We start from the raw sequence: 71,702 nt of genomic DNA on the forward strand, positions 1-71,702 counted from the left end.
AAAAGACATTAACATTAAATCATCCTGACCAGGATGACAAAATGTTAAAAGTTAAGAAGACCATAGTCACAAAGTTTAATTCATGGCCAAAATGCATCACAAAACCATCAAACTGCCAAATCTTACCATTTGTGAAAACCACTGAAATGAAAACAAGTTATTTGACTTTGCTTGACTAACAGTTTATGTGGCAAATAATGTAAATTTTAATCTGAAACCTCAAAATTTGGCTCTGTAATGTGATTGCTTGAAATTTGCGCTTGGCTCCTCATTTGTTTGGTTAGAACTTCTGTTTAGCTCTGTAACTTGATTGGCTGGAATGTTCAGATTAAGAAACTGAAATGCAGGAAGCTTTGCTCGTCCACATTATTCCTAACCTAAATTAAACCTGCACGTTTACATTCTTTATCATAAACATGCATTTCATACTTTACAGATGTCACTTTCATAATGTGGGTTGCTTCAAGGGTTTTAAAATGTCACATTTGTTTTGGTAATGGAATGAGGTTGTTTTATTGCTACTATGGCAACTCGTCCACATTCTCCAACAGGGAGTCAATTCCAGGCTTGTGCACGATTCAGAATTGAATTGAGAATGACTCCTGAATAGGCTTTATGCCCAGCTGCACTACTTCCTGAACTTCAGCCAGCTCCTTGTTTCCTGTCTGCCATTATTGGACAAGCTGATTAATCCAGGTGTGTCTGATTATTGTTGTTGTGACTACTGAGGTCAGGCACACCTGGATTAATCAGTTTGTCCAATAATGGCAGACAGGAAACAAGGAGCTGGCTGAAGTTCAGGGAGTATTGCAGCTGGGTATAAAGCCTATTCCAATTCAATTCTTGAATTGGAATTGATGTCAAAAACAGGATCTAGAATTACAATTCGAATTTGAATTAAAGGAAGCATAATTGCAATTCAATAGAAATTCAAAGAAATTCATATACATATTATACAGTAAGTGAAGTGTTAAAAATGAAGCTTTCAGTATATGTCAGATATGATTGCATTACATATTCTATAAATTATATTAGTTTGAACTACTTAGTTTAACCAAGAAATGGCTCTATCAATCTATTTAAAGTTGATAGAGTCAGCAAAGATCGAGTTAATGATTTTGAGGGTTCAAAAGCAAAATCACTGCATCCATACCTTAAAATCCATGATTTAGCACACACAAATTCAAGAACAATATCTATAGGAAAAATATATGGTAAACTTTTATTTACTTTTATTGTTTGAATGACACTGAGACAGTTTAGGATCTACTGTAATGCAAGGATCTAATATAATGTTACACATCAGATATTTTTTCCCAAGAGTTAACCAAACATTCACTTAAGACACAGCAGATTATATTGGCGTGTTTAATTAATTATATATGTGTGATTAATTCTTTTCAAAATCGATATTTTAAAAACTGTAATTCTGTGTATGTGTTTATATATCAGGGTCATACTCTTGTGCATCTGTGTGCATGCTTTGAATCTGTCAGCCTGGTGTGATCACATGTGAAGTTCATGTGTTTTTTTGTTTTGTTTGTTTTTGTGGGGGGGGGGTGTAACAAAGTTTTGTTTTAGTTGGCTCTAAAAACAACCACACAGTCATAAATTTTCCTATGATAACAGTTCTGACCTTTAGTAAATTCTTCGATTCAAACCACAATATAAAATTATATATAATGTATATAATTATATATAAAAATATAGAATTATATATAAAACTTGATTGGCTTGAATTTGAAGAACCTGAAACAAAGAGAGCTCTGCTCGTCCACTTTATTCCCGCACTGAATTAAAACCTGCACGTACGCTTTCTTCTTCAACTTGACTAGCTCTCTTCGTCCACATTCATAATGCACTAAATTACAAATCTGCGTGCCCACATTCTTAAAGTGCTGAAACCAGGGGTGACCTGGGACTAAAAAGTGGCCCTGGACTCACCCAGAGCGGCCCACACCTTGCTGACAACCCACAGCGGCCCACCACGCCATAGCTCACTGATGTGCAGACCATTTTATAACGAATCAATTCAAAAATATAAATATTTAAACATTTATCTACTGGTTATCCTCCAAGGCCACGTCTTTTTCTCATTTCGGCCACATCCACAACTATAAATGTAAGATCCCTAGAGCAACAGTGTAACTTACAGTAACATTATTGTCGTGGTCTGTCTACTATTAAATGTCAGTAACACACATTTTTTAATCTCCCTTTTCAATTAAGGATTCAAAAGCCTTACAGAAGTTTCATGAGACAGAGGTTGCCTTGCTTTTTGAAGTTGAAGGAGTTTAATCATATTTTTGGGTATAAAACTTTAAATAATCTACCAAGGTTTTATAAACGGGCGACATTTGGTGTTTGACTGTAATGTGTTATGTTAGACCTTTTAGGCTTTTATGATGAAAGAAAGTTGCACTAATTATTTAAAATTTGTGTTACAATAGTTGTTAAGCGATTCGTTCCCAGGTATAAAAGACCACTGATTGACATTTTATTTGTGTAAACTTAGTTAATGTAATATTTTCATGCACTAATTTTCTACTTAATATTCAAAAATACTATTTAGTACTTCTTAAAATAAACTTGCAATCTCATTGCAATTCATACATATTTTAATTGCATATTAATGGAAAAATAAATTTTTTTTGTATGATTGCTTTCCATCCCTGTGACCTTAGGATTAGGGGCAGGGTAAGGGGTGGGGTTTCATTTCATTAGCTTTTATTAAATAACCATATGTTTTTTTTATTCAACTTGTAAAATACGAAAAAATCAGGCTAACTTAAGAACATCTATCTGTATTCAACTGTGCTCTTTTGAGACACCATGTATTTCTTTCAAGTACACCGAACTACTACTGAAGTAGAACTATGACTTTAAATAAGTGTATTTGTAGTGTATAATCTTTACACTTTTATTTAGTACAAAAAATAACAATGCATAACAATGCATGTACTTGTATTTAAGTATATTTGCATGTACTGGTATTTAAAGGGATAGTTCACTTTAAAATGTAAATTTTGTCATACTCATCCTCATGTTGTTCTAAACCTGTATGAATTTCTTTTTTCTGATGAACGCAAAAGAAGATATTTTAAAAAATGATGGTAAACACATAGCAGTAAGTGACCATAGACTTCCATAGTAGGAAAAAAATATTTCGGAAGTATTGTGTTTAATGCCTAAGAAAATATTTAGATAAATGATGGTAAGCACACAATTGTACCCATTAAATTCCATCATTTTTTTTTATTCCTACTATGGAAGTCTATGGTCACTTACTGCTGTGTGTTTACCATAATTTCTCAAAATATTTTCTTTTGTGTTCATCAGATAAAAGAAATTCATACAGGTTTAGAACAACATGAGGATGAGTAAATGATGACAGAATTTTCATTTTAAAGTGAACTATCCCTTTAAGTCTATTTTTAGTCATTCAATTATACTTTATTTTTTACCAGGGATTTATGTTTTAACTTTGTGAGAAATAAAATATAACACATTTAAAAAGGCAAAGATACACATTACAAACACAATTTGAATAAAAAGCTCCAAAGCATTGAAAGTGTTATGAAAATATGAAAAATATGATTGGAGGAACACCAGCTCACCCACACAGTTGATACTTTGAAATAAAGGCAGTTGTTTTAGGGCATGTTTAAACCACAATAACCACACCAAATGCAAAGATATGTTACTGGAGCTGCCATAACCAGTTTCAACTCTATTTAGGACAGCAGCAGTCATACTTTGTTAACCTAACCAAAAGGTAAACAACACCAGTTAACAGGGGTTAATCTGGAGCATTTCATTAATACATCTGTGACCTGACCTCTGCCAGACAGCACAAAGAAAGTTACGTATTGCACCAGCGGGAGAACTGTCACAGGTAAATGTCACGCAATTTGTCGGCACAAAGACTAACATTTAGGATATGACACAGTTTTAAGCCGTCAACGAATGATAGTACGCCGTCTAAGTAAATTTAAACCAATTATGTTGGCTTATTATGCCGTAGCCGTCAAACTGTCAGGCACGGCGGTTGAGCTGAAATCTTTACATATTCAAAACCCACTGAAGCATTTGACAAATCTGATGATCTGCTCAGGCAGAAAGTGGCATCGCTCTGTTCATCATTCTTATACAAATTACATTAATGGCTTCTCGACGTGTTGAAAAAGTATGGGGAAGTAAGGGTGTTTGAATAGATCTGCTGTAGCTGCATTGTTGTTGTTGTTGTCTACAAATATTGTTTTGGTGTTTTTACAAAGACCTTCTTTGGAATTTCTCACAAGGAAATGTAAGGTATACATCAATGACATGTTAAAATAATGTAAAGGTATATCGAGATGTATTTCAACATGTGGTCTGTCGTTTTAAACTTTGGGATAGTACTCACTCCAGTGTTACATTGATATAATCTAGTGCCATTTTCTGTCAGGAAACATGACATGAGGAGTGAGTTAGCATGGGTATCAGAGAGGTGTGTGCGGTCTGGGGCTAGGGAGCATGTTTCATCCTTGTGTTTTTGTCTTGTTTCATTACTGAGCGCTTTGCGGTTCACCAGTGCGTGATGGTGCCTTCTGGGAGATAGGCAGTGTTTAGCTGGAGTTCTTCTGTGAGATAAATCTACTATCACAAGAGACAGGCTCATATGTGCTGCCTGGGCCCACAAGTCACAGCTGCTGCAGTGGTGGTGGAGGCGGGGAATGGCGGTGTATTTGTCATTTAAATATATCAAAAAATGTAAACCTTAAGTAGACCTGGCACCAAATGCCACTTTTTTGAAAGCATGCATACATAGTAAGCCCACTTTCACTTGCCAGTCTGTTGTTTATGAAATAATCAGCATGAAATAACAGAAGTGTTGATGCCTATCTGTGTATTGATAAGTACTGGCAGCTGGTTGCCAGTAACTTACTGTAGATTTAAATGCATGTTATTAACAGTGGTGTAGTTTTTATAGTGAGTATACTATCATTTTTCCATCTCACCCTTTATGCTCACTCGTCCCGGAGCGACACCCCATAAGCACCAATACACTCACAAATGCATACAGTAGAGTATGCATCCACATGTAATTGAGATCTTTCTGAAAGACTGCTTATGTGTTATAAGCAAGAAAAGACTTTAACAGTCAATGCCATTTACAGCTGGGTAGACTGGACGGATTTTTAGACTGGTTTAGTGTTAACCAGGATCTAACTTTTTTAAAGGTATTTAAACTGTTAACAATCTTCACACCATGGCTAACACATCCATGAAAAGGAAAAACATTTTCCACTCTATCAGCAGATATTTATCTGACAATTATTGATAACATTACCATACAGTAATTTTATGGGGTAAATGGTTTAATTAATAAGATGAACATGAATTAACTGTCATTTGCATAGTTGTTTATATAAAAAGCTTGTTTTCTTGCATATAAAGTGTCATAAGAATGAAAAACAAAATATTTTAGGTTGTTATTTTAATAATTATTACAAAGTCGTCTTGTAATAGACACCAAAAGCAAAGTAGAAAAAGATGTATATTAATGTTGTGATAATGAATGACCTCACAAGTGAGAGACCACATTAAAATCTTGATTGAACACTGAAGCACAAGCAAAGATGTTGTTACGTACTGTATCCTCACGCTTTTTAAATGGGTATAAGGAAATCTTTGACCTTTCCTAGTGGGTATACGGCGTATAGCCTACCTGCGTATCACGTAGACTAGACCACTGTTAACTGGCAAGAGTTGGAGTTAATGCTTCCAGAAGAGTTAATGCTTTGCAATCAGAGGCATCATGCTCATGCTCATACGGTTTTTTGAGCCAAATGTATTTGCATGCAACCTTAAAATCAAAGAAGCATCCATTAATCTGTTACTTGTCTTTTAATCTGTTTAATATTCAAAATATTATTAATTCTGTGCTAAATCCTTGTCATTTTTCAGAGATTTTTGCCGTTTTGATCGTATTACATTACTTTATTCTGGCCGCAGGCGCTGCAGTCACACTCTAAAAAAACAAACGGTGCTATATAGCACCAAAACTGTTGCTTTGGATCGTAACCATAGAAGAACCGTTTTTAGTGCAATATAGCACCTGTGAAGCACCAGTGAAGCACCTGTGTAGAACCATAGTGCTTTGTAGAACCATATGTGGTGCTATAGTGGTGCTATATGGCCCCTTTATGGTTCTACACAGGTGCTTCACTGGTGCTTCACCGGTGCTATATGGCACTAAAAACGGTTATTCTATGGTTACGATCCAAAGCAACAGTTTTGGTGCTATATAGCACCGTTTGTTTTTTTAGAGTGCAGCGCAGTCACAGACGTCATCAGCGTCGGAGCGCTCACGAGCTCTTTGCTGTTGCTGCTGCATTTTGAGGAATTAAAACGTGTAAGAAACGCTCACAAGTCAAAATTTTCAAACCCCAGTACGGTAATGTGCAGTTAACCTCCTCTGTGTAGAAAATGTATGGTTTAAAATGTGACCGTATTAGTAGAGATTTCTAGATTCCTCTTCTTTGTACAACGCCAAAGTTCGCCAGAGTTCACAGGGGCGCGAAATCACACGTGCTCACATATGAGGTAAAATTTTATGCAAAATTCCGTTCCTCTAATAATTTTTTCTAAACATATTTTTTTTAATCATTATGAACATTAAACTCAATCACGTGGCTATAGCATGTCATTTTCGTTGTTTATATACTTTATGGATTTAAAATTACATTCATTTTATAGGATATGCAGTTGTTGTTCACAACAACACAATTAAACAAGTCATTAAACAAAACGTAAATAAACAAAAAAATGCCGTTTTTGATGCCAATATGTAATTATTCCGATTGAATAGTATTTGATATGAAAGTTAGTCAACACTTTTATTTTTGAGGTTTTTGCATGAAGTCTGGGGCACTCAAATTTTTAGAAAATGTAAGTTCCATGGAAAAGACTGAAAGCTCTATAATATTTCGTTTGATGTCTGTGTATGCACACATTTCTGTGAGCTGTGCACACTGTTGCCCCTTTAAAAAAAATTGGTGCATGACCCCACTGTTTGCATTGGGCTGTTATTTCATAGTTTTAATAAGTTAAGACACTTGCTAATGTTTAATGGTCATTTAACTTTGAACAAACTGTTGCCAGTAAATAGCATAAATTTAAATCAACAGCAGCCGAGGTAGGTATTCGAGGTAAGCTACATTTTGTCTGTGAGGGTGTTGTTCTCTGGGAATCGAACCCATGACCTTTGCAGTGCTGACGTTAGTGAGCCACATGAACACTTTCATAGAAATTACAATAGACAATAAAAAATTAATGTAGGCGTTTAAAAAACACGCACGCGCACATTCTTACTAAAAGTAATGTCATATATGTATTTAGTTATATTTAAAAAATGGTTTTATACAGTATTAGCAATGATTATGCAAACTTTGAGAATTCCCCTTAATTTCTATCCTAGTTTCAAAAAGAAAGCGTTGATAATGCACAAAATACAATGTTTTGTAGATATATTCAGTTTTTAATGATAAAAACGAAAAAACAGGCTCATTAAACTTGTAGAACAGGTAGGCTAAGTGGTTAATAAATGAATTAATAGAGACTGATAGTCATACCTTACAGACTGACTGATCCGGAGTTTCCTGAATGATCGCTTCTCGACACCGGTAGATACACATTGTTCATCGCGTACGTGAAGACTTCAAGTAAAGAAGTGCAGTCTAAATAGCCTAAGCTTTTTTTATCAATGTCAGTGTTTGACATCTACAGACTTCATCATCTCGGTCCTTTTGTTCTCGAGCTAGAGGAGATGATTCAACAAAGTTTAAAGTTCCAAATTTAACTTTCTGTTCGTACTCACTTGATGGGTCCCAAAGTCATTTCTATACTCGCGCAAAATTAAAGAAATACTTTTAGTACCATTTGTGTTTTTCTTTGCGGCGGGTTGTAAAGCGTGTCCATTACTTAGCACTCTTCTAGTTTGAGATATCCTTGGATGCATGGTCACGTGGTAAGAACCCCAATGTGAGGGTGCTCACAAGGGCTTTTCTGTTTTAGGAGGGTCCGGGACACTCCAGCGTGGATTTCTTTATATCAACTCTGCGGTTATTTGGGGAGTGGCGAATATGTTTTACATGAACTCGGTAACACAACGTGCGTGTGAGATCGTTCAGTGAATAAGGTATTGAGAGAAATAATGTGTGGAGCAGTTCTTACGCGAAATACCATCATCAGACGGTTACTGTAGTAAAACCATGTTTTTGCCAAGGATTAGAAAAGAACTAAGTTAGGCTAATGTAGAAGTTATAATTAATATAATATTTTATAAATATCACATTTTTATAACGATCACGTGGAAAAAAATTTTTTTTTCGTACTGTCCAGTGTTATTATGCGCAGTTATTAAGGCGTTCTGGTGCACTTACCTTTGATGATCTCTTCTGTAAATTTTGTAACATAAATGCATGTGTGGGGAAACAGCCATCAATATAGACTCGTATTTACAGTGACAACTTAATTAAATGTAAATATTTATACTTTACTCACGTGCATTTTGTACTTTATTAGAGTGTTTTTCTTTGGCAAACTTTTACTTGTGTGCTTAATAAAGGAAAGTATTTACATTTCTTTTTTATGTATCTAAGTATTAAAATATATTCTTGGGTTATGGTTGTCAAGGTTTAATGTTTACAAAACAAAGCAGAAACCGGATCCGCCCCGGAGCTTATTGCTATCAGGGGGACTATACTTATTAAACTTGAACAATAAACTAGACAATATACACTATCAACAGAGTATTCACAGGAAAAAGAATCAGCAGAAGACGTCAAACACAAGGGCATTTAATAAGGGAAAAATATCATGCAACAATAATAGGATAATTTTTGCCCTCCAGCATCACTGGTGAAAACTGTTAAAGCGGTGCCTTGAGAAACTTCAAAACGTTAAGCAATAACACATTGTTGCCACATGGGGGCAGTGATATATTACAGTTTATTGACTTTTCCACTACGCTTGTCTAGGTAAAAAATATATATATAATATTTTCAGATCAACTGAAGTTTGTTAGAAGATTAATATGAGCCAAAATTGCTGATGATGCAGACTGTTTTTTTTATCGTTTTATCCCAAAGATGATTTGTAATCCAAAAGGTAACGTTCATTATTCTACTGAATGTATATTTAAACATAGTACACATGCATCCAGTAAAATAATTAAAAAGGGTTTATGCATTATCTCTTCTGTAGTGAATCGACTGCTTGCTTTACCAATGTGTACATGTATGCAAATGTCCTTTTTTTCTCTTCAAAGCATGAATTTTGCTGGGTTTATCATTCATTCATTCAATCTTTATTAAGGACACAGAATCCCGGTCCAAAGTGTTAAAAAGAAAAGCTGACAAAACAAAAATAGAAAAATACACAAAAATAGAAAAATACTATACATTATTTATAGGGGAAACCGGGGCTGGTTGTCTCGTCTCATGGGTTGGTTGTCACCTTGCTTATTTCAGACACACTACATGGCGCTGTGGTACAATTTTGATATCAATCTGATAGCTTACTCTTTTGCACTTGTAATTTGGCTGAGCAGACACAAAACATTGAGGTATGGAGACAATTTTTTATTTTCATGGGTCAGAGTAAATTGTCATGTTGCTGTTGTTTTTGTGTTGAGATCTTGTAGGATATTAGTCATCCAAAAACAAAGCACTCATTTTAAAAGCCAAAACTTTGAGTCATCTTTTAGCTATAAAGTTAAAGCCATGTGACAGCTAGCTTAGCATGTTTGTCAAGAAGTCAGTTGGGGATGGTTGTCTCAAAGCTTGCGGGGTTGGTTGTCACATGTAAATATTGGACATGCAGACCTTTTAAGACTGTTGGTCTGTCTGTTTGTTTGTTTTTAATAACTAATAATTTTAAAAAATTGTTTGGCATTAATAACAACTAGGGTGGTATTCATATTAAAACTTATTTGCAGTTTCTAGCTTAAAAAACTAAAAAGTTATGCATTATTTTTTCAGATCCAAATTTATTACTGAAATCCTATTGAACCTCTATAGGGACAACCAACCCCATACCCCGTGACAACCAACCACGTGATGGGGTTGGTTGTCACTTTGTGTCAAAGTGTCTTAATTACTTAGTTGATGGTTAATTACTTCCTGATAAAATACATTCCAAAAGTAATATGTATACACATTTAAAGCCAAGACCCTAAGTTTTCATTTCATGTAGGAATTACTGCTGAAAGATATTTTTGAAGATGAGCAATTCATGCATGAGTAAAAATCGTGACAACCAACCCCGGTCTCCCCTACATATAAACAGGAGCGCCAGTGCTTCCAAATTCTTGATGTAAACCTGACCAAACTTTTTTTCGGACATACCAAGGCTTGAAGAATTACAGTTTAATTGATTCTGATACATATAAATGTATAGATACAATGCCTAATGTTAGCTGCACAAGATCCTATTCTACTGTTAGTAAACATCTCACTTGCACTGTTGTTCTGCTGTTCCGCTTTCAGTAGCATTCTAAGGAAACAGTGGCGCAGCGTCTGGGCATGCAGGGTATGCACGTGCAAATGGGCCCGGGCCAATAGGGGGCCCGGCCCTGGGCCCACCCCAGCTTTAAATTAAAACATTTTTTTTATTAAATTTTTATTTGTGGCCGCAATAAATATATTTTTGTAGGCATATCATGTGTAATGATTTTTTATTTCTCCATAATGTCTAATTTCTCTGTCATTTCTTGTTTGCGTTTATATTTTTTTTTGCACTCCGCGGCTGCCGTAGACTACTACGCCATCATTTTTTTACATGACGCATCGCCACCCCAAAAAAAATAAAACACAGTGTGAAAGGTTACTATAGCAGCTATCTACATGAACATTAAGGATGGACAGATATAAACATAAAAGTGGGGCCTTAAAGAGTACAGAGAAGGCAGAGAAGTTAGTCATGAGTCAAAAACTACCCAAAACATTTAGTTTTTCTTTATTTAAATCTACCCTTTAAAGTAAAAATATTTGACTACCTTATTAAAAGTATATGTTGTTAACAGACCTGCACGCCACAGTTACCAGTGCCAACGGGCAAGGTTGGGGGGGGGCTTTGGCTTAAGGGGGCCCCTTACATTTTTTTTGCATATGGGCCCGGGACTGACTTGCTACGCCAGAGTAACGGCGCATTCACACGGGGCGTAAGCGTTGACGCTTCCCATTCACTTTTAATGGGTGACATCAAGCGTTGGCGAACTGAATTGTGGATCCGTCGGCGCCGCATATGTGCCGTTGCTCGCGGCAGAAGTTGCACATTTCTCAACTTTTCAAGCGGCAACGCGTGCGTCAGCCAATCATATCGCCTTATGCAAATAACCTAGGCAGAGCCAGTCAATTACATTTATGGAAGACCGGAGCTTGTGTTGCGGCCACAGTGATTGGGTGTTGGCCACGCTTCAGACAAGCCTTCCGTTAAGCGTTAACGCTTATGCCCCGTGTGAATGTACCGTAAGGAAATCATTGTATGCCACCACCAAAGCCTGCATGCTCTTCTTTTTGTAGCTGCGCCAGACGTGCGCAGCATACAAAGGCGAACAAAAACTTTTAAACCATACAATTTTGATATTAGTGGAGCACATTTGAAACTTACATGCCAAGACATTAGCCTGCCCATACAGCCCGTCCGAGAGATCATTTGTAATATAGTGTCCCAGATATTTAACCTCATCTGTGTCCTTTAAAATGTTTCCGCAGAGATAAAAGTCTGGGAACCTTAACTTCTGATCCTCTTTCGTTTTTACAATCATTATATATATTGTTTAGTGAAGGTGACATAGAATGATTGAACGGGGTATTTATCCTTGTTCTGTGATTTGACATGTAGACAAAAAAAATTTTGTTTGGGTCTGTAATGCCTTAGAAGCTTCCTAAAAACCTCTCTCAGATAGCTCTATTAGGGTGGGGGATTTTAAACAGGTGGTTTTGCACCTATTTGGCTCCCCCTACTGGCTTAACTTGCAATCTCATTACTGATTGGCCGACTTTGATGCCACTCAAAAAATGTAGCCAATTCTTTTAAAATGGAGGGGCAGTGAGATGCCTGTGATGTCATAAGCATCAGTTTTTCATATTGGGCCGTTTTCTGGCTGACATTTCTTAAGAGGAATTTCTATGAGACTGAGATGTTTAGCATGTCTAGAACTTTTTGTATGTTTGTGAATGCGGGTAGACTACCATTATTCAACAAAGACAAGGTAAAATTTGTTTTTCATTCTCTGTCCCCTTTTAGTGAATGCCCCTATTTTAGGCCAAGTCAGGATAATAAAAGCAATATCTATGACCTTTTGTATCACGTCACACAGATTTAGGCAGATGGTAATATTTCCCAAAAATGGCAAATCTGTTTGTCATTCAAGGTTTCTGTTCTGTCACGTAATCCACTGCTGATGCACGACTGACGCACATGGCCAATATACGAGAAATGTAAAAAGTTAATCTTATGATAAACTGTATATCGAATATACTCTCCTGTTCTTCTACTGAATTTAAAACCAACCAAAGGCAATGTGTTTTCTGTTGATGAGCATATGCTGATTTATTTTTAATATAATTGCTACATCTAAATGAAATGAAATTAAAATTGCTATAATTAAAAAAAGATATGTTTAGTGTAGAGAACAAATCAGGAATAATAAACTTGGCAAAATTAATACAACATCTTTATAGTTAAAATAAGGTAATCTGTATGTTTATTTCCCTGTTCATAGTCTAGTCGTCTCTGTAGTGCACATCCAGAGATGCTTCTGGTTTGTGTGTCCCTGTTGACTGGCCCTGAGCACTACACGATGATGAAGGATTATAGTAGGTTAATCTGCTTTCCTGCCATCTGCCTGCTCCACACAAATTAAACCTGAAGGCAAAGCCACACTCACAAATGTTGATGAAGGTAAATTGGCAGGTGTTTCATTTTCTGATCCGCACAGATGCTCTTCTGCAGAAAAGTAATATGAAAACACTTATGTGTAATGATAATGTAGCAAATACTTACTGAAGTTTGAATCTTTTGATTTTCAATCAAAACATATTTATACAGCCTTATCTCCTTGATTGACACATAAAGTTGTAAATGTAAAAATGAATGAACACCAATTAAAAATTTATGAATTAATAAAAATGTTAATGTAAATAATAAAACACTTAATGTTTACATATTACAGTATGCCTTGTTGACTGAGTGTGGTATTTTTATCCTCTTTACTAAATTACAAATTTCTATATAAAGTATAAAATTAGTACTGTATAAAATTCCTTTACAAAATGGTGATTTGATAGAGACTCATACATAATGCTTTGTTCACTAGTCTGTAACACATTTGCTCTTTAGAGATAATATTGATAAAGTATTAAAGTTAAATCAAACACTGTAACTCATAAAATACGTGTTCATGTGATATATGTTTGTTATAAACCTCTTGTGAGCTCTGTTTTACTGGAAAAGACGCAAACACTGGGTTGTAAGAGTGTTCTCAGGGTAAAGTCGTGTCATTGGATTAGGCTCTTAGCACCTGCTTTAACTCTCATCCATTTGCAATAAACACATACAGTAGTAGGACCCTACTGTAGATTTCTTCACTAGTGTGTGATCTGGTCTGTTAACTGCATTTCTTTAATACGATGAAGAATGCTATGGAAATACTATTTTCATTATTTCTTCTGCTAATATACTTCTGCTTTGGTATGTATTCAGTTTAGAGTAAACCGCTTTGATTCAGTGTCTGAACCGCAGGTTTAACATGCTTATACTTGACTGTGTTTACTGTTAACCCTTATATAATACATGCATTTGATTTTCTCATTTGCATCACATTTCTGCTTTACAGTAGGAGGTGAGCATGTACAGATATGTGAAAGAAAATTTACTGTAAAAAGTCTACATTTAGATATAAATGTATTTAATTGATAAAAGTATTAAATGATTAAGTAGTACAAAAGGTGAGTCAGGGGATTGTTGCATTTATAAAACATTTGTAATCCTATAGACAAATAATGGCAGTTGTACAGGTGTAATGCAGCACATGGTTATGTTACACAGCTTATGTTAACATATCCTTTTTAGGTTTATGTTAATCTGATTTCTTGTTGTTGTCATTATTATTGTTTACAGCAAAGAGTGATTACGCGCCGTATTTCTATGATAATGAGCCAAACAGTAACAACGGCAATATGGCATTGTTTAGTCTTTCAGAAGATACATTAAAAGGTAAGTACCTTATATTATTTTTATTTTTAACATTTTGCTCAGTGTTTGTTAAGATCAGTAGACCTGCGTCTGTCCCCGTGTCTAATCAACTGATTAGAAGGCTAATGTTCTTTAAACTCACTGTTAATGTGTTGTGTGGCTAGCTGTAAACAGTAACATGGCTTACTATAAAATGTATCATGTGAAGTATTGACAATTGAATTGTGGGATACTACTGAAAATCAAAATGTTAGTGCTACAGTATGCAGTGTTCAGGTACAGGTACAGTGGTGGTGTATAGCACATTGAGTGTATGCTTTTGATCACAGGAACACAGATTTATGTTCTTAATGGAAGTGACCCAGAAGGTCAGCCGGTAAAATATGGGCTGACCTTTGAACCAGGATCCAAAGAATATTTTCGTGTTCATCCTATATCTGGAGCAGTAACTTTGATAGAGGAGCTGGACAGAGAGGTATATTTCAAACATGTGATAGTCTAAAGCATTTTTACGTTATAGTGTGACATGACAGCTATTTATAATCACAGGCACAAGATGAAATTGAGGTGTTTGTCAGTATCTCAGATGGCCTTAATAAAGTGAGTATTGTTGATCTGAAAGTCTTGTCCGGTGTAAGGCGTGTAGTTTTTCTGATGCTCTAATGTCATGGCAGGTTGTTGAAAAGGTTACAGTTTTTGTGATGGATGCCAATGATGAGAAACCACAGTTTCAGAATATGCCCTCCATTGTGGATGTGCCAGAGGTGAGGACTTTTTTATCCTATATATATATACATACATACATACATGCATACATACATGCATACATACATGCATGCATACATACATGCATACACATACATACATAGTAAGAATATATATATATATATATATATATATATATATATATATATATATATATATATATATATATATATATATATATATATATATATATATATATATATATATATATATATATTAGGGGTGTCAACAATAATCGATTCGGCAATGCGGGCATGCACGATTCAGCATCCATGCAGCAAAGTGCCATAATCGATTATGTATGTCACTGTTTATTTTCTGGCCTCGAGTGGACAATAAAGTTGTTTCAATTACTTCCGGGGGCATAACAACAACAATCAAGATGGCTGAGGCGGAGAGAGATGACAGTGATAGACGGGTTAATAAAAACGCACCCTTTTCCATGGAAAGTGGACATGTGGGCACATTTCGGATTCTACAAAGTTAATGGGCAACTAGACAAGACTTAAGCTATGTGTAAATTTTCATCTCAGGTATATAATTGTCATTGTCTTAAAGCTGCTAAGCTACCGTTTTTGTTGAGAATAGTTGCACTTGCCTTGTTGTGTACAGTAGAATTCTGATGCATCGCAATGCATCGTAGAATCGAATTGAAATGAATCGTTACCTGATGAATCGTAATTGAATTGAATTGTGAGGACAGTGCCAATGCACACCCCTAATATATATATATATATATATATATATATATATATATATATATATATATATATATATATATATATATATATAAATATATAAATATATATATATATATATAAATGCATACATACACATACATATACAGACACACACACACACACACACACACACACACACACACACACATATATATATTACTATTATTTATTAAGTAATTTAGGCCATGTGCCCCTCTAGATTCGGTCCAATCTCTATCTACACATTTTTTTTTTCGCATAGAACACAACGTCTGGGAGCAGCATTTATAAATTTTTGGCAGTGGACCGAGACACGGGCTCGGGGGGATCGGTTTCTTACTTCCTCCAGGTACTGTATTGCGCGGCATCCAACCTGAGACTTTATAGAACTGAAAATGATGGTTAAATAAAATATAAATGTACCTTTTGTGTATTAGGGGTGAGCGGGGCACAAACTAACGCAGGGTTAATTGTAACGCAGCTACTTTTCATGTTTATACAGGCCCGAGTAATTTGTGCTTTTGATCCTTTTCTCTTACTGTCAGAAGATCTCCTGTGAATTTGTGAAAAGTTTTGTGTTTTGGTTAAGATAGTGAACAAAGAGTGTTTTGGAGGCATACTGTAAAAGTAAATTTCTTCATCTTATTTTTTTTTCAGTTTCTGAGTTGAGTGTGTAAGTCATCAAATTCAACCTTATATTTTCAACCTTATATTTTTTAATCACCTAAAACATAACACCATTTTGAAACATGTCAGCAACTCTTAGTAACTGATAGCTGGGATTGAAAACATTTTTACAGAGCGGGGTTACTGTAGTTGTGACACAGCGTTACAACTAAGCATCCAGTATACAATGATATAAACATGAAAACAATGTAAATGCTATTAATCAAAATGATAACTGTTATTACAATATAATTGGAAACAACTGACAATTATAATTTTTTTTGTATTAATTGTGAAGCCCTTTCAAAAAAGTCTATTTATATGCATTGATGCTTAATAGATGGATGGTTAGATGAAGGATCATAGATGGATGAATGTGTGGATGTATATCTATTATAGGCAGATATATAAACAATATACACCTTTAGTATATAGACAGAATTTAATTGAATTATTTGTGTTTAAACTACATTTTCTAGCAGGTGTTACAACAAACCCTCTGTTTGTAGTTAAACACACCTATGGGCTAAGTTGTAACGTTTGCACTCCTGTCACTTTCTGTGTAATTGTACGATAACTATAGGTCCCACAAACAAACTTTGAGTGTTCATTTGTAGCAGATATGTGTGTGTTTTGTGTAAAAAAAATTCTTATTCTAACTTAAATATTTTTTGAATAATAGAGCCAAAGTCAAAAAGCATTAGGTTGTGGCCCGCTCTCCCCTACTGCTAGAACTTCTATGTAATACAGAATAATTAAAAAGCATTTTAAGGACTTTTGAAACTAGATTTAAATATGATTTATACTATAGGCCCTCTTTGGGATAAAAAAGTTTGGAATATGTGGAAGACAGCTGGGTGATGCTAACAAATGTTTGACTGCAGTATATAAAGGTTATTGTAATCAAAACAGTTGGGTGTGAAAAATAATTCAGTGCATTTAGTCAGATGGATTTTAATCTTTTTCACTATGACACGATTCCATTCCTTAAACTTTAACACATACTTTGTTTTAAAATCTAGGGCACTGAAGCTGGCACAAAGTTTGCGATTGACCACAACAGTGGCGTGCTAAGAATAAAACCTGGAGAAATGCTCGACTATGAAAAATCACGTACACATTTCATCACCGTAGTGGCAAAGGTGAGGTGGTAGCTCTAGATCTAATTTTACCATTGAAAGCTTAATCTGTTGTACCAGTCATCATCATAATACTGTACTTACTGTACGGCATTATTATGTGTCCTAGATGAAAAATGAAATGTTTTTGTAATATGCTGTTAATTCTCATCAGCAATAGTATATAAAATACCTTTTATTGTCACTGCATGTGCTTGCGTGGTCATAACATGTATTAAAAAATAAGATTGAATGATTATGATTTTGTTTTAACCTTTTGGTTTAGGACGGGGGTGGCAATCACCAGGGAAAACAAATAATGATGACATCATCTGCTACTTTAACAATAAATGTGATTGACATTCAAGACTCTCCCCCTATGTTTGTTGGCACACCTTACTTTTGTTATGTCTACGAAGTCTCATCACCTGTGAGTATTAAAGGTTTTCATAATTTTATTCTACTGTTGTCAGTTTTATTTATATAGCCTCTCTATTACATGCTATTTAAACAAAAGGCTTCTGCCTTGTCCTGGAAACTGCTCGATAGCTTTTTGGATAAATTATCTTTTTTTCCAAAAATGGAAATACTTTGACTGACTAAGAAGATTGTGGTGTTCAATCTCTGTTTTGTCCACAGGGCTCTGAGATATGTACAGTTTTTGCCAAAGATGGAGACATGGAAAATCCAAATCCAATCATTTATTCAATACACTCTGGTATGCATTTTATTTCCTTAAAAATATGTTAACACAGATCAGATTTCAATTGAAGCTGCATTGAAATACAGATACTTTCTTTAAGGACTATAAATAAACTAGCAATCTTCATTATGGCATTTCATACTGAGCAAATAATTCATAGAGTTACTCATCTTTGCATGTTGTACTAGTGTTGTACTTTTAACAAATTCTTATGTACGCAGGAGCAGATGGAGCTTTTACCATTAATAAAACCACTGGCTGTATCATTCTGAAAGTGTACCCAACCCAACTGAAGAAGGAACTCTTTAATATAAAAGTCAAGGTGAAGTTGCCTCTTTGATGTCTGACTTGAGACAGATCTACAGTAACATTAATCCAATTGCATGCATAAGCCAATTACCAAAGTTGATCTCTGTCCATGGTATTCAGCTACTTTGCCTAAACATCAGCAGTCGCATGACATTAGTATCTCTTAGCTTTCATTAATTGTGGGTTTGTTAATATTTGTCCTTGTTTAGTTTAATAATCCTTGTGTTCTCAGGCATCAGAGGTTAATCCTGAAGGAGAAATTATAGATTATGCCGTTACCACAGCAACCATTCGGGTAGTGGACCTGAACAACCATCCACCCACATTTTATGGAGAAAATGGACCACAAAACACGTTTGAGTTAACAATGTATGAACATCCTCCAGAGGGAGAGATTCTGAGAGGCTTAAAAATCACAGTCAATGACTCAGATCAGGTACGGTCTTATCCAATTTAATTTCTTTCAGCAGTGACCTCCACACTTTCAAACCTTAGTGGATCTGAAAAAACAAAGATATCAGTTTTTCATCAACAATAGTTGGAATATTTATTGAAAACAGATTAAGTATTACAGTATTTTTGTTGTGCAAAAACATTACTTAAAAATGAACACGGCAGTAGACCATTAATTTAATGCATCACTTTAATGTACCCTATGAGCAATGTTTAGTCATAATGAAACAAATGCACCAAAACAAACAGGTGGTCCCTGTTAAGCTTGTGCTATGTTATGCAATAATTTTTAGTTGCATATTCATTACACATTAAATGAAGATCAAATGGTTGGGAACCACGCAAGCATTATACAATACATCTGTGAGTGTTATTTCTTTTGACAAATGCGATGTGTTACAAAATGTGTTTTACATTGTGATCATGTTTTTCAGGGATCAAATGCAAAATTTCACCTTAGACTGGTTGGCCCAGGTCGGATGTTAAGAGTGGTCCCTCAAACTGTCCTGAATGAAGCTCAGGTCACTGTCCTAGTAGAGGATTCTGTTTCTATAGACTATGAGAAATCACAATTCCTGACATTTAAGGTAATCCACTGGAATTTTAGGGGAATTCTGTCCTGACTATGTGTACAAGAAGTGAATCAACAAATGTGTTGCATATATTTTGTAATCATGCAAGTTTACACATATAAACATACTCACCTAAAGGATTATTAGGAACACCTGTTCAATTTCTCATTAATGCAATTATCTAATTAACCAATCACATGGCAGTTGCTTCAATGCATTTAGGGGTATGGTCCTGGTCAAGACAATCTCCTGAACTCCAAACTGAATGTCAGAATGGGAAAGAAAGGTGATTAAAGCAATTTTGAGCTTGCATGGTTGTTGATTCCAGATGGGCCGGTCTTAGTATTTCACACAGTTACTGGGATTTTCACGCACCACCATTTCTAGGGTTTACAAAGAATGTTGTGAAAAAGGAAAAACATCCAGTATGCGGCAGTCCTGTGGGTGAAAATGCCTTGTTGATGCTAGAGGTCAGAGGAGAATGGGCCGACTGATTCAAGCTGATAGAAGAGCAACTTTGACTGAAATAACCACTCATTACAACCAAGGTATGCAGCAAAGCATTTGTGAAGCCACAACACGCACAACCTTGAGGCGGATGGGCTACAACAGCAGAAGACCCCACCGGGTACCACTCATCTCCACTACAAATATTAAAAAAGAGGCTACAATTTGCACGAGTTCACCAAAATTGGACAGTTGAAGACTGGAAAAATGTTGCCTGTTTTGATGAGTCTCGATTTCTGTTGAGACATTCAGATGGTAGAGTCAGAATTTGGAGTAAACAGAATGAGAACATGGATCCATCATGCCTTGTTACCACTGTACAGGCTGGTGGTGGTGTAATGGTGTGGGGGATGTTTTCTTGGCACACTTTAGGCCCCTTAGTGCCAATTGGGCATTGTTTAAATGCCACTGCCTACCTGAGCATTGTTTCTAACCATGTATATATTATATATATATATTTTTTTTTTTTACTGATTCACAATCTTTTACCTCCAATATTTAAGGGATAGTTCACCCAAAAATGAAAATTATGTTCGTTTACTCACTCTCATGTTGTTACAAACTTGTATACATTTTTTTTTTATGAACACAAAGGAAGATATTTTGAGCAATGTTTGTAACCAAACCGTTCATGAGCCCCATTCACTTCTATAGTATTCTTTTATCCTAATATGGAAGTGAATGGGGCTCATGATTGGTTAGGTTACAAACATTTCTCAAAATATCTTCCTTTGTATTCATCAAAACAAAGACATGTATACAGGTTTGTAACAACATGAGAGTGAGTAAATAAAAACAAAATTTTTATTTTTGCGTGAACTATCCCTTTAAATTTTTTTATAATGCAAAATGTCAAAGAGCATAAATGTCTTTTTTTCCAGCTCCTTGCTGTAGAGATTGACACACCCGAGAGATTCAGTGCTACTGCAGATATCATCATTCATCTACTAGACACCAATGATAATGCTCCAAGATTTACTTCCGATTTTTACATTGCTCGGATTCCAGAGAATTCACCTGGAGGCTCCAATGTCGTATCTGTGACAGTAAGTGCATGACACTCTAAACATTATAAAACAAACACAAGACGATTAACATGTCCGTCATTCTCTCCAGAGTGTTCTGCAACAGTAAAGCATTAATAATCCAAATATAACATTAGAGGGCTTGGATCAGAATCCAAAATCATACTCATGTTGTAACTGCTTACTAAGCAGTAAGCTGCCAGATGGCTATCACTTTCATTTAGTTGTGTAACACCAAAAGCACAGATTTGATTTTTGGGCAATAATAGATACCAATGGCCTCAGTACAACCACCTGATGTGGTCATAACATTAAACTGTTGCAACATCATTAGATCTCTCATCATGACTTTATTGTCACTGCAAAAAAAAGAAAAGAATAAAACTCTAATAAATCTTGATCTATATACTCTGTTACTACTATTTCAATACTGATCATTTCCTTAAAGGGACACTCCACTTTTTTTCAGCTCCTAGCCATATCTAGGAGTATAGTCCTAGCCACATCTGCCTAGAAAATCGCAACTTTTAATTTTCTGTCGGTCTTAGTACACAATGTAACTCCAGAAGGGTGAAGTTTTATATAGGAAAAATATTGAAACTTGTTGGTTATTTTTTAGCGCAATGCTAATGATCTTAACAGATTCAATGGATTGTGCTAAGCTATGCTAAAAGTCGTAGCGCCAGACCCGGAGATCAGCTGAATGGATTTCAAAACGGTAAAAATCAAATTAGTTTAACTAACTCTAGGGGAGTTGGAAAATGAGCCTTTTTTCAAAAAAAGTGTCCCTTTAAGTGCATCACACATGTTGTTTACTATCATATAAAAACAATATCATAAGGTCTTAGCACATAAAGGCTACATTATAGTACATTATAGGACTTTGGATATAAGAACATGTTACAACCATGATTACAAGGCCAGAAATGTTATAGTATTTTACTTCATGATAAATCATCATATGGCTCTTAATGAATCTGTATTTTTGCTATATTTTGTAGATCTTGTTTTTCCCAAATCTTCTTTTGCCCCCCCACAGGCCACAGATCCTGATTCTGGTCTTTGGGGAATGGTCAGATACTCCATCTACGGCTCAGGTTCAGACCTGTAAGTAACATTATTCTGATCTCATCCCCTATTTCTTCTTTCTTTTTATCTGCTCTACCTCCTGTTTTTGTAGTATGTTATGTGTGATCACAGTAGATCGTACTGGTGCAACGCGAGCCGAATGAAATAAGCCACATGTACAGTAAACAGTCGCTTACGCAACATCATTAGCCTGAAACACAGACTGTTTAATGAATGGAAGAGGAGCAGGGATGCTTCTAAGCACCTTAATTCATCACACACTGGAGGGATCCAGTCACAGTTACATGCAGCTTACAAATACTTAAGCTCCCAAGACATTATAGACCATATAAACAGGTTTTCTTAATAACAGTTGTGATGGTTTGGGGAACTTCCAATAACTTTAAAGATTCATGTAGTTGTAGGATTTGGCTTTTTGACTCAGAAATAAATTTCCTTAAGACAAAATGTACCCAAGAGGATTTAATTTTGTTTTACTGGATTCCAAACATAGTTGACAAATAGCTGGAACATTCTTGACCTCTTGGAATGCAGTTCTTATATTTAGTAAACTGGTGTCCAGCTCTACTGTAGCTTCTCAAAAGATTTGTGATCTCTTTTGGCAACATATATCATATATTTTATATGGCATAAAACACACAACTACAAACCAAATAGATTGTGTAAGTTGTGGCTTAGTGGTTTAAGCTCACCCTGCCTCTTTGAACTTGATGTCGGGCATGCTTTATTTAAAACTCTTTTCTCAAAAGGAAAACGAAAGCCAACATAGCATGTACTGTAAGTCATGCTAATACCAGCTTATGCCCCTTGTTTTCTTTATCTGGCAACAGTAAATTGTTAGTTTGTAATTATTTAATTTTTATTTCAGTTTTGTCACCAATAATCAAATAATATCCAGATTTTTAGTAATACATCCATCTCTTCCCTAAAAACTATAATAGAACCATAAAGCTGAATTTGTATACCACATAGTACCAAGGCCTCCATCTTGGTTAATCTTCTAATGGGATTTGGGTAGGAAATAGATTTGTTCTCATGCTCATGTAACTGCCCCACTTAAAGGTGCGGTGTATCATTTCTGCCCTATTTACAGGCACAGATGCGTTTGAGGCGAATTGCACGTGTTTTCACGGACTGCCTATTGCATTGACAAATCTACTCGTGCAAATTGTTGAACTTGCGTTTGGTGTGTATTAGGGGTGTGCATTGGCACTGCCCTCACAATTCAATTCAATTACGATTCACCAGGTAACGATTCAATTCAATTCGATTCTATGATGCATTGCGATGCATCAGAATTCTACTGTACACAACAAGGCAATTTTTTAATAAGTCAAGTAGTAAACTCAAGTGCAACTATTCTCAACAAAAACGAAAGCTGACCAGGGCTCGCAAAATTTTAAAATCCCTGGTAGCCCTTCGGGCAGACACTCTTTAATTTTTGGTAGCCCGAAATGAATATAAGTAGCCAGAATAAAAAAATTGTTTAATGTAAAATATTGATAAATCCTGGATTTCCATGTAAGCCAAATATTCCTGCCCATCCCAGCTAACAATTTGGTTCCCAAAACGTTCCCCTATTTTCCAAGGTTTTTGGTTAGCCAGGAATGTTTTCTTTAAGAAAATAAACATTCCCCTAATGTTATTTTTAGGTTATTTTAACGTTCCCCTAACGTTAGAATAATTTAATTGTTATATTACTGAAATAATATATGAATGTATTATAACACAGGTTATTTTTTATAAAAAATACCTCAACACATCACACATTGTATTTAGATAACATGGTATTTTATCAAATATATAAACAACCAGTGACTTTAACACAATATAGAAGACTTAAAGCAGATATTTATTAAAAGGAATAAACATAATTCCCTTTATGTTCCCCTAATGTTGTAAAACGAAATGACAAACACACATTCTATTCGCTTTAGGTAAACATATCTTACCACTGCTGTTTAGTCACCTATCAGCTTGTAACATCATACTCTCAATAGCCTAGACGTAAATCACTCAAACATATTTTCCTTCTCACATATTTAAGTTACTAACTGAAGAAAGAAAAAAATACGATAAAACAATGTAAGTCTATGAGGTAAAAATGAAATGACGTTATTTTATTAAATGACTTGAGTTCGCGCAAGCAGGTGCTCGTGAAGAACCTAGCCGGTAGAAGCACGTGCAGAGGGTCGTGCGCATATATCAGACGTGCACATTAGAGGATGAGTTTATTTATGCTTTCACTTCATTTCCTGACAGTTTCACTTGGTACGTAAAGATAATGACTGACAAGAGGACATTGAAATACATACACTATAATTACCTAACTAAATCTGAGACAAAGCAAAAACATTAAAATATTATTTCCTCCCCAAGATAGCCCGACAGGCAGGGTGGAGATACATTTTGGTACCCAGACAGGAATTCACAATAGAAACGAGACGTCGGGCTAGCGATTTTGCGAGCCCTGCCGAGATGAGAATTTTACACACAGCGTAAGTCTTGTTCCCCATTAACTTCATAGAATCCGAAATGTGCCCATATGTCCACTTTCCATGGAAAAGGGTGCGTTTTTATTTACCCGTCTATCACGGTCATCTCCAGAAAATAAACAGTGACATAATCGATTATGGCATTTGCTGCATCGATGCTGAATCGTGCATGTGCGCATTGTGATGCATTGCCGAATCGATTATTGTTGACACCTCTAGTGTGTATGCCCCATAATGCTACATACACACTAAACGCGGCGTATCGCGTTACTCGGTCTAGATTACTCGCGGGATTTAACTTCGTGTCATGCTAATTTTTTACTTGAGTTGAATATTTTTTTAACTTGGGCGAAGACGTGTTCAGTTCGAATATAGCGTGTCTTTACGGCAAACGCACCGCCCATATCGCGTCATTCGCATCGCCCCACGCGAGGACGCGTCTGATCGTGTCTTTGCATTGACTTTGTATGTAATCTACTCGTGCATATTGCTGAACTTGCGTTTGGTGTGAATGCCCCATAATGCTACATACACACTAAACGTGGCGCATCGCGTTACTCGGTCTAGATTACTCTCGGGATTTAACTTCGTGTCATGCAAATTTTTTACTTGAGTTGAATATTTTTTTTAACTTGGGCGAAAACGCGTTCGGTGCGAATATAGCATGTCTTCACGGCAAACGCGCCGCCCATATCGCGTCATTCGCATCGCCCCAGGCGAGGACGCGTCTGATCGTGTCTTTGCATTGACTTTGTATGTAATCTACTCCCGCAAATCGTTTAACTCGCGTTTGGTGTGTATGCCCCATTAGAGTGTAAGAGAAGCTTTATTTTCCTGCTGAAAAACCAACATACCAGCAAGACCAGCATATGTTGTGTTTTGGTTCTGGTATTCTGGTGACCACCAGCTAAACCAGCAAAGACCAGCATAATTCCCATGCTGGTTTAATGCTGTTTTTTTCAGCAGGGTTAGGTTCTCAAATGTTTTAAAAATAACAATTTCTGATTTCCTGTACATTTGCATTCAGGTTTCTCATTCAACCTGATTCTGGAATCATCTACACTCAGCCCTGGGCCAGTCTGGACGCTGAGGTTAAATCCAAATATAACTTCTACGTGAAGGCTGAAGACACAGAGGGAAAATACAGTCTTGCCGAAGTCTTTGTTACCATTCTGGACCTCAATGATCATTCACCAGCATTTAATGAAAACACTCTGGAGAAGACAATGATTATTGGTGCACCGGTGAAAATAGAGGTAAGCAGTTATTTGTAAGACTGCTTGACGTTCCTGCATCTAAAGACAATTCTACAAATATTAACTGACTTTGTTTTGATGATCTTTAGGCAGTCGATGAAGATGCAGAGGAGCCGAACAATGTAATTGAATACTCCATCATGAAAGCCGACCCCGACAATATATTTGACATTGATGCAGACACAGGAGAAATTAAGCTAAAGTCCTACATCAAGTCTATGGACATAGTCCAAAACATCACTAACCAGAGAGACTGTACCTGGTCTATAGTAGTTCAAGCCAAAGACAGAGGTTCTCCATCCTTTAGCACCACCACTATAGTGAAGATTGACATCACAGAAGCGGTAAGTGAGTTTTTGTTAATTAGTATTCAAACTTTAGACATTCAAAATAATATAAAAAAATGGTTAACCAATGATCGATTACATTTTTTTATGTATGTCAGAAAAGTTTTGTCTATCCAGTGGATGTTGTACTATAGTTCAAGTAAGGATGTTTAATCTGCACATCTGTACAAAAAGTTTTCATTATTGTATCCTTCACAGATCAAAGCGAGAGTGACATCATACTTCTTGAGTCTAAGAACGCGACCCTGGGCTGTTTTTAACATTTGTTTAAGCACTGTAGTCCTCGCCGTTTGTCTGACCGTTTTTATATCCACCATCATTTACTGGAATGCTGTGAAAAAGTCCCGGGTCCACCCAAGGGGCAAGATCAGAAAGATTAATAGGAGGCCCTGACCATGAGACATTTCATTTATTTATTATTATTTATTTGATTTTAATTTTAATTGACACCAACATCAATGTTTTACATTTTTTTTCCATCTTTCATTTTGTTTTGTCTGTAAAAGAGCACAATTACTATAAAATCATTCACATTTAGAGTTCTCATCAGAATTGTAGGTTTTATTTTGAACTTGATGCTTGTATTTAGAGCCTAACTCATTTCAAATGACATTTTTGAGTTCATGAAGATGAGGCTACATGGTCTTAGTAGTGGGTGCCTCATTTAACCCTTCTGATCTTGTCTGGCTCTGTTGTAGCTCTTAAAATTAATTTAAATCACAAAAAACTTATTATTTTGTTAACTATCAAATTATGTGGCTATTATCCATTGGTTCTCAGATGCAAAGATGCCATGCAATCATAACACTCTTAAATCTGAGCAGCCTGTACAGTTTTTTTTTAACTAGTAACTTACTACGACAACATGCAGTGTTTGCTGCTGTTGACCTATTTGGGAGATGAGTTGTTTACCTCCCTCACCTAAACTGTGTCTCTGGGCAAATAGCAAAATCCTACAGTATATAATCTAGAGGCCCGTGGACATGATTTTTCTTTGTGCTCTTTTACAGACTCAACTCAGAGGACCTTTGGCGTCCTTTTTAATGAAAAGTAGGGAAAATCCAATGCAGATCCTAGGCTTGATTGGGGGTGTCATTGTAATCGTGATTTTTGTGACCATCTTGATCTCTACCATTATATACATAAGAAACACAAAGTCCAACAAGATCCTGCCCTCCCGACGCATCATAAAGAGGAAACGTAAACCTCGGAGACAAGAGAACTTTCAACAACCATTTCGAGAGGAAAATCATGAAGATCATTTTAGAGACGAGGGAGATAACGTTAACTTCAACAATAACATCAGCGTGTGTAAACATCGAGCCCCTCCGTCACCTCCTAATGCCCCTGATCTTCCCCCACCCTTGCCAAGTCACTACAGGAACAGTAAGAGGGATTGGACAGTACCCACAGTTTCGGCCTCTGTGGCCTCCAAGACCAAGAAAAAGTCTTTTAGGGGTAAAGACAACCCTGTCAACACCGCATTGGTTTCTGAGCTCAAACTGAGACTGGAACAGAAAAATATGGCCAACAGATACTGACTATCTGTCTAAGTATTGGTTAAATTCAATGCATTTCTTTGTAAACCACATAAGAAGTGCTAATATCCAGTCATGTTTCTTCTGAGCAAGAAGATTTGCTGAAGGGATGAATCATCACAAGGACAAGATCTCAACATCCATTGACCTCAACTGCCAACTCTGCAAGCTGCTTACTGAATCTTTTCTAATGTATACAGACTTATTCGGGGTAATAGGCTAAACCTAATGGATAGTGAAAGAGAAGCGAAAAACCAGCTAATCAGTATGCTGTGTACCGCCCCCTCATGGAGGAAAACAATCATTGGTTCACACCCTCTTGTATGCAGTACAATTCTCCATTTTAGGTTACTTTAGAAGTTTTTAAGAAGGGACCAACAATGAAAATTAAATATGCCTGTTTATAATAATTTTCATTTACTCACTGTATGGATTTTGACACGTTTCAAGGGCACCTTTAAGGCCGTGAATGTATCCAATGTGGATCTCATACAGTAGCTTATATTTCTTCAATGAAATAACTTTTACAATGCCAAACTATTTATAAACATTTGCTGTTTTATATGAATATTTTATGAGACAGTCGTTTAACTGTTCAGTCTAATATTTTACTCTTAAACGTCCCAAGTATATCTGTTAGACTTAATATTTAAACTAAATCTTTGCTTATTGGTTAACAACAATTGTTTAAATATTAAGTAAATAATTACTATACTAGTTTACTCCTTTAAGCGTACAGTGAGGGAAGGACTATGTATCCTTATCAAATTCCTGTTATCCAGTTTTGAATCATTTTCTCTATTTATATGTAACTCTTTTGCAAATAAATTAATATTTAATGAAAATATTTGTCTTTTTTCTACATCTTAATTTACTAGATAAAAAAAAAATGACAATGACATTTGTCATCATTTACTTTCCCCCATGTTGTTCAAACCTTATATGAGGTTTTTTATTCCGTTAAACACAAATTATATTTTTTTTATAAATGATAGTGAGAACACAGTTGACAGCACCCCTTGACATCTTTATGTGGTTTTTGTTCAAAAACAAAAAAGACATATTGATTTTTGGTTGTTTTATCTTATTTTAATGCTTTCTTTTTTTAGTCTTAAGTCATCTTAAGGTCCCCTTGGAAATCTGTTGAGGCCCCTCTGTGGCCCAGCCCCCTGGTTTAGAATTTAGTGTTTAATCCATAAATCTTTTTTCTTTGTTTATTGAAATAGTTTGGATAAGGTTGCTTTCTCAAGGACAGATATTTATGTGTGAGTGGTCATAATACTGCAGTATAGACATTCAGAGTAATGTGTAATATTTTTAAAGACTGCCTTCAGCTGTGGTCTAGCTGTTTGTGTTGTGCTGTCCCAGCATGTGGTTGTTGTTTTTGGGCTTAGTGTTTAACTTAGATTTGGTGCTCAGATTAAAATTTATAAGACAAGTTATGAGCCTCCTGAGGCTTTTCTAAATCTGCAAATATGAGCGGTGTTCGTAGCAGTTTGAATAACACACTGTTATTATACAAGTCCTAAGGAGAACTGCTTTTAATGCTGAAAATGTTTGAGATGCTTTGTTCTTTTATTTACACGAGACCACATTAATGGTGGAAGCTGTGGTTACAGATCAGCACTGAGGTAAAAGCACAAATGTCATGGAATTAAACCCTGTAGGAAGCAAGTAGGATTACTGGGTCTTTTAGAGAGGATTACAAACTTGCAAAGTGCAGTGATAGACAAGGATAAAAGAGAAACACAACATTCAAACCAAGATGTCTGCATGTTTATTTCAGAATTTGGTTCACTTTGGAAACCTCTGGCTTAGGTCACAGAGCTCTGGACATGGCGGTCCCATCAGGACATTTTCAGTGAATTGGGATTTAGTCTGGGAACTTTGTTTTAAGGACACTAGATGCATTTAGAGTATCACTGACATTAAAAGTTTGGTAAAAATGCATGTTTATTGTTTTAGTGGTCTAAATCTTATCTTTCTTTATTCAAATGAGGAGATAACACCAGAACAGAGCTGACTATGCCTTAAAGAAGGAAGTATCTCAAACAAATTAAAAGAAAAATCTCAAGTTAAACAACTTGAATTGCACTGGGATCCACAAAATATTAAAGGCACGTCAGTCTAAAAAGTGACAGCTGTGCCTGTGTAGTGTTAAACATGTATCTATGATCATTCTCTGATTTACGTCATAGGGTGGGGTGGTGGTTAAGGGGGAGCCAGTAGGCTTAGAGAGAATTAGGAGCACATGACCATATAGCTTTCACATCAAGTGAACAATAACATGGTCCTTCAGCATATTTCCTCATCCATTTGTTTATCATCATTCTGACTTCCATTCACCTGCTCTTCTATTCTTCCTCATTCTCGTGGTTACACAAAAAATCATAATCCAAAATTAAAATTGATCAATTCCAAAATACCATTCTATGGCAACTACATGATATTTGAACACACAGATGTTCAGTAACAGATTTTCATACAATATGGAAGAGAACTGTTACTACAATATTTTATATTAAAATTTCAAGGCCAACATCTTCTGTCTTTTAATGTTGCTTATGTACCTTGTGGCATGTGGATTGTTTACTTTAATCTGAATCAATTTTAAGAGGTGTATTCAGCCTGCTGTTAACAATGGAACAGGCATCAAAAATTCTAATCTTTTGTACACCTACATTTATATTGTGTGCATTAGAATAAATGTGTTACATAATAGGCATTTAATAAAAAATCACAAACAATATATCTAAATTTAAAACAATCCACTTTCCTTTAGAATATAGAAATATCATACAGCTCAACAGCCCTTAAAAGAAACAGCTTTTATGTATACTAAAAATGCTGTGTTGCTTTAACCCACGGTTGGGTATGGACAAACCCAACCCAACCAGAAAATGTCCATATTCAACCCAACCATGGGTTGAAACACAGCATTTTAGAATTACATTTTAAAATAAAATTTAATTGTAGAAGCATTTCTATTTTCTAAAAAAATATGGTCTATTGATGTACATATACAGTGTATTTACATGTTTCACCATCTTTTTGCTTATATTAATATTTTATCCTGTTAATTTATAAAATTTCTTACAACATCAAATCTACGAGTCTATGCAACCAGACTTGTAATTAGTGTATTCATTTTACTCTGCACGGATCTCGTGTTGATGCACCCAAGCTGGATAAATCTCACAATGTAATTAAAATGGAGGCTTGGCTGTGTCCTCTCTGAGTCTTGGCTATTAATCAGGCTATAGATGTCACTAAGCATGTGGCCTCAATAAAGCTCAGCTGTCGGTCTGCGATCGTTCTTTGTTTTAAGTATCTTATCAATCGACCTTCTTCGAGTCTTCTGATCCTTGCTGGATTCCTGACAGAGACCCTCATCACTGGCAGCTTGAAGACTGTCAAACGTGCCCTGCCTCTCATCAGACCTGTGAGAGTGCTCCGTATGACTCCTGTTTCTCCACATCTCCATGCCACGCTCCAGGCAGCCGAATTTGGCATTAGTGGTGCACGCGTACATTCCCACCGGCACGGCAAGCACCATGGCGAGCACGACGACCACAATGTGAATGAGCTTCTCTCTCTGTTCCATCTCATTGAAATCGCTGCCTGTAACAAACAAGATGCACTGGTCGCTTCGAGGAGCCTGGTTTTTTAAAGTCACACAGATTTCATACTTGGTGGCTGGTAAGAGGTCTGTGACAGAATAGGTGTTGATACCTGGCCCGATGTATATCTGCTCTTTCCTGGGAGCGTCATATTTCCCAAAGTGGACGGTGAACCAGGTTTCAGCTGGATTCTTGGTCACAGCCCACCACTCGATTACAATTCCATAGACTGTTTGCTTGGCAATACGGATGTCGATAAAAATGTTTTCCTCGGCGATGGCAGCAGGGAGGACTGGGGAGTAAGACAGCGAGCCATCCGGAGACTTCACATCCAGTAGAATATTAATGGAGGAATTGCCAATGAAATTGTTGGCAATGCAGGTATAAGGCCCTCGATCAGCCAGTTGAAGAGAGGGAATGACCAACTGAGACATGATAGTGTCTTCATCCACACGGCTATGAATCTCTGAAGACATAAATCACATTATTTTAAAGGAAAATTGTAAAGATACAAATTTTACATGTGACATTTGCTACAATATACTCTCAGAAAACTGGTATAAATGCTTTAAAAAGGGTCCAATGGGGTCTAATATGTACAAGGTAGGCCTATATTCTGTAACATTATGAAGTACTATGTACCCTTTAAGGTGTAGCTTGCTTTTTGAAAAGGTACGACACCAGTGATTGTTTTTACTTTTATTTCTTACTGGCTTTCTTGTTGTAATACTAAATGTTTGCCTTCTGTTCAAAAATTAAATGGATATAATCTTACTTATTGAGATTAACTGACTTTTCAGAAAAGTAATCTTATCTGGACAAAATAAATAGATATATGCAAACAGATCTTATGTATTTATACTGTAGCTTAATGTGAGTTTAGGAGTCCATCTATCTATTTAAGTGTAGGCTAAACATATGTAAATGTTTATGTTTGGAAGCGAATAAATCTTACCACGAAATCCTCTTAGTATTTTAAGACTATACGTCCAGCGAATATCAGGTTCAGGTCTGCCCATCGCAAAGCATGACAGAGTGACGTTCCCGCCCAATGGCATAGTTACGTTGGTGGTCTGCGCGCTTACCACTGGTTGCACACATGCCTTTAACTCCACCTCATGAAAAAACTTCCCAGCCCTGAAGTCTGGACCAGAACATGTTAAATACGAGTTCATGAGAATAAATGGCGGACTCAATGTTATGATAAATTCAACGAAGCCTCCGAGGCGACAGTCACAAAGCCACGGGTTGTCGTGAAGCGCTAGAACAAAGTTTGGCGTTGCGTGTTTTTCTTTTCGGTTGTCTGTGTGGTAAGTAGGCCAGTTCAGGAAGACCTCTTTAGAAATGACTGAAAGTTGATTAGAGGACAGATCTAGATAAGTCAGACCAGGTAAAAACTTGAGTGCGTGTTCAGGGAGCGCGTCGATGAGGTTGTGTTTCAGGTCCAGAATCTTGAGGTTGGGGGTTTCTTCAAACGCTGTCCATGGTACTGAACGCAGCTTGTTCCCCTGTAACCTGAGCTCCGTCAGGTTTCCCAAACCCTCTAAACCTTTGATGTTTATGATGGCAATGTCGTTAAAATTTAGCCAGAGATTCTTTAACGACCTAATACGGGAAAATGCAGACTTTGGCAGTTCACGAATATGTGATTTCTCAATGCGGATTTTGGTAAAGTCTTCCGGTAAATCCTCAGGAACCGCCGTTAATGCCGTTTCCATACATGTGAGTGACCTAGAAAAAAGTGTACGTTGATGTTTGTTTGTATAACTGAAACAAATACAGTCGTATACTTTAGTATTTTGTATATTAAACTGCACTCTAAAAACAAACGGTGCTAAATAGCACTAAAAGTGGTTCACTCACTGGCTCGTAATCATAGAGGAACCATTTTGGCACCTGTGTAGAACCATATTGTGCTACTTAGCACTATTGTTTTTAGCGTGTGTAATTGTATTATACTGATTACTTCACTGCTAATGTATACTGTAGTATTCTGTGGTATTACTATATTGAATTTATAAAATGTATTAAATACTGTATATTTTGAACCATATCATAATAAACATTACGTATAGCCTACTGCTGTATTTACTACAGTTTAATTCACAATTTAAAAAGTACAAAAGCTGTCACTGGGACAGTACCCTTTTAAAAGGTCCTTATTTGTACAAGTACGTAAATTTGAGTTAGTAATATGCACCCTTTAGGTACAAAGGGATATTTTCTGAAAGGAGATTTTAGTTAACACTCCAGTACAGTATACAATAACAACGTGTAGTAATTACTATAATGTTCTACAGCATACTACATTTTTCTCCAAATACTATGCAAGTATACTACTTTATTATTTTTGATACATCTATAGACTGTAGCTTTGAAATGGTGTCAGCAAAACAACCTTTTTCACCTAATGACACTGTTGTGTGTTAAAGAAGCTGAAACTAACCTCCCATGACGATCCGTCACACAGGAACATCCGGAAAAACATTCAGAGTTGATATGACTTAATAAAAGATAGAAAGTAATAAAACCCAGTATATCTGAGACGCCCATAGTCTCCTGTAAAACTCACTCATCTGCACTTTGTCTTCACACTACATGACTGCAGGAACAGTAAAGCTTATTAACAGTAATCCTTGACGTGAGATACTGATTGGAAACCTGTGTGGGTTTGCTGCTCTGCAGTCAAAACATTTTAATCAGTGCGCCAATTTCTTGTAACTTTAAATATACCCACAAAATTACACTGTAAAGAAACTCAAATTTTACAGTTTTATTTTACAGATTTTCTAAGTTTTTTGAAATACAGTTAAAAATGGTAAAATTACAGAAATATACTGCAAATTGACATACCCACTGTAAAATCACATGAAAAACACGTCAATGTGCATAATGTAAAATTACAGAAAAAAAATGTATTTTTGTATAACGGAAATTTCTGTAATTTATTGTGCCCATTATTTTACGTTTTTTTTACGGCACCCTAGCTGCCGGAATTTTATCGTTTTTATGGATTCTTTTACAGTGTGCCAAAGAAACAACACAAGTTTTAAATGTATAAACAAAATTTATTTCGGAGCAAAGATGGGTGACTAAGATACTAAATAGAAAGTGAAAGGGATAGTTCGGCCAAAAATGATATTTAACCCATGATTTACTCACCCCCAAGCTGTCCGAGTTGTATATGTCCATCGTTTTTCAGACAAACACATTTTCGGATACTTTAGCAAATGTTTTAGATCTTTCAGTTGATTAAATGTAATGTTACGGCGTCCACGACCTTCAAGTCCAAAAAAAGTGCGTCCATCCTTCATAATCCAAACGGCTCCAGGATGATAAACAAAGGTCTTCTGAGGGTAATCTGCGCGGTGTTGTTGTAGAAATATCCATATTTAAAACTTTATAAACTAAAATAACTACCTTCCGGTGGCGCCACCATCTTAGTTGTGTCCGCATTCAGGATGAGAGCTTACGCAGCCTACGGAGGCTACTCTGCTGCTGCTCTGTGCCCCCGCCCTCCAAATTTGTCATACGTCACTAAGAAAAGTGCGTAAACTACGCTAATACTCCTGAATACAGAGGAGTCTAAGATGGCGGCGCTACCGGAAGGTATTTATTTTCGTTAATAAAGTTTTAAATATGGATATTTCTACAACAACACCGCTCGGATTTCCCACAGAAGACCTTTGTTTGTCATCCTGGAGCCGTTTGGATTTATTTTGTGAAGGATGGACGCACTTTTTTTGGACTTGAAGGTTGTGGACCCTGTAACATTACATTTAATCAACTGAAAGATCTAAAACATTTTCTAAAATATCCGAAAATGTGTTTGTCTGAAAAACGATGGACATATGCAACTCGGACAGCTTGGGGGTGAGTAAATCATGGGTTTAATATCATTTTTGTCCGAACTATCCCTTTAAGGTGGCACAAGTTTCACATTATGATAAAAAAGAATGCTATATACACACAATGTGGACCACATTGTTGCATAAAGAAGTCCCAGTTGATTTTTTATAATTTTGTATTTGCATATTTTTTATACTATTTACAATGTTACTTGGAAAAATCAATGTAAAAATTAATCTGTAATTCATCAGATTAAAGCAAAGTAATACAGTGATGCTATTGCAATATCTGTATATTTTTTCATATGCACAAATGTACAGTAATTTATATTAACATTTCCCTTCAAATCAGTTCCTTCTAGCAGTATGTGAAGGGATAAAAGTAAGTGTGTAAAAGTTCATGTGTGTGTGTTTCTGGGATTGCTCAGCCACAACCCCACCACCAGCCAAATGGCTTAGTTTGGAAACCAAGTCCAAGAGCACAGCAACAAAGAGCAACATTATTATGACTTTTTAGTTGCGCACTTTGTTACTTAAACAACAAATCAAAAAGTTGCCCTACACATGGCCGGTCATGTACTGCTGGTACAGATTATGTGCACTCAGGTACTGCGGCTGGGCTTTGATGCTCTGTTGGCTGCGTGGTGGAACTGTGGCTGAGGGATATTGTCAGCAAAAATATTCATTTGGCTGTCCTTCAATTTTAGCTGTGGATTCAGAGTCAAGGCTTGACCTGGCAGACAGCAGTCTGTTGGACTCCTCTGTATTGAGTCTGGTGAGGTATTCCACATCCAAGCCTTTGGCCTTTGTGTTGGGAGAAAGCGTCTCAAACGTCACATACGAGTCCTGAATGTCTTTGGACTTTTTTCCCCAAAACTTTTGTATTTTCCTCTTAAGCGCCCCGCAGCACACGATCACAGTCAGTGGCACTGCTATCACGCAGGCAACCGTGATCACTACTACATTAATGAGCTTTTGGGTTCCATTAGCACTCGCTGCCGCATCTGTTGAGAAGATTACACACTGCTCCTTTTTGGGGATCAGGCCCTTTACGCACACACAAGCGATGTATTTGGTTTTTGGAACGAGTCCCTCGATGGTGATCCTGTTATTGCCAGGGCTGACGTTGATTCTGCGCATATCCCTCTCCCCGAATACGGCATAGAGGACGCTGAACGCAGTAGTGTTCTTTGCCGTCGGCGCTCTCCAGTTAAGACACACGGTGTAGTCTGTATCACCGATCACTTTCACAGAGCGGACAACCCTGTCAGGGTCTTGCTGAAGAGAGGATGTGTTTGCAGCAAGATTGCTCAGATTGGTCTCCAGGTACCCATCAGGACTAGCTGTTTGTGTGTTTGTTCGACTGTTAGCAGCATTGTCCCTTTCCATACCTGGATATGGCCCTGCATAACTGGCAGTGGCACCAGCAGGTAATGCAGCCTTGGGTGTTGGTGAAATATAAGTGGCAAAAACTTTTTCTTGGTAGGCGGCCTTGACAATGGGGTTTGGCCTCTTGGCTTTAACTTTGGCTTTTGGATCCCCAGTCAGATTTTCTGCCTTGGGTGAATCACTTATAATTAAAGAAATGACAGCCTCTGCGCTTCCTGCATAATTTGTAGCTTTGCAGATATATTTTCCGGTGTCACGGTAGGACACAGCAGGCACGCTTAAAATAGACCAAACTATTCCCTCCTTTGAATTCTCCAGTTGAACTAAAAGTTTTGAAGGAGAAAGGGAAATTTGGTTAGTATTACTTATCACGGTGCATTAGCTAGTACTTCTTAACCACACAACTATTTAGAGTAATTCAAAAATATTTTTGCAGTGCTTTTCACAATTTTGCATTACAATAATTATACATTTTAGTAAGAACAGTAAAAGCATAAGGAACTAGACACTACTGCACTGACTCACCTGTGCCGTTCAGTGGTTTCCGATCTGCCCTCCTCCAGGCCAGCTCTGGGATGGGAACCCCAATGGTTCCACATCGCAACAGGACATTGTTGCCTACTGCACTCCTTACCCGGGCTACAGCTGTATGGACCCGCGGCCCCTGGCAGCGCCTGAGCTCGGCATCACTAAACAAAACACCCGAGAGGCTTTCAGGATCAGCACACCTGAGCCTTGTGTCGATGAATGCCACCGACAGACTGGGAGATTTCTGGAACTGAACCAGGTCATATAATCGACAATCACACAACCAAGGGTTGTCATGGAGACCTGGGGAAAATAAGTGATCAAACCTTTAGAAGTATTCTCAACTACATTTGAGACTTGATGGGACCCTGCCTGTGCCTGCACTGTAAAGAATCCTTGCTACCATATTTTTTTTGTTGAATCAACTCAGATTTACAAGTTATGTCAACTTACTATTATTTATCTTGACAAGAGATAAGTTGCTACAACTTATAAAATAAAGTTGACTTTTTTCAAAAAAGTTATAAAAACTCATCTCTAGTCAAGATAAATAATATAAGTTGACATAACTTGTAAATCTGAGTTGCTTAAGACAGCAAAACATTTTTTCCAGTGTGTAAAATCAATTTAATCTAATTCTGAAGTTTGATTTAAATCTTTGACATATTTTTCCCAGAATGCTTTTTACAATTTTGTAGGATGATTTTATGTAATAAAATATAATCATTTAAAGTAACGTTAAGTGGGTTTTCACAGGCAGGGTCACAAATAATTATGATATGAGAAATTATAGAAACATTACAACAATGACTGCTGCTGTGGATTTAAATGGTTGTCATTTACAGTAAATATACCAGATGTTTTACATGTAAACCCAATTTTACTTACCAAGAATCATTTTTGAACTTTCAGGTCCCTGGATAGGTTTGACTGTTAACCAAATACTAAGAACCTCAGATGGCACAGTCAGCAGATTGTTGCTGGATAGATCCAGGTAGGTTAAATTTTTCATGTAGAGAGCTGCCTCAGACGGAATGGAGGAGAGCTGGTTATTGTGTATATCTAGTAGCCTAAGACTAGGCATGTCCATTAGCGATTCCCATGGAAATGATGTCAGTGAATTTCCATCTAGTCTCAATTCCTCTAAATTGTACAGACCGCGAAAACTGTCCGAGTTGAGAGAGGCTAAAATGTTAAAAGACATCCAGAGGAATTCTAAATTTGATAGGTAACTGAAAGCCTCGCTCGGGATCCTCTTGATGGCAGTCTTTTCAATTCGAAGTTTAGAGGTATCCTGTGGGAAAGTGGCAGGCACAAGGGAAATCTCTGGGTCGTTGCAAATCACACTCCTGCAAAAAAACGTATTAGAAACGAGGCATGATAATCACGGATTTAAAAGCATGCGCATTCGACACAAATCTTTAAAACCAGCAGTGACATTACAAACACAAATTACAAATCACATACAGAAAATGAAAAAGGGACCCAACTTCAAAAAGTGCACAGTGTGCAATAAAAATGTATTTTACATTATTTTAAAAAAAAAATGTTTGCTTTTTAAATATAGAAATATTTATTTGTTCAGTACATAAAGTAAATATGAAACACTGGACCACAAAATAAGTAAAGAAGTTCAATGTGTTCATTAGATAAAGTTGAGATAATCATGTTTAGTAGTTGAAACTGTAGTGTAGACATACGCACCTGGCTCTTGATCCATCACTTAGGTTGTGATAAAAACAGCTGCATTGAGAAGGACAGGAGCTCCGAACAAAAGGAACTCCACCTGAAGCCAGTAGTAGACCCAAAAAAACAGTCAAAGACATTTCGCCACTAGCGTCTTTAACTTAACCCGGATTGTACTTTAAATGAAAAACCATCCACTTGGAAATAGAACAAAATACATCAGTAAGTCATCGTCCTTTTGCTTCGCTGCCCCATAGTGATCTGACAGCTGTGAGTCCTGCAGATAAAAAGGATAGACAAGGATTAGCAAAAGGACATGCGTAATTTTCATTTAGATGCGTATGTATCTTGGAATCTGATAGGCTAAGAGATGTAGCCCTTAATTATAGGGAAAAAACACTTCTGAATTGGCCAAAATCTTTAATGCCCATCCTCTATCAGCTTTTTAATCCACCCTCTTCCCTAATACAATTTATTGCATTGCATCTTATTAAATTTTTCCTGCATGACTTTTAGATATTTGTTGTTTACCACACGGTTCTGGTTGTACCAGCAAGAACAATATATAGGTTAAAATTTTAGTGTTTACTAAAAATATTATTAATCCACTGCATTAACCTTTATGAAGCAAGTGTTTTAGTGCTTTCCTCTGAGATTTATACATAATAATTTATCAGTGTGAGAGTTGTCCTTCAGACCAAGGATTTCCAACTCACAGGGAGTGTTCAGTGGCGTATCCAATAGGATTTATTAAACATTTTTCTTCATGTAATCCTTTTTAGGCCCTAGCACACAGACTGATTAGTTCTTAGTTCTTTTGGAGTCTGCAGTTAGGATAGGGTTTGTTAACAGGTTTATTAAAAGAAAACAAAAAAGAAAATATTTTAACAATAGCATGAGCTTAAACAAATAGTGTTTTTCTGATTACAGTTTTAAAATCCTTTTTTGCATATATTTTGGACATTTCACAAGACTTTTTTAAGATGTCGTAAGAAATCTTTGGTGTCCCCAGAAATCTTTGGTGTCCCATACGTATGTGACGTTTTAGCTCAAAATATCATATAATTTATTATAGCAAGTTAAATTGTCACTTTGTAGGTGTGTGCAAAATGTGCCATTTTGGGTGTGTCATTTAACATGCAAATGAGCTGATCTCTGCGCTAAATGGTAGTGCTGTGGTTGGATAGTGCAGATTAAGGGGCGGTATTATCCCCTTCTGACATCACAAGGGGAGCCAAATTTCAATGACCTATTTTTTCACATGCTTGTAGAGAATGGTTTACCAAAACTAAGATACTGGGTTGATCTTATTCACATTTTCTAGGTTGATAAAAGTCAGATTTTCATGATATGTCCCCTTTAACAGTTTATATGGACTTTGCTACCCTGTCTTCTGTTTAATAAATGCGAAGTTAAAATAAAAGAGAATTTTTACTATAGTCACATAGGTTAAAGAAAGAGTATAAAAAGTGTAATGTTTATTGTTTGAAAATAATTGCTTTGCCACGTTCCCTTCAAATAACCGCAATATATTTAATGTAGAATAACACAGGTTATTAGTAATTGTTTGTAAATTGTCAAATAAGTAGGTCAGTGTCGATGTATGTATAACTAATATATTGTTGGCTTTTTACTAAAGTATAATTCATTCTAAATACAAAGGAGCTTTTTATCACAAACACAAGATTGTATAGGATGCACAGGTTTAATATTTGTTGTAATTGTGAAATATTGTGCAGATACTACAAAACTATAGAATAACACAAATATAACTATGCCAATTATGTTGAGACCAAATGCATTTAAAATAAATCAAATCTATGTTATATTATAATCTTTATAGTCACCCTTTGCATATAGTTTGCAGGCATTATATCATGCAGCTTCTTGAGGTCTCACCTTGAGTTGTTTTTAAACAGCTTATATGGCTTCTTCATGATTCAGTGCAAGTTTTTCCAAATAAAATTTTAGTTTTCTACTAAAATAAATTAACATGTTGGCACAAATATATTTTGTCAATAAAAGTAATTTCAAACATTTAAGGATCCACCCTAAGATTAATGGATTTCAGATAAGTGATTTAAAAAATGTGAATGGTAGTGTACGTGTGTATATCAATAACAGAATAGCAATATTTGACAGAAATTAACAGTATGCTACACTCCAGTTACCCTTGTTTATCAATAGCCAAAATGTTTTACTATCAAAGATTAAGCAGAGATATGTGAAACTATTTTTCAAAATATGTGACTACAGCATCAACTGCTGTGTAATGTTTAATGTCTTGTCTGCATTTAGATAAGTTGTAATAGAACTGTTATAGTAATCATCACTATACAAACCATCAGGTGTACAATCACTTTAGTGTGAATAGAGACAGCTTTACTGCACCTGTTGTGCAGTGAACAGAATAAAAAATGGATTGTCACAGCCTGGGCTGCTTCCCATTCGACAGACAAAGGCTTGTTGTATAACTGAATTAGCGCTTTCGGTCGCCCTGTGTAAATGCGTATTACGCTAGGAGTTGTTATGTTCATTAAGACATTCCTTTGCGGATTGAGGCAATGGGAGAGGGCTTTGCATAATGACGTCTATGTTTTTCAAGTGAAATGCTCCTTTAAAAGAAGGCTTCGTGAGAGCGTGCCAGGCACATCAGGAGCGAGTAGCGGACTGGGTTCTCCACAACGTACCTCTCCAAATTACATTTAAAATGGTGACGTCGTACCCACTACCGGAAGGATTCTCCGATTTTGACGTGTTCTCCCTTGGATCCTGTCTATTAGTGGAGGGTAAGATTAATTGATGTTCAGGTTCAAATGAAGATCGCTTACGAATATTAATTTCTGCATATGCACGGTCACGAAGGGATGCACTCTGCGCGCCGTTCATCCGTTTACACTCCATTGACGCATGCTTATGTATTCAATTAATACATTTTTCATTGGTAGCCTATTCGTTTTCCCTGGGACTCGAACCCAGGACTTTTGGGTTGCATAACGTAACATCGACCAAGTAGGCTACAATGACATCCGGGAATAGTGAGCGCAGTTAAATAACCGCGAAAAAACGTGAATTAATTTTTAATCTAAAGTCTGCGACTGCAATAACTGTTGCGTAACTGCTGTGTTTAAGCAATGCGCGCGCTTGTTCACAAATGTTCTGTATCTTCTAAAGGTCTCCTCGGTTTCTTCCTGAATGCTGTCACCGTTGTTGCATTTCTTAAAATAAGAGAATTACGGACCCCAAGTAATTTTCTCGTGTTCAGTCTGGCATTGGCTGATATGGGGATTTCTATGAACGCCACCATTGCAGCATTCTCCAGCTTTCTAAGGTGATCACGGGCACGTTTTTCCTGTTGATGTTATTATGAACTGATGTACAGTATAGGGGCTCATGTTATTAAAAATAAATAAATTCTTAATATAAAGTAAGTTAGAAAGAGTTGGGGTTGCAGGACTTGATGAAATGGCTTACTTATAAATGTTGGGATGTTTTAAAACTCAACCACTTATATAAATAAATCTAGAAAATGTCCATATTTGCCTAACCATAGGTGAAACAACACATAATTTCTTCAGAGTGTCAAATTTATAAAACACTACACAAATATTAACTGCTATACTGGTTTCTTTTTTTCACCTGATCTTCTTTAAACTTAGATACTGGCCTTATGGATCAGAGGGATGTCAGACCCATGGCTTCCAGGGCTTTGTGACTGCTCTTGCCAGCATCCACTTCATCGCAGCCATTGCTTGGGATAGATACCACCAGTACTGTACAAGTGAGTAAAAGGACAAGAGAATGTTATGTGTTGAATGAATGAATGAGATGCCTCACACAACAGGATCAAAACTTCAATGGACATGAGAATCTTTGTTCTAGTTCAGACCACCCATGTTGCAAAGACTAACTGCTACAGTTCCCTACTAACCAGCCATCCAACAATTAGTGGATAGTTGCCATTTTAAATGAGTGTATCACAGTGGCGGTTCTAGGGAGGGGTCAGCAGGGGCCAGTGCCCCTGTGACAACAAGCTTGGACCCCTTTGTGGCCCCCCTAAATTTGGTGTGTGAAATAATTTTTACGAATTTTTTTGCGATCGTTGTTTTTTACATACGTTATTAGACAGTAGCATAAACATGGTATTTGGCCTGTTAATGTCTTTAATGCACACTGCAAAAAATGATTTTCAAGAAAAAATTCTTAGTATTTTTGTCTTGTTTTCAGTAAAAATGTAAAAAAATTCTTGATGAGCAAAACGACCCAAGAAAATAAGTCTAGTTTTTAGACAAAAAAATATCAAATTTAAGTGATTTTATGCATAAAACATGTATTTAGGGTTTAAGAAATATATTAAAGATTTTTTTTCTTACCCCGTTGGCAGATTTTTTTGCTTCTTTTATGCACAAAATCACTTACATTTGATACATTTTGTCTTAAAACTATTACTAGACTTAATTTTTAGATATTCTTACTGAAAACAATACAAAAATACTAAGATTTTTTTTTTTTGAAAATAATTTTTTGCAGTGGAGAAAATGATATGATAAGAATAAGGTCTTAATGTAACTGGCCCCTCTAACAGTACAACTGGCCCGAAATTGGACCCCCCAGTTGAAATGGTCTAGATCCGCCACTGGTGTATCATAACTGAGCAATCCAGTTGTAGCAAATGTAAGTTTTCTTTGTTAAACATAAATTTTATAACTTAATCTATTCATTAGGGACAAAGTTGCAGTGGAGCAGTGCTTTCAGTCTGGTCATCTTCATCTGGCTCTTCACTGCTTTCTGGTCTGCTATGCCTCTCATTGGCTGGGGTGAATATGATTATGAGCCCCTGCGAACCTGCTGCACACTGGACTACAGCAAGGGTGACAGGTAAGATCACAGTTGTCAAATTGGGATCCATCATGATGTGTACATAGTAACATAGCAGCTTGTCTCTATCTGGCATAATCTGACCATTAGGGTCATCATGGGAGGGTGGGTCACATATGCTCTTTATTTCTTGTAAAATTGTACCATGAAATGATATCATTATTGGCCAGTAGTGTTATATTGTTTTTCTTTCTTTCTCAGGAACTATGTGTCGTACCTGATCCCCATGTCCATCTTCAACATGGGCATTCAGGTCTTTGTTGTGCTGTCCTCCTACCAGTACATTGATAAGAAATTTAAGAAGACTGGCCAGGCAAAGGTAAAGTAACATCTGCATTTTATTAGAATTGTGAGACCACTATGCATGAAGAAATCCCAGTATACTTTTCCCATCATGTTGCATAGGACTATTATTCATGGTGACTGGGTAGAGCAGAGAAATATTTTGCCTGAGAGTGCAAGTGACCTCTTGTCCATGCCAGAACTATTGCATAACACAAAAAAACACACTATTCATGTGTTACAGGTTCACAGACTACCATTAAAATGATCCGAAAGAATGCTTACGAATTATTGCTGTAACTGTAAAACAGAGTTTTAGTCTTTTATAATTTGTATAGGAACGCTGTATGACCAATTGCATTCCAGTCTGTATACAAAGGAAAGAGTATGTAGGTCATTTCATTATGTCTTTGTAAAGCTTGTCATGCCTAACTGATCACATCAGATCTACTAGGTTATTCAGTACAAATAATTATTTTGTGTTTTATGTTTAGAATAGTTAATACTGATGTGTTATGTCTCATACCCAAGTTAAATCTGCAGTATGTTGCTTTCACATATGCAAGCATTACAGGAAAACACCACAGTTTTTTTTATATTTTACTTTGTTCTTACCTCAACTTAGACAAATTAATACATACCTATATTTTTTTAATGCGTGCACTTAATCTTTGTACAGCGCGTCGTGAATGTGTTAGCATTTAGCCTAGCCACATTCATTGCTTAGGATCCAAACAGAGATGAATTTAGAAGCCACCAAACACTTCCATGTTTTCCCTATTTAAAGACTGTTACATCAGTAGTTAAGTATGGTGGCACAAAATAAAATGTTTTTAAGCCAATAAAAAATGAGAACTATATTGTATGATGGAAAAGCACTTAGTTTGCAGCACTTCGACATTGGCGCGCAGTAACATCATCACTCCTGACTACTCCCCCTCTCGCTCAAACATCCGTCAATAATACTGCACCCAAGGTCAAATAGGGAAAACATGGAAGTGTTTGGTGGCTTCTAAATTCATCCCTGTTTGGATCCTAAGTAAAAGATGGTGCTAGGCTAGGTTTTCCTTTAGAACTAACACTGCTTTTATTCTTTCTTTAGTTCAACTGCAGCACTCCTTTGAAGACTATGCTGTTTTGCTGGGGTCCCTATGGTGTCCTGGCCTTCTATGCTGCTGTGGCGAATGCTACCGTTGTCTCTCCTAAACTAAGAATGGTAAGGAAATCACTTGTTTTAATGCTTATTTAATTAAACACCAAATATTTGGGTAAATTATATATTTATGCATCTGGCGGATGCTTTCTTCCAAAGTGACTTACACTAAGCTATAGATTCCCAGCAAGCAATCTTGTGTTTAAAAGACATCTAATAGCCGTACAAACACCCAGACATCTAGGCTAAAACAAGTTAAAACAACAAAATGTGGGCTGTCAGTGAATCTTTTATAGATGTCTAACTATAGCCCAAAATAAATAAATCAAACCAAACCTTGTAATCACTGTTGACTTTGCTTACATGATGGAATGAAGCTCGCATATTTTGGCAAAAACGTCATGTAAGTTTACCAAAATCAAGTTTATTTTGGCTAAATGTGGGTAACTCATAGCTGAATTGTATATTGGGTCTAACCTAGACCTAGACGGTGAAATGATGGCTAATGCTTTCAAATTTGAAACGTGAATACCAATCAGTATGGTTCAAACCCATGACCTTTGCGCTGCTAAGGTACACTGAAGGGGGTCGCACACAGGACGCGCATGCTTATCGCGCACAGTTCTAAACAACTCGAACACTTTGCTTTCTATGAGTACACGCACACCGGTGCCGACAGGTGGCGCCTGTCCGCTCCGCCCAGCTATGACTCAGGAAGTTGCTCTAATCCCTGTCGCTACAGAGCGCCACTCACATAGTTTAACATTAAATAACATCATATTTGTCCCAAATCATTAACGATTAACTTTGGCTGCTAATGTATATTTTGCATTTTGAAGTAGATGCTATCTGACGAAGCTCGCGCTAATTAAAGTGCACTTCCGGTTTACGATACCTCCGAGTTGTCCTAGACTCGACTCGACGTGGCGTGATGGGCGCGACGCTGAGCTGCGCGGCCGGTGTGCGACCCCCTTAAGTCAGTGTATGTAATTCTAAGCTAATTAATTAAGAAATTGTGCAAAATGTATCTCATATATGCATAACTAAAAAGAAAAAAAAACTAGCGTTTCAACTACTCTTGTGATAAGTGTGAAACTGCACTGTACTGTAACTCTTGTTTGTAATATTGCTTATGATGTTCCTCATTTGAAACAGACATTTTTGATAAAAGCTGCTACATGCTAAGTGACTAAAGTAAAAGTAAACATACTGTAGTAAATGTGTCTACTTTAACAATGTATGCTTAAAACAAATCTACATTTTGATGTATTCTTACAGATTGCTCCTATTTTGGCAAAGACATCGCCTACGTTCAATGTTTTTGTTTACGCTCTTGGAAATGAGAACTACAGAGGAGGAATCTGGCAGTTACTCACCGGTCAAAAGATTGAGACTCCTGCTATTGAGAACAAGACCAAATAAACTAATCACATAAAAAATTCACTTCATGTCCTGATAGGTTCTTGCAGGTATGACATGTTTATTGGCTGTGTCTTATTTTTTGCTGTATATTTGTGTGACACAGAAATGCTGGGCATTTGTGGTACAGTAATTTTACCCATGGGTCCAATTTATTTATGTCCATTATTTAATAAGGGTTAAAGGGATAGTTCACCCAAAAATGAAAATCAAACCGTTCGTGGACCCCATCCATTTCCATAGTAGGAAAAAAGAATACTATGGAAGTAAATGGGGTCCACGAATGGTTACAAAGATTTCTGAAAATATCTTCCTTTGTGTTCATCAGAACAAAGACATTTATGAGTGAGTAAATGATAACAGAGTTTTCATTTTTGGGTGAACTATCCCTTTAAACTGCTTCCATATGTATGTTGTATTCTGAAGTCATGATCATACTTCATATAACTTATTTTTAAGGTAAAAGATTGTTGGTAAACTGTTTAAACATCTTTTTAAATTTAGCATATTAACTATTTTTTCAAATGTGACAGCCACAAATAAAGCTTAAATACCTAAACACATACATATAGTAGAAAAGGTATATGTATTTTTTTAGGGTGAATTAGGTAAGAATCGAATCCCATTAACAATGGTGCATTTTATAAAAAAACATTACTCTGTCCAAACGATTTGTTTAAGGGTAAAATATGCATGAGACACACTGCAAATTCCAGCAATCTTGTTTTTCTCCTAAATAATCTCTACATTTCAACACTTGAATCATTTTGATACCGGAGATGTCTAAAAAGTCATATCAATCATTTATTAAACAGAAACATAATGTGATGCATTTACTAGATAAATGACATAACACATTCAAAGGCTAAATATAACAGCTAGCCACAGTAGGTTGACCAAATGTTAACAAAAGCAATAACAATTATTGTCATCCTTGCTTTTATGTGTTCAGGTTGTGAGACATCTATATTTGTGATGTACTGTTTGGGGTGGTTTCCCGGACAAGGATTATCATAAGACAGGACTAGGCCTTAGTTTAATTAGGAAATAACTAGTTTTAAAAAACATGCCTGCACTGTAAAAAAAATCCGTAGAAATTGCAGCTGGGTTGCCGGTAATTTACCGTAGATTTAAATTTATGTTATTTACTGGCAACATTTTGTTCAAAGTTAAATGAACATTAAACATTTACAAGTCTTTGTCTTTACAGAGTAAAACTAAAAAAACAGCATCAAGCAAAACATTCTGGGAAACAAAATCTGAAGCAAAAAACAGAAAAAGGTTTATGATGATTTCTGGTTCCCAGAATGCTTTGCATGAGGCTTTTATTGTATAGTTTTATTCTTTAAAGATAAAGACTTGTTAATATTTAAAATTTATTTAACTTTGAACAAACTCTTGCCAGTAAATAACATAAATGTAAATCTACGGTAAATTACCGGCAACCCAGCTGCAATAACATTGTAATTTCTACGGACTTTTTTTACAGTGTGACTAAAAACATTACTTGTGTGCATTTTGTGGCAAAACAAAGGGCACTGATGTATTTTAAGACATACAGTATCAGTGCAAGTTGTTTGCAATTTGGACAGCCCTTACATTTATATTAGTCTAGGACTTGTCTAATCCCTGTCCGGGAAACCGCCCCATTATGTCCTAACTCCAAACACTGTAATATTGTATAAAGAGTGTTAATAAAATGATTAAGTTGTGTATAAAAGACAATTATATGTACCTAATGTATTTTGTGACACAGAAGTGGACTAGATTTGTAATGTTTAAATACAATCATGTAGCCTGACTTTTCTTCTCATAGACTTCAATGTGTTGTCTTGTTAGTCTCTAAAACTCTTACTTTATGCATACCTTAGTTAAACATGCACAAGTGCACTTTATCTTGTGAATAACGTGCAACATTTCATGCTCAGTGGATGGCTTGACAGCAGTCAATTTTTGTCTCCCAGTTTCGGTACTTTACATTATGTGAACTGGATTTTGTGACTACATACTGTACATTTACAGAAGACATATGACATATAATAACTGACACTGTTCTTAAGCATTGCATAAAGCTCAATGCTATCAAAACTTTATCTTGACTAAATTATCTTTACTAATTTGAAAACATATTTTTCTTTATTTATGGCTGCCGTCGCATCATCCAGGTGGATGCTGCACATTGGTGGTGGTTGAGGAGATTCCCCCATTCATATTTAAAGCGCTTTGAGTGCTGCAGAAAAACGCTATATATAAATGTAACGAATTATTAATTTTTTTTCCATATATGGGATGTTATAATACATTAAATAAAAGATAATCAAAGTGCTCATGAGATCAGGTCACATCATGTCCTACGCACGCACATGGATATGAAACAGCTTTATTAAATCAAAGTAAAAATGTTGAGCTGTTTAGAATAAAGGTTAATAGAATAATGCCACACATGTGATGGCTTTATGAGATACCAGCTTATATCCAATCCTGACATGTTGTCTATTTATAACATTTAACACATTGTACAGACAGCAAATGTCTGGGCTTTTGCCCTGCAGTCCAGAGTAATCAGTCACAAGCTTACAACAAGCTTGGGTGAGGGGTTAGACTGGCTGCCAGAAGCCATGTATTTTTCAGTTGATTGAACATCTTCGGTTCACATGTGAAGCAGATTATGCAATCATTACGCAAATGTACGTGGAAGCAAAGCAGACTTTCATATTAAATTGTTAGATCACAGTGGCAATTTTTTTTTACAAACAGTCAACCTTGAGAAAACCTCAGCTTTTCCATTTTGAACAAAACAAGAAATCTTTCAAATTTATTTCATTTTGAGTTTAAGAACTTTAGATGTTTAAATGTTTAATAGTAGATATAATGCACTCAAACAGGAAATTTTTGGTGTTTTAAAAAATAAATTGTATTTTAAGGGATTATGGACATAGTGTAAGCTGGATTACTGATTTGTGCGTCATTGCTCTTTACAGAGCAATGTTCACAGTAATTTAAAACACTAAAGTCATTTATACTGTATTGTAGAATGTAATGAATATGCATTATTTTATTTTATTTTAAGTTAGTTAAGATTTAACAAAATTAAATAGTCACACACTAGATATTACTTTTGTTTTAATAACATTTAAACTGGTCTTTAATGCATTTTATCAGCACTAATACTAGTATAACAAACATCAGCTTCATTTTTTTTTCTCAGTGTAACGGTGTAATAAAATTAATTCTTACAGGAATTTGTAAAAACGAGAATAATTATTGAACCTCACACTAGCAATTTTAAAATAAGAAATGTAAGCACATTAGGTACATTCAATTTTAAATAAGATATAATGAAACTTTCCCTTTTAGATGGAAAAAAGTACTACTAATCTAACTTAAAGCTAACTTAATTACATTTAAGCTACTCAAAATTTGTTTTGTTTTTATGTGCATTATGTAGAGACTCTATTTATCAACAAGACTTTTAAATATGATCATTGTCTTTCTATTGTTTGTCTGACCATTTTAAAGAAATTGATTTCTTCAGTTTCAGTTAATTTTACAAGTGACTAGCTTGGCTGCGGTCTGAGCAGACTCCATTAATGAAATTGTATTTCCTCAACAAGGTTAGTTTAATCCTTGTTTACAATTCAGTAAATCACTAGGATTAAACATTTTTTTATCATTTTTCTGCATATTTCTATTTCACATGTCCATATATATCAATTGGTCTACATTCTGTTGTGGTGATTGAAGGAGTTGGCTAAAATGATATCTCATGGTATATGAATATTACAGTATTCTGATTTTCTATTTCTAAACAATCAACAGACATAATCTGAATGTTAACACATATGTGACAAGAAACAAACCAGTACACTTCAGAATAAAAAAAAATAAAAAAATATGTCAGTGCTTGTAAAATTTGTTGTGCTAGGTTCAATATGATAAACCCAAGCCCAAAAAGAGAACTTTTAAATGTACCACCGAACTTTTAAAGCCCATTTCATTTCTAACATGGGAGTTTGTCCATGATTGCTTAGTTAAGCATGGACATTGCGGACTAATAATTTATACTACAGAGGATTACATGTTGATCTTGTTTCTTTGGAATAAAGTCAAAACTAAAACAGCAAACAATTTTGATCCCAAGGGAACCAATCCAGTGAGGAGGAGGGTTCACAGATATGACGTGCAGTATCTATTTTCTGCACACCATTTTAACCAGCTTTAAACCTTATTATTTCCAGTGAATGAAAAGACTGCAAAAACAGCATGTAAAGTGGGGGAGTATTTTTAAGGTTTCACAAACACCTTACATTTTGTTGGACTTAAATTTTTAAGTTGAATCAACTTGAATTTACAATTCATTTTCACTTTCTTGACCAGTGAGGAGTTGCTATTAATGATACAACAATTTAATTAGCTTAAGTTATTTCATCTATATTTTTATAATTTATAGCAACTCCTCACCATTAAGATTAATTAATTGTAATTTCAAATGGATTAAAGGAACAGTATGTAGGATTGTGGCCAAAACTGGTATTGCAATCAGAAAACCTGTGGCTAAAACACTGCAACCACACAACTGGTGGTCAATACACAAAATGACAACATAAACATCAGTTGAGGGCTGCAACTCCACTTTTTAAATGACAATATCCTGGCCAGACCACTGTTGTGGGTGATAAAAGTATTTGAAATGAAAATGATTTCTTAATGTCTAGTGGCCATTTTATGATTAATTGATATAAATTTCTTACATACTGTTCCTTTAAATTAAAAAATCTAAGTGCAACAATGATTTTTACAGTGTAGACTTGAGTGCATATGTATGTCAAGTATAACAGTATGTCAACATATTTATTATTCTGTAAATATATTCATCATGGCTGTTCATGTTTAATTGTATGTGGGGGGGGGGGGGGCAACATTTGTAATGATGTTTCACTGTTTCATTAGATTCATTAAATTGGTACTTTAATTCACCAAAGTGGCATTCAACCTACTGCAAAGCATAGTGACGACATTACAGATGAAAAAAACAACTTGACTACTTGAGAAAGTATCAAATATAGACAGGTCCCATGTTCAGTAGCCACCACTCCAACAATTGTGCTAAACTGCACAGTATGCAACAGACATGTCTTATGATCTTTATAAGGTCAAATGGCAATAAAAGAAAAACCTTGCCTAGAAAGTCAGTCAGTCAGTCGTTTTGAGGAATTAAAGATCTAATGCATGAACTTGCTTGAGCAAAAAAAGAGATTTTAAACAAAGATGTAAACTAATCGAAGGAAAACTAGCTCTTACAAAAAACAGATAGAGACCTGCAGCTAAAGAGGATATCTTTAGTTTGAGAAATCCTAAAGTCTGAGACACCTCAGGTGACAGCTATGAATTCTTCCTGCTCAACACAAGTTTCATGTACAACAGACCATGGGAAGAATTGTAAAGCCACATTTGACACAGAAGACAAGATTAGAGTGGGCAAAGAAGCAGATACTGGGCTTTAGATAATTGGAAAACAGTATTATGTATCTTAATCCCACTGAGCTTTTGTGGAATCAGCCACATCATAACAAGCCACCCACTTCTGTGTTGAGTGCTACAGGAGGTGTGGGGTGAAAGACACCTCAGTATATGGACAGACTGACAGCTAATGCCAAGGATCAGCAAAGTACTGGCCATGCAAGATTTTTTTGATGAGAATTCTTACCTACAGTAATAGGTTCTGGACATTTTTTTAAACTGCAATTGTCATTTTACATTGTGATCAGTTGAATGACACTCTGAAGAAATATTGTACCAATGTCCCCGTAAACAGCACAATCTACACATTATTCCAACTTTTTTAAAAGGTTTTTAGCAAAACCTGAATATTTCTTATAAAACCCTGAAAATAAAAACAGACACAACATTTTGGCAGAATTTGGAGACAGTTCCCAGATTCAGTTAAATAAACATATATTCATTGCACATTCCACGTGTACAGTTTTTCTAACTTGTTCCCAAAAAATACTCTCTTAGTTTTAAGTGGTGATTTTAAAAATGAAATGTATGCACTTCTAGGGACATCTTGTGGCAAAAGCTAAGTATCACATGATTTTTTCACCGGTTTGTTAGATGATTAGGGATGTCACGGTACCAAAAATCTAGTAGTCGGTACCAATACCACAAAAAGTACACGGTACTCGGTACCTTAGTCGGTACCACAGAGTGTAAAAAAAGAACAATTATACTTAAATATTATTTTTTTTATTAAAACATTTCAACATTATAGAAAACTTTTGTTTGAGATTCTGTTTAGGTTGTCTGTGTTAATGTTTGTTGACTTTTCTCCTGACTCTCTTGGTGTACATCCTCCTCTGGCTGATACTGTTAAAAAGAGAGAGAATAAGAAATACATTTTATTTATTTAACATACTGTCTGACAATGACTAATAAATCAGCTAAAGCTACAGGTGCTAAGGTGCACTTATAAACACACTCACGTGCACATACACATACTCTGAATGCAAGCATTAGTTTAATATCACTCACATTGTTGCAGAATGAAAATAGTTATTAAAAACCTTTAACGTTTTTATACTTCATCCAGTAACATTAGGCTACATTTTGCTGACAGGATGACTTAATGGCGATGCATGGTCGCCCATTTATAGAAACAAACATAATATAGGGTCTGAGTTTCAGTATAAAATTTAAGTTTTACAGTTTGTATATAATGTTAATGTGAATTAAAACTTACCTCAAATTCTTTAAAGAGATCGGGGTGTCTGTCTTTCAAGAGCTTTGCCAAATCTTTGTTTGATAGCGACAAACTACTTACGAGAGATTCCCTTGTGCTCGTAAGAGGCGTTCTTCCTCTTCTTAACTCTTGTGGAGCGTCAAATACACACGCGCGTATATGCTGCCCCCATCAGTCCCGGAAGAGTATTGCATCCTCGGTACCTCAGGTGTCGTGAGCAATCCAGTCCATAGATATCATATAGAAGACTAGATGCCCTATTGGCCGCTGGGGACTGAGAAATACGGCGGCCATCTTAAACCGGTCGTTCTCCTAGTTTCGTTGCATGGCAGCAGATAAGATGTCAGAGCACTGTGGAGCATTTTCCTGTTCTAATCGGCGGACGATCGCAAATAGAGCCCGGAGGATTATTTTCACAAGTACTTTTTAACATCGCGGTACTATTGGTTGTATTTTGTGAATAGAATAATACCAGAAAATTGAGAAAGAGCCAGCTTATTGATTTTACTGTACTGAAATCGTAGCCAGCTAACGTTCGCTAGGCTATGTTTACTGCACCAGCCGCTGTTCACCCTGCAAGGAGAGTGGGGTAAAGTAAAGTAATAATTACAAGAGTTTATCTGTTGTGAGTATTGTGTAAAGCGCTATATAAATGTGTATTATTATTATTATTATTATTATTATAAGGTGCTGTGAGCTGAGTGATCCGCCGAGCTTTAAAAAGCTGAGATGTCAACAGGAACAGAGGATGTTTTCCTTCGTAAGGAGGACATTGAGGAGACTCGGTTTGGAATCGACAACTATCAGTCTGACTCGTTGTCACTGGTTGTGTCTGTGTTTTTAAAGATAAGGCTCCACCATGTTGCCAAACTCACCTCTCTTGAACTACAGAAAGGGAGCACGGGAAAGAATCTCTGGAAAACAGTCCTCTTTCAGGGGTGTGTGTGTGTGTGTGTGTGTGTGTGTGTGTGTGTGTGTGTGTGTGTGTGTGTGTGCGTGCGTGCGTGCGCGTGTGTGTGTGTGGGGGTTTACAAATCATTTTAAATTGTTTCTTCACCATATTAAAAAGTCTTATTTTATTGCAACTATCTGTTTCTGCATCTTTGTCATATTTATAGTGTGTGATTTATAAAATATCTTATGTCCTACACCACATATTTTGATTTTGGACTCACTTTATATCTTATATCAGAATATTTTATTACTGTTTAGTGAATATTCATTCATTCCTACTATGAACATTAAGTGGCGCTGTCCACATTAGTGTTGGTAACACTAAGATTCTAAACCTTAATATTGACAAACTATATATTGTTGGAAAGCTCAAATAGTATAATTTTCATATTTCATTACCATTTGGGGAAAATTATGACACAGTGAGAGTCAGTTTCTAAAAATGTTACGGGCCCACAGGTAGGCCAAATTTGTTTTTGCATATAACACTAAAACCCTACTCTAAACCTAAAAAATCATGGCAAGCTATATATCACCGGAAAGCTCTCAGAATGTAGTTTTAATATTTCAAAATCTTTTTGCATGAATAATATTGCGGTGACAGTAATTTATTAGTTTGTGAGTATACAAGAGTACAAGAGTATGTGGCAAAATTTTGCTTCATGTTAACATTATTTATTGTGTGAAACATTAACTTTTATGTAATTTTATTTATAAATTAATATTTTACTGCATAATTTGATATATTAAAATAAAGATAAACGGCTATAAAAATATTTATATTTAATATTTTTACGTTCTAACTCATTTGTGAAAAACCCTAAATTGTCTTCTTTAAAACAAGACCAAGATTAGGTTTCTAGCCCAAAGAATCCCAGAGAAATATTCATTTAAAGATGTACATCACATTGTCACCCCCACTCAAACGGGATTTGCGGCACATAAGGGGTTAAAATACGCCGAACCATGTGTCCTATATCATAGCTCCATGAATGACCTTTGCAGCAAAAAAACCCGCGTGAAAATCTGTTCGGTATTCACTGAGATATGATTAATTAAATGCGCTGATAGCTCAATCCACCAGTCATACAGATTACACTGAGTGGAGCGGGTGACCGATCTAAGATGGCGGCCCCATATCTCACCGCGCCAGTAGGCAGTAGCGGTCGATAGGGCGTCTACCTATATGATGTCTATGATCCAGTCCCCCGAGCAATTCTGCCCCCCTAGGACCCCAATTGGTACCTAGCAGTAATGCCTGGTCAAAAACTTGTCATCGCGATATCTTGATGCTAATGGCTAATCGAAGCTGCGTTAGTGGTGTAGCAAGCTAGGTACTTTTTACAAAATAGAAGCATACAAAATATTTTTAAAATAAAAGCTTACAAAAATAATATAATTAATGAACTAATATTCATGTTGCAAACACGTGAGCAGCACGTAATGACACACGTAATCGCCTAAAAACCCAATTAATTGCCTTACACAACAAAAACACATTTCAATTTTATGTTATTGATTACTAAGTTATCTGAACGTGAAACATATTTTTTTAAACCTCAGGATTAAAAAAATGACATTACGTTATTACGGTGAGTGCAACTGGTGTTTGTGTTAAGCTATTTTACCCGATAGCTGTATGCTAAGCTGGTACGTCACGTTAAGCTAATTAAAAAAAATCTAAGAACGAGATTTGGTAGATCTCACCACCTAGAGCATCAGTTATATACTACTATATTAAACGGATAATTTAAAATAGACCAATTGTAATTTTAACAACATTCTAACGATATAAATCATCACGAAATTTTGAAGGAATTGTAATAAGGCGCTACAAAGGCTACCCATGAGGAGTTTTTTCAGCCAATGGAATTACGCGGGGTCCTAGGGGGGCAGAATTGCTCGGGGGGACTGGATTGCTCATGACAGGTGTCATATATATGTATAAAGGCTAGATGGCTTACCGCTGAGTCCCTAATGGCATGACCTGGCGGCCATCTTACCACAGGGCGCTCGCTCACTCGTAGCATTGAGTTTAATGGTGAAGGTACTTTTAAATGACCATAACTTGCTCAATTTTCTACCGATTTTCAAACGGTTTGGTTTTTTACAAACGTTATTAACGTGGCTATAATACTGGATGCTTTGACATGTTTCATGAATTTTTTATTTATTTTTAGTATAGGTATGCAGTGTCATAGTTACATCTTTGACGTTTATAACAAACCAAACCGTTTGAAAATGGGTAAAAAATTAAGCAAGTTATGGTCATTTAAAATACCTGCATCATTAAAACTCAATGCTAGGAGTGAGCGAGCGCCCTGTGGTAAGATGGCCGCCAAAATGCAGACGTTCCACTCAATTGGCCAGCAGCGCGGGCGAGCCATCTAGCCTTTATACATATCTATGAGAGAAAGCAGGTACCGTCATGTTTAAAAAAATGTTGGTATCGACTTGTATCGGTTCTCGTGACATCCCTATAGATGATGCATGCATGTTAGTATATGGGCTGCAAACAATTTGAAATTTTTAAGGGAAACATTTTTTTCACTTAATATTTATACCATCCAATGAAGATGGGGCTCAGGGTTTAGCTATTTTTATGTGCTTTCCAAAAATGGCTAGGTTGTTTTTAACCCATGCTGGATCAAAAATGTTTTTACCCATATTATATTACTATAGCCTAACCCAGTGGTTCCCAAACTTTTCAGCGTGTGGCCCCCCCTTGTGTACGGTGCATTCCTTCTGCGGCCCCCCAAAGAAAATTTTTGACAAAAAACTGTTCTAAAACTCAACATTTTAATTAAAAAAAAATTAAATTATACAAAAAAGTAGTGCTTTTGGTTAGAAGCCTTATTTTTTTAGGTTTAATTACACAGAATTCATGATAAATTATTGTATTTCATAAAATGTCATAAAACTGGGAGCCCCCTGGCACCATCTCGCGGCCCCAGTTTGAAAACCACTGGCCTAACCCATGTTTGAGTAACAACAACCTAGCATTGGGTAATTCAATATTTGCCTAGCATGGGTTAAAATCAACCCAGCCATTTTTTAAAGTGTGATTGTTTCTGAACCAGGAGATCAGGGTCCACTAGGGGGCATCAATAAACTTTTAGTGGGCCTTATAAAATTACTTGAAAGGGATAGTTCACCCAAAAATGAAAATTCTGTCATCATTTACTCACCCTCGTGTTGTTACAAACCTGTATAAATTTCTTTATTCTGATGACTGTAACCAAACCGTTTGTGGACCCCATTGACCTCCATAGTTGGAAAAAAGAATACTATGGGAGTGAATGGGGTCCACAAACAGTTTGGTTACAAACATTTCTCAAAATATCTTCCTTTGTGTTCATCAAAACAAAGATATTTATACATGTTTGTAACAACATGAGAGTGAGTAAATGATGACACAATTTTTGGGTGAACTTTCCCTTTAAATGATTTAAAATAATACAAAACAAGCATTGAAATAAGATAAAACAACTAAAGTTTATTCTAAAGTTTCAGTTATTGTTGTGGATGATGACTGTTAATTTTATGCATTACATTTTCACAGTGTGAAATTTCACAGCATTTTAAAGATTTTATAAAGAAAACAGAAAAATCATAAAAAATACATTTAGCTGGATTTTTACAGGCAGGGTCACAAATGTTTTCTGTGCTGAACTATGCAGACTGTCAAATAGTGCCGTACAGCACATTATTCCAGGGTTGTAGTAAAGCAATATAACCACTAGATGTCACAAATAAACAACTATTGTTCTTCAAGCAGAAAACATTGCGCTAAGGCTTAAACATGAGGAGCTGTCCAGTCAGTTGTGGTCCTGAATTACGAGAACACTAACATTAGCGGAATTCTTAGATAAAAAGAAAATAAAAAAACTTTCCATAGTGTTAAATAAATATATAAAGCTAGTTTATTTTTTGTTTGTGAATAATATATTTTTTATGTGTTTAAACTTATACCGTTTTGGTTTAATACATAACAATGTCCTAATCATGAAACGACATGTGACCCAGTAAAATTAAAGCCATTTAACCTTGATTTAATTACATAGCAATTATTCCATTTTAGAGTAATTAATTACTTCACGGACTGCCAACCCTTTACTATAGGGGGTAGATTACACAGCTACTATCTTTGCAAAATTGGTGTCAATTTTCTTTTCTCTCCTTTATTCCGTCCCTGTTCCTGTATAGTAATATAAAATATATTCTAAGAAACGAGCAATCACAGTCGAAACGAAAAATATTAAACTTCTCGAAAAATATTCTTTAAAAAATGTGTTACTTTATAAATAAATATTAGATCAAATAAATCAATGACGTCTGTTGGTGAGAATATAAAATAGCACTGCAAAGCATCTTCCCAAGAGTCAGCATGCCTGTCAAGACCTGTGACATAAGGTTTGTGGTCCTAAGCAGTTACAGAGCTCGCTCAATACTTTGAAGTTATAAAGCAAAGCCTGGCGTTACTGGGTAGGGGCTTGACGTGTTAAATTAGCATAAAAGACCCAGCTGGTTGAGGAACCACTTGAGGGGGTAGCAAACAGTGCGTCACATCCTTGGGAAAAAGAGGAGAGATTTCAATGGAATCAACATGTAAGCGCATCTACATTCGGTGCCATCAACAAGAAGACAGCTGAAGAGAGATAAAGACATTGCGCTACAGGTGAATAATTTATTCGGGTTCATTCGGGTTCCTTGAGTCATACAATGACAACGTGAAGAAGGAAAAACAAGAACGTAAATTCTGACCCGAGCATGAGTTTTGACGGGTCATGATACGATGACACAACACTGGCTGACAGCAGTCACTAAAGAGGAAATGCACGCGCAACGAGGGACCGCATCGGCACGCGAAGGTAAAGCAGGAAAAGTTCGCGCGCGCGTTGAAGCCTGACTATTCAAGTGCTGGACGACTGACTTTGTTTGCAAGAATCGCACTGTATACAAGACTGTTAAGAGTCTCAAATTGAGAAAAGTGTGAAACATGGCTTCGGAGGCATCTGGTGGCTTGGCTCAAACCGCCGCCGTTAAATTGTCAGAGATGGGGGAAAGAACTAAACAGTTAGGCACTGCGATCCAGGACCCCGAACGGCAAAGGAGGATTATTTTAGTCATTGTGTGCGTGGCACTTTTGCTAGACAATATGCTTTACATGGTCATCGTCCCAATTGTGCCAGATTACTTAGCGCGCTTAGAGAGCCAGTCGGAGAACGCTCATGCCACGCGCAATGCTTCGAGCAACAGGACGCACTATCAAGTGCACAAAGAGAACTTTGATGTGCAGATCGGCGTGCTTTTCGCATCCAAAGCCATTTTGCAGCTCCTTGTAAATCCTTTGACGGGAACATTCATAGACCGCGTGGGCTATGACATTCCACTTATAATTGGACTTAGTATCATGTTTGTCTCGACCTGCATTTTTGCGTTTGCCGAAAACTACGCGACTCTCTTCGCAGCGCGCAGTCTCCAAGGTCTCGGTTCGGCGTTTGCGGACACTTCTGGGCTTGCCATGATCGCGGACAAGTTCACTGAGGAGGCGGAGAGGAGTCGAGCGCTGGGTATCGCCCTCGCGTTCATATCATTTGGCAGTCTGGCGGCACCTCCGTTTGGAGGGGTACTATACGAGTTCGCGGGCAAACGTGTCCCGTTCATTGTGCTCGCCTGTATCTGTTTAGCAGATGGTATATTGTGCATGGCTGTCCTCAAGCCCTTCTCCAGCAGGACTAGAGAGAATATGCCGGTTGGCAGCCCAATTTACAAACTAATGATTGATCCCTATATAGCTGTTGTGGCAGGAGCTTTAACCACATGTAACATCCCACTTGCGTTCCTGGAGCCCACCATCGCTAACTGGATGGAGGAAACAATGCATTCATCCGAGTGGGAGATCGGGCTCACCTGGCTACCCGCCTTTTTCCCTCACATCTTAGGTGTCTATATCACTGTCAAACTGGCAGCACAATATCCACATTTGCAGTGGTTTTATGGGGCACTGGGCATGGTTATTATAGGTGCCAGCTCATGTATGGTGCCGGCTTGCAAAAACTTTGAGCAACTTATTATTCCCTTATGTGGCATTTGTTTTGGCATTGCACTGGTAGACACAGCTTTATTACCTACGCTTGCTTTCCTTGTGGACGTCCGTCACGTGTCTGTCTATGGTGGTGTATATGCTATTGCAGACATCTCCTACTGTGTTGCCTATGCGCTGGGGCCCGTTGTGGCCGGTAAAATAGTACACGACCTAGGTTTCGTGCAACTTAATCTAGGCATGGGTCTAGCGAACGTCCTTTACGCACCAGCCCTGCTCCTGCTCCGCAACGTGTCCTTAATGAAACCTTCTCACTCCGAGAGAAACATGTTACTGGAGGAGGGAGCGACAGGTCTGTACGACACCATCCGAATGGAGGAACGCTTAAAAAAGAGGCACGGCTATAGTTCATCTGGCAACTGTGTGCCTATCGACGAGAATGGGACATTTGCTGGAAAATCAAAGTCACTGTCCGAAGAAGAGACATCCGAACCAGAATTCATATAGTCCGAGTCCTCTGTCCTAGTTCTAATACAATCATCTTCAAAAAATCTACTAAATATAAATGTTTTTCATTACTTCGTTTACGTGTTATTTATTGTCCCGAGGAGATTCACATATACAGTTTGAAATAATTTACTTAATTTACTTAAATAATGAAATACAGTTTTCCCATTACAACAAATGTAAAAATGATCACTGATGAATATCACTGTATAGTATTCCGCTGTATTAAGTTGTATTCAGGGATATAAATAAGGTGCATATTAAATATAAAGACGCGTGTCTACGTATTGAATGGGCCTCCGTTAAAGTTATTCCGTCAGTTTTTTGCTTTAACAAATAATATGCAAAACGTCACCCGAAACCTTCATAGACAAAATGATGGAACTGATGAAATGAATCCTGCCTTTCAGTGTGTTTCAAGTATTAAATGTTTAGGATGTATTTCTGGAATGCATAACTGTATATTACGGAACATAATGTGTACATATGTGCATATAAAATGTACATAATTAAAAAACATATATGTGAAACAAATGACGAAACCTGTCTGATGTCATTTCATACAGCATACATTTCTTAATTTAGCTTAAAACAAATATTTACTAATATCTATAATTTGTTTTATTTATTTCGTTTTAAATAACTTTGAAATTGTTTTCATTTACATTTTGTCTTACAAAATAAATTTCTGCTAATTTTACATTTAAAGCAGACCGGTTCTTGTCATTTTAGAGAGAGAAAAAAAAACGAAATTACACATAATAAAGAAAAAAACAACCTACATGACAGCATTAAAATGTAAATAAGATCTATTAAATCGTTCCTGATGTTGTGTGCCGAAAAATAAATAAAGGCTGAACAAATATGTTACTAAAACATTTTGTGCCTGTAACCTTTCTTTCCACCACCAGAAAGTTTCGTAGGATTTGTAAAGTATGAAAGATTCATAACAAAAACGAGGGTTTTAGGGGGCGGTTTGAGAACTGAGGTAAACATAATCTATTTATTTAAAAAAGGATGGTTTGCCATATTTTGTTTTAATTAAATTAGATATTGCGTACATAGATTTTTTTATTGACACCTGGTAGAGTGTTCATAAATTTTGTTCAAGGACTCAAAATAAGTATGATGTGGGCTGGCAAGGTGAACTGCATCAAGTCATTGAGCGAATGGAGTTTGATGGGAGGAGTCTAAACCAGGGTACCGCTCCTTCAGCATCATTCAGCATCTTTCCTGAGGAACATCTCAAGGAGCTCCTGGTTTGCAATGAATGGAACCAAGTACCTGTATGCTACCTGAAACAGGACAAAGTTAAGTTTACCATAAGCGGCATTTCCCTTATACAACCCTACGGATTATGAATCTGAATGAATTGTTGGAGACACTTTAGGACTCGACAAGAACTATATCATTTTGGTGAGTATTTTCTTCAATTTGACATTTTGAGCAGAGATGAGATTAATATAATTTTTTTAAAAATGCTTACTTTAAAAAAAAAAATACTATACTATACTAAACGCAGTAAAGAAAATCGCCTTTAATATTAGAACTAATGAATAATTTAAGGTTGTGCATAGGTAACGTTGGTTGGAAAAAAGCTTTATTAAAAACTTGTTGAAAACGGAATAACCGCAGTACTATTTTCCCCTCACATCTGTCTTTTTCCAGAGAGAATAGTGTCAGTAACATTTTGGCTTTCTTGGCTGAACTCTGCCTTTCTGAGGATGCCGGTTTCGAAAACTGAAGAATCAAAAAATGCTGGACAACCCTGTGTGAGTACTGACGCCTGTCACTTTACATATTTGCATATAAAAACTTTTTATGTTAATAATGCTATATTTAAATGTATTTAAACTTAATAAAATTATGTCTCACTTTATGATGAATATAATGTTTTTGTTAGCATTTAAAACGTGAATGATCATATATGAGGGTGCAATTTGTTTATTCATATTTTGACATGCAAGTCTCTTTAGATAACAGCATTTGCCAAATGCATACATTTTATTTTATAAAATTTGTCATAAGTGGGGTTTTTACAATTTAAGCATGAAGAACTCACCAGGATGTTATCAGTATATTGAGTAAGACTAATTTAACAACAGACTTATAAGGTATGCACAAATACCACAGGTTCACACTCAAGAAAACAGATGCTATTAAAATACAAAACATGCAAAAATACAAATAAACTAATTGCACCCTTATTATATTGGATTAGGGCCTGCCGAAGCTCCCTGTTCCCCCACTGAAGGAAACACTGGAAATGTATCTAAAGTGCATGAGTCACCTCATACCAGAGCACCAGTTCAAAAACACAAAGAGTATTGTGGAGAAATTTGGAGCACCTGGTGGAGTGGGAGAATTGCTTCAGAAGAAGCTACTAGAGAGATACAATAAGAAAGACAATTGGGTATGGACTAAGAAGTTAATTACTTTGCTTAAACACTTTCCTTTAGCGATTTACTAAGGTGCATGTCTTTTCTCTTTATCGTTTGATGATTTTCTAAGGTGTATGACTACTGGCTTGAAGATATGTATTTGAATAACAGGGTAGCACTACCTGTCAACTCCAGTCCTGTTATGGTCTTTCCAGAGCAAAACTTCAGAGGACAAAATGATGTCCTCAGGTAGTGATTTTAGTGATATTAACTTAAACACAATTACAGTACATCAAGACAACCATAGAGCTTACAAATGCCTATAGGGTACTGTACTTAAGCATTGATGCATGTATAAGCTGTCAAATTTCATCCAACAATAGTTTTGCTCCATATGGCTGCATAATTGAAGAAATCATAAACTAAATAAGTTCTTATATTTTTGTTCAACAGCTATGCTGCCCATCTCATTTCTGGTGTATTACAGTATAAATCTCTCATTGATAGGTAAGTTACTTCTCCTACTTTCAATAAATGAAACACGGGAACATACCACAATACAATAATTTCTGTAATTCAAAAAATAATCTAATGCTATTTATTGCAGTAATAACCTCCCTGTAGAAGAGGGTCGTGGGCAGCAGGCTGGAAATCCTATGTGTATGGATCAGTACAACAAGGTCTTCACATCATACCGCCTGCCAGGGCCCAAAACTGACAGTCTAGTGGTTCACAGGAGTACTAAAAGGCCTGACCCAGAACAGATCATAGTGGCTTGCAAGAATCAGGTATGCATTACTTCATCTATTAGTGAATCTTATTAGGTGTCATCTTAAAGTATTATGCTTTTCCATCAAGTCATTAATAGGCAAGATGGTTTGTTGACTTGTAAAAGACAGCTGGGAATCAATTACCTTTATACCTCAGTTTAGTCTACTTATGTTAAACTTTGTCTTTGAAAAGAAAGCAATCTTTAGCAGTCTATGCCTGTTATGTAAAAAAAAAAACAATCGTCTTAAAATACATTACTTCTATGTAATGGACATGGATTTTTAATATTAAATCCTAAAGTCTGTAAAAAACGTGTTGAAAATTAAGCCAAATATTATATAATTTCAGCTTTATTCTGTGTTTGCAGTTTTTTGCTTTGGATGTGGGGATAAACTTCTGCCAACTGAGTGAAAAAGACCTCTACACTCAGCTGGAGCGTATCAGAAAGATGGCGGACAGTGAGGAGGAGCGCCAACCTGCTATTGGTCTGCTTACATCAGACGGCCGAACGCAATGGGCCAAGGCTCGCAGTGTACTGATGCAAGGTCAGACATTACTTAACCTCAATGATACAAGATGTATCTGTCACCAATACTGCAATTTAACCTTTTCAGTTTGCCCATGAAAAACTGGATACTTCTATCCTTATAAATTCCCCTGATAAAACAGGATATTCTGTATAGGTTAATAGAATGCATTCACATATAATGTAATACTATAAAATCGGGCACAGATTCCACCAACAGGGACTCTCTACACATGATTGAACGCTGTCTGTGCCTGGTGTGTTTGGATGACCCGTCCGGCATTGAATTGACCGACAGCAACCGCGCCTCACTGATGCTTCACGGAGGGGGCAAGGATAAGAATGGGGGAAACCGCTGGTACGACAAGCCCATGCAGGTAGAGAACCCAATAGGATGTTTACATAAATAACAGCAAGCATGTGAACACAAAAATGAATTCATACATTTAAGTATCTCAGTTTGTAATAGGTGCAGATGGATGCTGTGGCGTCGTCTGCGAACACTCGCCTTTCGAGGGAATAGTGCTTGTGAAATGTACAGAATATCTACTGAGCTACGTGTAAGCCAAGAATTATTAAGAATTTAGAATTTAGTAAGAATTATTTGTCTATAGAAACATATTTCCAAGTATTTTTTGACTGTCCAGAATTTTATAAATACATTCACTTCTTAAATTATATCTTGCACATGTTTTCTAGAACTGCAAATGTGAGACTGAAATTAAAAAAATGAAATTAGATAACTTCAGCATCAGTAGGTAAATACACAATGCAATGCTTATCATGACTGTCTCTCAGAAAACCCAGCTCATCTAAGCTGTTGAGGGCAGCCAGCGTAAGTGAGCTCCCTGTTCCTAAACGTCTGCACTGGAAATGTTCACCAGAAATCCAAGCCTTACTCACTGACGCAGCAGATAATTTACAGAGGTAAGCTAACAAAACAGATATTACAACCAGTTAGCAATTTCTGTATAGAGTAATGTATGTTATTCTGAGTGCACATTATAGGAATAGTTCAGCAAAAAAATTAAAATTCTGTCATCATTTACTTACCAAGTTGTTCCAAACCTGTATACATTTTTTTTTGTTCTGCTAAACAAAAAAGAAGACATTTTGAAAGAATGTTAATTACCAAACAGATCTGGGGCACCATTCACTTATGTAGTATTATTTTTTTTAATACACTTCCATAGTAACCTACACTTTTTTTGTTTATTTAACTCAGATTTACATGTCATGTCAACTTTCTATTATTTATCTTGACAAGAGATGAGATACAACGTATAAAATATGGTTGAAATAAGTCAACTTCATTTTATAAGTAATAACAACTAATCTCTTGTCAAGATAAAAAATAGTAAGTTAAAGGTGTTCTAAGTTGACGTTTGAATTGTTTTCAAACAGACGGAGCGTAGCTAATAGGGGTGGGAATCGCTTGGACCCTCATGAATCGATTCAGAATCGATTCTTAGGTTCCCGATTAGATTCAGAATCGATTCTTGACGTACTAATTTGCATATCTGTGACGTCATTACGTCGCATTTGCTTTCAAAGCCAGGTTAATGTTTGCGCTTTTGCTAGTCTCTGAACTGTCATATACTGTACTTTAATGCAACTAGGGATAAATAATGTCATTCTTATATACATACATGTGTTGTTTCTGTTGTAAGACATTAAAACCAGTAAAAATATTAATTTAACGTGACATATTAATTCTATATGTTAACCGGCATTAACTTCCACGAACGTTAAGCGTCTAATCATCATCATTATACACAGTGATTGGCAGTATTACTGTATTTATATAATGCAGCGCACCCAGCGACTGAATAACAAACTATGTGCATATTTTTACAGAAGTATATTCATGTTATATCTAAACAGTCTGCGGATGGTTTAGGGCAGGGGTGTCCAATACGTCGATCGCAAAGGCAATGCCGGTAGATCGCACAACTGCTGCTCCACGCGCAAAATTGTCATTATGGTCTTTTGGAGTAATTGTGAAACATGCAGGTCTTTTTGAGTTGCTGCGCCTTTCTTCTCAAATGTGTTTTGCCATGCCACTGCAGCTCAGTCGTCTTTAACTTCCAAAATTCACATGGATGCGCATTCTTGCCTCACGCAGTTCCTGATTCACACGCACGGTGTGTGTGAGCGAGCAAACGAGAGGGAGAGAGAGGCAGCGTAGCGCTGATTTGTATGCTTCTAATACTGTTAGTTTCACTAAACCGCATCTCCGCTATTTTAAGGAGTACTCGACATGTACTCAAGGATTTTTTTTAAAACTCCTCAAAAAGAATAGAGTAATGGTGACAGCCCTAAATTCAATGTAGAGATATATGCAGTATAGTCCTACAAGCATTTAAAGTGTTCTTTCTCTTCTGCTCTTGTAAGCTCGGCTATGCGCTCTTGCAGGGCGCGCTCTCTTAAGTTGTCTGTGTGCATCACCGCTCCCCCAGTTGAGTTCCGCCTTTTGGTTCTGATAACGTGACGTTATTTTGTAAACTAACATTTAAGAATCGATTCTTGACATTTGTGAATCGATTCAGAATCGTCCCACGTCCGAATCGCGATTCATCTAAGAATCGATTTTTTTGCCCACCCCTAGTAGCTAACTCCTCCCCCTCCCTTCCCTGCTTTCATGAACGCGCCCAGCCCCCACCCCCAAAATCCTTCTTGTCGTTTATTGGCTGGAACACTTTTTTATGGTTTCTGTTTGTAGGTTTGGCCACTGTGTTGTTATTGCCGTTTGTGAAACCTGGGCTGTCTACAGAGATCGCGTTTTTTTACAGTTTGATCAGCGGACAGGCAGCAAGCAGATAGTGAGGAGATGTTTGCTGTATGTAACAAAAAATGTTTTATGGTCCAAAATGCGTAAATTCGCTTAGAGCACCTTTAAAATGACTTAATTAAACAAAAAAGTGTAGGCTACCATGGAAGTCAATGGTGCCCCAGATCTGCTTGGTGACAATTCAACAAATTTTCATTTTTCGGGGAACTATCCCTTTAAATCTGGTTTAGGTTCAGCCTTATTTACTAAAAATCTCAGTGTCTGTTTCTGTCTCTGGTTATCAAAGACATTTCAAGAGAGAATAAACAGAATGATTAATTGCTTGTTTTTAATTGAGTAATTCATTTTTTAAGATAAATAAATGCATGTTAGTTCAAAGGAAATACAAGTTGTTAAAAGTAGGCCTATGTTTGTTTGGTTTCATGCTGTACATAACCATTTTCCACAGACTTGTCCAGAATTTGGACATGAATGTCTACCAATTCAACAGTTATGGCAAAGACTTCATCAAGAAACAGAAAATGAGCCCTGATGCTTTTGTTCAAGTTGCCCTGCAGTTAACATATTACAGGTCAGTTATCTCTATAATGTACACAGACCGCCTTATGACTAAATTACTACTAGATGCTTCATCTGCATTGCAGACGTCATGGACGTCTAGTGCCCACCTATGAGAGTGCATCAATACGTCGCTTTCAAGAGGGACGGGTTGATAACATCCGCTCTGCCACACCTGAGGCCCTAGCCTTTGTTAAAGCTATGAGCAATAGCGCCAACTCCACTGTATGTACTGTAATTCAATTACATTTCTATAATTCATTCAAACTACCAGCATTATGCATGCATGCCAGCCCATTTGTACTCAATGAGTGTGTACTATCCAAAAAGGGACATAGGATGGCACTTGATTTCCTTTAAATACATTTCACCCCCCTGTCTGCCTTTATTCATGTAGGATGCTGAGAAAATGGAAAAGTTTAGAACTGCAATCGAAGCCCAGATCAGTTACACACGTCTGGTAAGTAAAAGCTAAATCTAAAACACATTTGCCACAGTCATGTGATTGTGATTTTTCAAACTGTAAATGTCATACATTATCTCTAAAATAAAATATGTCTTTTAACGCTGTGAAAAAAGGCAGTGGCAGGCAATGCAATAGACAATCACTTACTGGGGCTACGAGAGGTTGCCAAGGAGCTGAAAATTGAGACGCCAGAGCTGTTTACTGATCCAACCTATCTCACCAGCATCCAGTTCATGCTCTCCACAAGCCAGGTTTGATTAATACTTTAAAAAATAAACATAAAATTTGTTCTCTACAGTAAACATATAAACTGTGAACCTATTTGTACCTCTAGATTACCAAATTGTCTCATTAAATTCTTGTCTTTGCATAGGTCCCAACCACTGAGAAGATGTTCTGCTGCTATGGTCCAGTTGTCCCTAATGGCTATGGCGCCTGCTACAATCCTCAGGCAGACCACATCATCTTCTGCGTGTCAAGCTTTCATGACTCCGCAGAGACCAACTCAGATTTGTTTGTGAAGACTCTTGATGGGTGCCTGATGGAAATGCAAGATCTATGCAGAAAATGCAACATTCAAGCTACACCAGAAAAGAAGGCGGGAACTCCCAAGCTCATGAAGAATGGTAGAAAGTCATAGCAAGAAGTAAGAACGACACTGGATCATCCTGAATCGTTTATAAAATTGTAAAGATGGCAGTAGTATACAGTGGTGGATTGGGATTTTAGGAGTTAAACAATCTATGGGCTTGATAAAGGATTGTAAGGCTTACTACTCATATAAACATATGCATATTTTGGGTTTTAAAGAATACAGGACATGTTGAGAAAATGACTGTACATTTAAACTATGTCTAGATGTATGTGTACAGAACAACCCAGATAACATAGACCAATTACAGATGCTACAGAAACAATGAGATCGTACGAAACAAGTAAAATTATAGTACAGTTTATTATAGCTAATAAGTCCAAAGACTGCAACTGTGCAATATAGCAGAACAATATATATGATAGTTATAAAAACTATATTATTTATTAATAATAGTATGCTACTTATTCCTTAAAATGCAGTTTAAAGAAAAAAACAGACAATATTTTTGCTTAATATGATTAGACTACAATTAACGAACTAAACAAAAATAAATAGTATATAAAAAAGGAAACGTTTATTAAAATATTTGGATTAAGAGGAATTTATCTAAATCTGGGGTGGGGTGATGTGCTCAGGGTTTCTCAGTTCTGAATATAAGAGTATATTATACTGTAGCTGACAGTGTCACAATATAAGCTGCTACAGAACTGAAGCAAAAGCTGCTGTTTAACTTTGTTTCTGTGAGTATAAACATGTGTTTAATGTACTAAATTTTAATAATGTATTTATTCAGAAGAAATTGGCAAAGTGTGTATTTTGAGTCTCCAGTATACAAACAATAAGTCTGTATCAGTCTAAAATAATTTTAATTGTATGGTAGTTATTGTATATATATATATATGTGTGTGTGTAATGAGTGTTATTAATTTAATTCTTAGTGGGTCATATTCTTACAAGCTAAAGCTGAGCTCTTAAAAATACTATAAGCTAGTGAAAGCATTAGGCAGCATAAATATTTAAGGAATATGGTCCACTGTGAATCAGTAATGCATGAACATGTATGTATGTATGTAATTTTGTGCAATTGTCTACTTCCAGTGCAATAATATTAGCAGGGATTTAAATTTCCAGTGCAATAGTAACTTTAAGATAAGATAAATAGTTTCATTTAAGCAGGAGTTACAAAGGGATTAGCCTTATTTTAAAAAAAGGTCCAGTCAACATTGTGACAATATGCTTGAATATTTCTGAAAGGTGTTACAAAAGTATACAATGATGTGTTCAAATGTAACAAAAAAGGCCTATTGTGTATATATAGGTAAAGAATAGGTTTATAAATTGTGAAAAATGCAGTGAATACTTTTTTAAGTGTGTGCCATTTCAATATTCTATATAGGACAGTTAAGGTAGAAATTATAAATTCGAAAATATAAAAAAGTTATCTCTTAAGCCATTGAAAATCGATTTTAGCACTTAGCACAACTAATTCTGATTATACTACAGTACAAGCTTAAGCCAGCCAATTATGTTACACTAGATTGTAAAGAAAATATTACTTATACATATGCAGAGAAATAATAGCCTTACAGTAGCTCAAGTATATTAACATGAGTCCTTACTGTGGCCTTGAAATGGCATAAAATGTGTATGGGCAATATTTAAAAGAAACTACATGTGAAATCTAAAACAGAATGTATTATGTTAAACTGATGGTGAAGTGTGAAACTGTGATGTTCTTTCAAATATTTATTTTTCTAAGTTTTTGTTTTCAAAAGATAGATGGTCTATTTAATAAAATCGCTGTATTGTAACAATGCCATAAAATTACTAAACAAAAATTATTATTCGCATTGACTGTTTCATATCATCAACTCATTGCCCTGTGCATTAGGTGTACTTTTTCAACACATCATGGCATAAAGTATATTTTTATGTATTTTATGTATTTGAAACAACCAATACACTTACATATTTACAGTATTTTTTTAAACATTAATATATTTTGAATACAAAACACTAAATGATACAAGTGATTATACCTAGGGGTTTGATAGATGTGAGTTCACTTCAGACAAAAATTAGTCCATGTTGCATATATGAACCAGCAACAACTTTCTGTTGATAAAAACTTTTTACACACAAGCTTTTGAGAAATCTTAAAGTAATTTCTAATTTTAAAGACACTATACTGATTCTTTGTATTGGATGAATCTGTTGCAATAACAGCTAATGATAAGAAGATAATTGAAATAAATGGTTATATAGAAACAAATTATAACAAACATGCAAACATTATTAAATAAATCTTAAGTATTTATTGATTGGTCACATAAATATCTTGAGAGTGTACAGTATGACCCTCCTGTTCCTGGTATGACTGTGGAGTTACTATGGTTACTATGGAGAGAGAAGTAAACACACACAGACTCTGTTTTGCAAACACACTGTGCCGCTACCGCTTAACAAACTACTTGTAAGGTTATTGTTTGAGATTTAAGGAAATGCCTCAGAATTCATTGGTAAAAATACGATATGGTCCATATGAGTCCTGTGGTATCGTCGAGCACAGGACATTTCGCCTGGACGGTTTACAAGGTAAAAATGTAGCATTGTTACGTTACTCTAAAACCATCTCAATTTGCATACTATTTGTCCTATTCGAAATTTACCATCTTTTACATGGTTTTATTTGATTTGAGTAAGCTTTCTTTAAAGGATGGTCTATTACCTAATTTATTTGCTGTAAAATGTAAACGATA

General features: G+C 36.2%; 8 protein-coding genes and 1 long non-coding RNA gene across 10 annotated transcripts in view; 6 read left to right on the forward strand and 3 right to left on the reverse strand.

Annotated features, from left to right (window-relative positions):
- The window catches only part of chst3a (carbohydrate (chondroitin 6) sulfotransferase 3a), a 14,504-nt gene extending 6,459 nt beyond the window's left edge, over positions 1–8,045 (reverse strand). For both annotated transcript variants that reach the window (XM_065297525.1, XM_065297524.1), the window contains exon 1: positions 7,617–8,045. The gene's annotated coding sequence lies outside the window, so the exon portion shown is untranslated. The remainder of the gene's footprint in view (positions 1–7,616) is intronic.
- A 4,830-nt stretch (positions 8,046–12,875) lies between these two features.
- cdhr1a (cadherin-related family member 1a) lies at positions 12,876–28,532 on the forward strand (the record flags this gene model as incomplete). Its single annotated transcript, XM_065295956.1, has 17 exons — positions 12,876–12,951; positions 14,170–14,265; positions 14,574–14,719; positions 14,794–14,844; positions 14,919–15,008; positions 15,991–16,077; positions 17,417–17,536; positions 17,799–17,942; positions 18,152–18,230; positions 18,437–18,537; positions 18,757–18,960; positions 19,412–19,564; positions 20,938–21,102; positions 22,121–22,188; positions 25,693–25,921; positions 26,011–26,265; positions 27,279–28,532. Coding segments are annotated over 17 exons (2,595 nt in total), but the record flags the coding sequence as incomplete, so codon positions are not given.
- A 2,557-nt stretch (positions 28,533–31,089) lies between these two features.
- Positions 31,090–33,157, reverse strand: lrit2 (leucine-rich repeat, immunoglobulin-like and transmembrane domains 2). The gene is made up of 2 exons (XM_065297526.1): positions 32,382–33,157; positions 31,090–31,892 (listed from the first exon to the last, which is right to left on the reverse strand). The coding sequence occupies exons 1-2, from the start codon at positions 33,142–33,144 to the stop codon at positions 31,090–31,092; spliced, it is 1,566 nt and encodes a 521-aa protein (XP_065153598.1). The 5' UTR covers positions 33,145–33,157.
- Positions 33,158–35,695: 2,538 nt separating this feature from the next.
- lrit1a (leucine-rich repeat, immunoglobulin-like and transmembrane domains 1a) lies at positions 35,696–39,017 on the reverse strand. The gene is made up of 4 exons (XM_065297527.1): positions 38,896–39,017; positions 38,080–38,540; positions 37,189–37,494; positions 35,696–36,986 (listed from the first exon to the last, which is right to left on the reverse strand). Exons 1-4 carry the CDS (start codon positions 39,015–39,017, stop codon positions 35,944–35,946), a joined length of 1,932 nt encoding a protein of 643 aa, XP_065153599.1. The 3' UTR covers positions 35,696–35,943.
- Positions 39,018–41,295: 2,278 nt separating this feature from the next.
- rgra (retinal G protein coupled receptor a) lies at positions 41,296–46,617 on the forward strand. Its single transcript, XM_065297528.2, has 7 exons — positions 41,296–41,666; positions 42,052–42,208; positions 42,537–42,658; positions 43,602–43,755; positions 43,957–44,074; positions 45,140–45,253; positions 46,469–46,617. Exons 1-7 carry the CDS (start codon positions 41,588–41,590, stop codon positions 46,610–46,612), a joined length of 888 nt encoding a protein of 295 aa, XP_065153600.1. The 5' UTR covers positions 41,296–41,587; the 3' UTR covers positions 46,613–46,617.
- Positions 46,618–53,569: 6,952 nt separating this feature from the next.
- On the forward strand, positions 53,570–54,501 carry LOC135787581 (uncharacterized). The gene is made up of 2 exons (XR_010547117.2): positions 53,570–53,937; positions 54,036–54,501. It is a non-coding gene; the product is annotated as an uncharacterized lncRNA (long non-coding RNA).
- Positions 54,502–58,683: 4,182 nt separating this feature from the next.
- Positions 58,684–61,582, forward strand: slc18a3a (solute carrier family 18 member 3a). The gene has a single exon (XM_065297529.1). It carries the CDS (start codon positions 59,302–59,304, stop codon positions 60,853–60,855), a length of 1,554 nt encoding a protein of 517 aa, XP_065153601.1. The 5' UTR covers positions 58,684–59,301; the 3' UTR covers positions 60,856–61,582.
- A 441-nt stretch (positions 61,583–62,023) lies between these two features.
- chata (choline O-acetyltransferase a) lies at positions 62,024–70,779 on the forward strand. The gene is made up of 15 exons (XM_065296607.1): positions 62,024–62,271; positions 62,524–62,627; positions 63,077–63,268; positions 63,367–63,485; positions 63,690–63,743; positions 63,844–64,024; positions 64,375–64,552; positions 64,741–64,910; positions 64,993–65,093; positions 65,332–65,460; positions 67,773–67,895; positions 67,969–68,107; positions 68,280–68,342; positions 68,462–68,599; positions 68,722–70,779. Exons 1-15 carry the CDS (start codon positions 62,223–62,225, stop codon positions 68,986–68,988), a joined length of 2,007 nt encoding a protein of 668 aa, XP_065152679.1. The 5' UTR covers positions 62,024–62,222; the 3' UTR covers positions 68,989–70,779.
- Positions 70,780–71,383: 604 nt separating this feature from the next.
- c20h10orf53 (chromosome 20 C10orf53 homolog) overlaps positions 71,384–71,702 on the forward strand; it is a 1,051-nt gene continuing 732 nt past the window's right edge. Inside the window, exon 1 of the mRNA XM_065297530.1 lies at positions 71,384–71,538. Within this exon, the coding sequence (XP_065153602.1) occupies positions 71,445–71,538 (94 nt within the window). The 5' untranslated portion in view covers positions 71,384–71,444. The remainder of the gene's footprint in view (positions 71,539–71,702) is intronic.

This window comes from Paramisgurnus dabryanus, chromosome 20 (genome assembly GCF_030506205.2).
Source record: "Paramisgurnus dabryanus chromosome 20, PD_genome_1.1, whole genome shotgun sequence".
NCBI lineage: Eukaryota > Metazoa > Chordata > Actinopteri > Cypriniformes > Cobitidae > Paramisgurnus > Paramisgurnus dabryanus.

Coding starts and splice junctions, on each gene's coding strand:
- slc18a3a (XM_065297529.1), top strand. CDS start 59,302: ATGGCTTCGGAGGCATCTGGTGGCTTGGCTCAAACCGCCGCCGTTAAA.
- chata (XM_065296607.1), top strand. CDS start 62,223: ATGAATTGTTGGAGACACTTTAGGACTCGACAAGAACTATATCATTTT. Junction 63,269..63,366: donor ACAATAAGAAAGACAATTGG/GTATGGACTAAG, acceptor TGATTTTCTAAG/GTGTATGACTACTGGCTTGA. Junction 64,025..64,374: donor TAGTGGCTTGCAAGAATCAG/GTATGCATTACT, acceptor CTGTGTTTGCAG/TTTTTTGCTTTGGATGTGGG.
- rgra (XM_065297528.2), top strand. CDS start 41,588: ATGGTGACGTCGTACCCACTACCGGAAGGATTCTCCGATTTTGACGTG. Junction 43,756..43,956: donor GACTACAGCAAGGGTGACAG/GTAAGATCACAG, acceptor TTTCTTTCTCAG/GAACTATGTGTCGTACCTGA. Junction 44,075..45,139: donor AGAAGACTGGCCAGGCAAAG/GTAAAGTAACAT, acceptor TTCTTTCTTTAG/TTCAACTGCAGCACTCCTTT.
- lrit1a (XM_065297527.1), bottom strand. CDS start 39,017: ATGTCTTTGACTGTTTTTTTGGGTCTACTACTGGCTTCAGGTGGAGTT. Junction 38,541..38,895: donor AGTGATGGATCAAGAGCCAG/GTGCGTATGTCT, acceptor GTTTTTTTGCAG/GAGTGTGATTTGCAACGACC. Junction 36,987..37,188: donor GAAACCACTGAACGGCACAG/GTGAGTCAGTGC, acceptor CAAAACTTTTAG/TTCAACTGGAGAATTCAAAG.
- lrit2 (XM_065297526.1), bottom strand. CDS start 33,144: ATGGAAACGGCATTAACGGCGGTTCCTGAGGATTTACCGGAAGACTTT. Junction 31,893..32,381: donor AATACTAAGAGGATTTCGTG/GTAAGATTTATT, acceptor TTATGTCTTCAG/AGATTCATAGCCGTGTGGAT.